This window comes from Aricia agestis, chromosome 6 (genome assembly GCF_905147365.1).
Source record: "Aricia agestis chromosome 6, ilAriAges1.1, whole genome shotgun sequence".
Classification (NCBI taxonomy): Eukaryota; Metazoa; Arthropoda; class Insecta; order Lepidoptera; family Lycaenidae; genus Aricia; species Aricia agestis.
Genome location: NC_056411.1, coordinates 3,169,008 through 3,241,096, shown reverse-complemented (window position 1 = coordinate 3,241,096; position 72,089 = coordinate 3,169,008). Strand labels below are relative to the sequence as shown.

The 72,089-nt window shown below is 36.9% G+C and overlaps 1 protein-coding gene, 1 long non-coding RNA gene and 1 other non-coding gene across 4 annotated transcripts; 2 read left to right on the top strand and 1 right to left on the bottom strand.

Moving 5' to 3' along the window:
• The first annotated feature begins 29,657 nt into the window (after window positions 1-29,657).
• On the top strand, window positions 29,658-41,960 carry LOC121727915. The gene is made up of 3 exons (XR_006035743.1): window positions 29,658-29,668; window positions 30,167-30,174; window positions 41,892-41,960. It is a non-coding gene; the product is annotated as an uncharacterized LOC121727915 (long non-coding RNA).
• A 7,870-nt stretch (window positions 41,961-49,830) lies between these two features.
• Trnal-caa lies at window positions 49,831-49,944 on the top strand. Its single transcript has 2 exons — window positions 49,831-49,868; window positions 49,900-49,944. It is a non-coding gene; the product is annotated as a tRNA-Leu (tRNA).
• A 6,579-nt stretch (window positions 49,945-56,523) lies between these two features.
• Window positions 56,524-60,945, bottom strand: LOC121727606 (trypsin inhibitor ClTI-1-like). 2 transcript variants are annotated; one of them, XM_042115521.1, is made up of 3 exons: window positions 60,886-60,945; window positions 60,361-60,562; window positions 56,524-56,605 (listed from the first exon to the last, which is right to left on the bottom strand). In XM_042115521.1, exons 1-3 carry the CDS (start codon window positions 60,902-60,904, stop codon window positions 56,560-56,562), a joined length of 267 nt encoding a protein of 88 aa, XP_041971455.1. In that variant the 5' UTR covers window positions 60,905-60,945; the 3' UTR covers window positions 56,524-56,559. The 2 variants fall into 2 exon arrangements, with proteins under 2 accessions (XP_041971455.1, XP_041971456.1); XM_042115522.1 differs by lacking the exon at window positions 60,886-60,945 and adding an exon at window positions 60,834-60,861 and having other exon boundaries at window positions 60,361-60,563.
• Between the last annotated feature and the right edge of the window lie 11,144 nt (window positions 60,946-72,089).

Below are 72,089 nucleotides of genomic sequence, written 5' to 3'. Positions count from 1 at the left end.
GCTAAGAAGATTTCAAAAATTATTGAGTAATAGTCGATCAACTAAAAAAAAGTATTCGGCGAAGTATAAATAAGCTTTTCGTTCAAATTCCATTGAACGAAACTGAGATGATGTTGTTAGTAGTGACCATACAAAAATTATCAAAAACTAGCGGTACTACGGAACCCTATATTGCGCGTGGCCCGATACGCCCTTGGCCGGTTTTTTACATTGACGTAGATAAAATATTCCACTTTTATTCGCTGAAACTGGGTGCTTTGCTTCTATGGCGACCACATTGAATTTTGTGTCACCACCTCCCGGTCTAAGTGTTTGAAGAGTGGTGACTGCGCTCTGAAAATATTGGATAAATCATCCACAATGAATGCAAAGGCCTTGAATCTAAAGATCTCATCGATGTTGAGATAGAAATAAATGAGGAGGCATAAAAATCGGTGGGCTGTTAATAACAACTATTAACCCAGTTGCTTAATTAATAAACGCGGTGTTGCGACGTGGTTTTATTTTATTCTTTTGTTGGAAAAATAAATGATTATTTGAAAAAATAATTCCTATTTCCTCTCGGTATTAATTAACGTTGGCGGTTTTTAAAAATTCAAATTGATGGCTCGGCTATTTCAGTAAAATAATGATGTAGGTATCTAATATCTGCCAATAGTAGTCGAGTGTGCTTTTCGTGTAGTTACCCGAGCGTCATGAAGACGTAAAACTGATAAAAAAATAATCAGAGCGAGAGCGGCCACTTTAAAGGTAAGTATAAAAAAGAAAATAATTCAGAAAATTGCTTATTCAGATAAATTTTAATATCAAAATTGAAGACAACAAGAACTAAACTATTTAGTTAAGTGCAATATAAATTATGGGAAGCTAAGTAATGAAAATATGAAGCTTTTTTTTTTTTAAATGTCCCTATAGGCTTACCTTACCTTTAACGGCCGTTCCCAATATTTGATCTATCTCTGGTTTTGCCCTACTAGAGACAGGAATAGCTCACAATTGACATAAAATATATGTCTCTAATGTCTAATGTGAGTTATTCCTATCTCTAGTAGGGCCAAACCAGAGATAGATCAAATATTGGGAACCGCCGTTAATCGTCAGTGCTTTTTGTGGGAGCTTATTTGGGGTATACGAAACATCTCCTAAATTAATCTGACAGATCCGATGTCATTTCAATAGAAAATAACTTTTTTTAAAGCACCATGTAAGAAATTTGATTTCTATACCATAATAACTAGACACGTGTGATAAGCCTATACAAGCTTAATCTGACACTCTCACGTATCACGTATGTCGTGAAATCCCCTCTTGGGCTCCCCTACCATAATATTGTAAATGCGAAAGTGTGTCTGTCTGTCTGTCTGTTACCTCTTCAAGCCCCAACCGCTGAACCGATTTTACTGAAATTTGGTATGGAGATATTTCTGTCCCGGGAATGGACATAGGATACTTTTTATCCCAGAAAAATGTACGGTTCCCGCGTGATAAACGAATTTCGGCGCAACGAAGTTGGGGGCGTCATCTAGTTTAATACAAGGTATAACAAGACTAAGGGCCTGTTTCACCACTTTCTGATAAAGTGCCTGATAGGCTATTCACAACTTTTTTGACAGATTCTCCATACTTGATCTGTCAAGTTAATTGGTGGATAGCCTTATCAGGAAGTGGTGAAATAGGCCCTAAGTAATAATACTTACGGGTGTATATACTGTATGGGTACACTATTAAAGAGTACGCTGTGAAAGTGGCAGTGCTGAAAGAGTTCCTTTTTTCACCTTTTATGTATGAAAAAAAATCATGATACGGAGGTGCTTGCCCATACGGAACACAAAAAAAAATGCTGTTTCAGCGCTGCTACTTTCACAGTGAACTCTATGTAAGGGACACATACACAGCCTAAAGTATTAAGTGTCATTAGTTTTTTTACACCTCGTTTAAATCAATCTTAGCTTTTAAGACTTAATTTAATATTATAATGTTATAATGATTTCGTGGTATTGGCAAGTTATTTCATATTGTGATGAAAGAGAAGTTATATTATATAGAACGACCGCGAAACTTAAAATTATAACCTAAAAGTCTCGATACTGGAAAAATCAACGCTATTTAGTACACTTTAACAGGCTGTACTGAATTATCTTAACACAGAAATCTTCATAATCTAATCGGTATAAAACCGACTATTTTAGCCTACAGCCAAGAGTTTTTAATAATTTATTATTATTATAGGTGTATGCTATGAACTCTATGGAATTAAACTAACATATTTGTTTATCTCGCCTAAACTCGAGAACATCGAAACCGACCGGCTTATTTTAGTCTTAAAATATTCGTGGCAATCCAGGTTTATGTTAGGAGTAATGCGATACGATGTTTACCGGGCCATCTAGTTTATATTATCTAATAGTAATTTTGTATGTTTATTATACTGATATTGCAAACTTTACACCAATCAAGGCGTAGTTGAGGCAGAAATTATAAACAAAATGACGCTAAAGAACAATATTTTTGTTTCAAGTTTATGAGTTGAGCAAGGTTGTCAAAATCCACATAAAGCTATCTTTTCTTACAAGTATGAGTAAAAGTCGGCGACTTTGTGTGCTAGTGTGTCAAGTCATGCCAAAAGTCAAAATGTTCAAGCAGTTGGAGCTATGTGAGGAGATAGTATAAGGCTGAAAGCACACTTGTGTTTGAGTAACGTTATTTCTGCGAGAGAACAGGGTCACGGATGGGTTAAATCTGTTATCCGATGGGGTAAGTAAAATTTAAGTGATGCTGGAACGGGAATTAAAATATTTTTATTCGGAATGATTGAGCAAATTATTTACTGAATAATATTAATAATAGGCTGATACTGATTTGGAAAGCAACCAAGTGTCAATAATTTATTGGGCATTAGCGGGAATTGGGACATTTGTGGAATAAGCAGTGGTAGCGTAATGAGTCGTAGATTTGGATAACGTTATATAATAATAATTATGATGTCTGTATGTAACATAAATCTGGATTATAAACTTTATAAATGTTTACTATTTAAAAAATAACGTGTGCGATGTATATGTGAGGAAATGTCATAAATCTTGCATGCTGTATAGAAACTTCGCTAGACTATAGTAACCGGCCACAAAATATGCCGTTACGCTCACTTAAAAACACTTTAAATTTTCTGTTTACAAGGATTTTTAGCGCGTTTTTCAAGTATCCATCCTGCACCCAGCCTTACCCTATCCTAATATACGGGGAGTTTTGTAAGACGTCGAATAGATGCCGCGTAATCAGTTCGGGAGTTGGTAACTAAATCACAGAACGCGGACGCTGCGATAGTTCTACAACTAATGGACGTAATGGTTCGTGAGGAAATCGTCGCTGGTGTTCTCTGACTCAAATTTGTGAGTATCAGGTAACTTTTGGCTTTGTCGGTTTGTAAATTGAATTAATACTATAGTTGTTATCCAGAAACGCGTAAGAGGAAATTTATCTCACAGAAATTGTACATTTTTCTCTAACAAAAAATAGTCTATAATATAATATTATCCTTCGACGTGAATAGAAGCAAACGTTAATATTATAATATTTGATTCCTTATATACCCTATATAATATTTAACGCCTCCGTGGTCTAGTGGTTAGAGCGTCGCTCTCGACTCCGGAGGTCGTGGGTTCGAATCCCGCGTTGGAAACATGCTATTTCCAAGTTTGGTTAGGACAATGCAGGCTGATCACCTGATTGTCTGACAAACTTAAGATGATCCATGCGTCGGATGGGCATGTAAAAAAAAGTCGGTCCTGCGCCTGATCTCTCGCCAGTCGTGTCGGTCTTCCGTCCCACTGGGTTATGAGAGTAAAGGAATAGAGAGTGCTCTTGTGTACTGCGCACACACTTGGGCACTATAAAATTACTCCTGCGTACCTGGTCTGATTTCAATGAAACCGGCCACCGTCACCGAAACCGGTGTGGGGAGTATTATTATTATATTATATAATATTTGATACCCTATTTCAACCACTTTGGAGTGTTATTTTGAAATTTTTTTATTTAGTTTGTTGTGAAAAAAAAATCATGTAAATAAAAAAAATGGTCTAGTTATTTCGGGATCCTATTCGTTAACTTTTTTTTAATTCTTGGGGAAAACTTATTTACTTATTTTAAGTATACATGATTCTACATAATACAATGTGTATTGTGAAATGTCTTTCGACACAATACATATTGCACCTTGTAGAACACAACACAAACAAAATTTAAATTATTTAAATGCCTAAAAAAACATCTCATAAAGTAAACGAATAAAATATGTCCCAAGACTGCCCTAACAATTTAAGGCGTAATATTGGAAACAATTTTTCTTAGCCTTCAGCGCTCTCTAAACAAGTCCCGTTTATAGTTCCCAAAACACACGTACGTCTTCACCGATGGCCCTCAGTCCTCACAAACTGTTTCGTGTTGAATTTAAACATTGAGTTCCATCTTGAGATGTCGCTATCCATACTAATAATTATAAAGCGAAAGATTATTGTGTCAATTTATACTAGCGCAGAGTCGTTGCGCATCGAAGCGAATTACAAAAAACTAAACGCAACAAATTCAACCTTAACTCCAGAGCGTAACGTACACATTTCAGCGAGAGCAATCAGCGTAATTGGCGCGCATTTGCGAGAATTCGCTGGAATGCGCGCCTTTAAATCTCAGAAGTAATGTGTGCGTTACGCTCTGGAGTTAAGGTTTTGGATTTGTTGGAAAAGTCTCGGGCTCCGTGAGGTCTATAGAAAAAAAAATAGAAAACTTTGAGAGAAAAGCAGGAAAACAGGGAAAATCATTTTACGGCAAAACAACATTTGCCGGGACAGCTAGTCTAATATTTAAAAATAAGTCGGGTTTTCCCTCCTGACGCTATAACTCCAGAACGCACGAACCGATTCCCACGGTTTTACATTCGTTGGAGGTTTATAGATATAGAGAAAAAATCAGAATAAACTTCAAGAGAAAAGCAGGAAAACAGGCAAAATCTTTTTTTTTTATGAAATAAGGGGGCAAACGAGCAAACGGGTCACCTGATGGAAAGCAACTTCCGTCGCCCATGGACACTCGCAGCATCAGAAGAGCTGCAGGTGCGTTGCCGGCCTTTTAAGAGGGAATAAAATAGGGGAGGGTAGGGATGGGAAGGGAAGCGTATAGGGGAGGGTAGGGAAGGGAAGCGAATAGGGGAGGGTAGGGAAGGGAATAGGGTAGGGGATTGGGCCTCCGGTAAACTCACTCACTCGGCGAAATACAGCGCAAGCGCTTTTTCACGCCGGTTTTCTGTGAGAACGTGGTATTTCTCAGGTCGAGCCGGCCCATTCGTGCCGAAGCATGGCTCTCCCACGTATAAATTTTATGGCAAAAGTAAGATATATAAAAAAAATATATGCATGTTTTAAATCTAACAACATTGTACTGTGTACACGATTTTTCCATGCAACCGCTCGTCAAAGCGTCGTGCTAAGGTGAGTAAGTAAGACTAAAGAGTTCCGGATGAAAGTACACATGCTGACGCGTGCTTTTTTTCTCTTCTGAACCAGCTCTTCCGGCGCTGTCAGGCGTGCGTTTTTTTTCTGCGTACGCTGTGTTTGCGAAAAATGAAAATCTATGCAAGTAAGCTTTGTGTCACCAGCAAAGAACCTTATACTTACATAGAGTCTAGGAAAACACGACGCGCGCAGAATCCACGCAGCGCACGTGTAAACGCATTACGCAGGACGATGTTGTATGCGACCTCTCTACATGGTACATCAACGCACCTACACAGTAATTAGAGTCAAGACAGGAGCGACATCAGCTGTTTATTGGTCTATAAAATTGGATTACGCGACGAACTTCGTCCATATTGCACTGCAAATTAGTAAACTACAACAAACTTTTGCCTTCGTGCTCAAAATTAACCCAGAAGAGTTCAACAGTGTTAGAATACTTCGATCCCAATAGCTGGAATTTACAAACTTGGATGAAATGCCAATTAGAATAGCGGCCTGTATTTAACCTTTAAAATGTTAAGGGCCTGTTTCGCCACTTCCTGATAAATGCCGGATAATTCACCACTTAACTTGACACATGAAGTATGGAGAATCTGTTAAAAAAGTTGTGGATAGTCTATCCGGCAATGGGCATTGTCCAAAAAAAATCACATGTACTTTTTATATTTTTTTTCGTTAAAATAGGGTATTTTAAGACTATAAATTAAATAATTTTGAAATTCATTGGCTAGTTTTTTCTCAATAAATTTTTAAAGTTTCGCTCTGACGTCATCATCGGCGGTCAATAATTGACCTCTGCAGTATGTTTTTTCCTTTCAATCTTATTTATAATGGCTGCTTCGTCAAATGCAAGTTCTGATTATGTGAAAGCTGATACGAGAAGCTTACCAAAAGTTCGAAACGTAATGTTGGTCGAATTTATTGCTAATTTAACGCCATTGAAGGTCAAACAATGGTTAAACATATTTGTTCAAAAATATAAGTAACTAATGGGTATTTTTTTCGTTTATATACAGAAAAACGGTCACTGACCTTATTCCTCGAAATGTTTTTGTAATGAGCAAAATTAAAAAAAAATGGACAATCCCCATTTATAAGGAAGAGGTGAAACAGGCCCTAAACGTTTTACGTATCTCTGGGATATTATAATATGACGTGTTCCAATACTAGTGAAAAGGCCGATTATCTAAAGAAAAACCCTTCTTTCTTCTTTAGTCAAAAGCTTAAAACATCGATACAGTAATTCACCTAACAATGAAACATTTAATTTAAAACCTCACCCTTGCAAGTAGAAAAATAATATTAGTATTTCTGAAGACGTGTATTCGTAAGTTACTTGGCTGTTTCCACCGTAAAAACTGATATGAGTTATACCTTAGATATGACGCAATATACCAGCAGTTATATCACATAGAAATAGTGGCGGGAACTACAATAAAACGGAATGTAAGGAACTGGTCGCATCTGGTCGTTCCAAATTAAAAATAACCGAATGGGTGGGCTCAAGATCTCGTAAGTGAGTTTTTTTTATTGTGAGCCGAGGTCATAAATGCACGAAATGGACGATAAAGATTTAATGTCACCGTAAAATGACATAAAAGTTATGATCTAAAGTAAAAAATAGCTATTTCACCGCAAACCGGGAGTGATATAATATAATGTGTGACTGGTCATACCTTTCTGGATCGTAAAATGAAATGATAATATTACAGTTAATTATAGATTTCAATATAGGTACTTCAAATTTTTAAACATAGACCAACCAAACTATACACGATAATCGTTGAACATACAAAAAAAATATATCCACAGCCGAATGTATAACCTCCTCGTTTTTTGGAAGTCGGTTAAAAAATGAGTTGCACTCCAGGATTGCTTTCGATGTGAAAACGTAACAATGTAAGCAAACAACAATTTTCGCCAAGTAGAGAGTAATTCGCCACGATGCCGCTCTACTCTCTCTCCATTTTAGGAATTTTCGTTCAGGTCACGTGTGCTGGCCCTTTAGTCAAGACCGTTTTTTGTTCCGTTAATATGAAGTTGACGTTCGACTCTTCTAATATAAATTCCATATATTTTTATTGGCGATACTTTAAAAAGGCTATACATGAAAACCTCTTGGCTACAGGCTCTAATGCGGGTAACATTTTCTTCTCATTCTATAAAAAGAGCACAACAGTGCTTAAAAACTTTTCTCTTCAAACTTTACTTTAAAATCTTATGTGTTACTGTAGTGTGTATAACTACTATGTATAACTTATAGTACCGTCGTCCACATAAAATTAATATACCTAGCGGAATAGAGCAACAATCTCGAGCTGTCAGACGGAACCGAAATTGGTTTCATCTGTGTATAAAAATGTGTGTACATATACACTTACACAAGCATGATTGAACATGATTTCTATGAGATTAAATTGTCAACGTGCGGCACGTGCCGACTGGACGTCAAAAAAAGAGTGCTGCTGTCATGTATCACACGTCTCTTTTTACCACGCAGTGTTACTGATAGTGACATCTCTCTTGCTCAGGCCTTTGTTTCTCTATTCCGCTAGGTATATTAACTTGATGGTCGTCCATGACTTCATTCCGTTTCGCATTGAATGCGCAATAAAGATTTGAAATTGAAATAGCCGGCAACAAAAAGTCGAAACTATCTTGGACTTTTACAAGGAATTTGAGAGAGTTAAAAAACTAAACTATTGTCAAACCGTTTTCGACTACAATGGAAGAATTCAGGGAAAAAAGACGAGAGAAAATGAAGGAGAAGCGTAAAAATGGCGTTAAATTAAAACTGTTCTCGAATGTTCGACGGAGTTAGAAAGTTGCAAGCTGTGGCTGGGAATCAGTAATTTAGTGCAGCGCTGCACCCTGATGAGGGTAACTAATGGAGGGGCGAACGGCATAGAGAATCTACTGAGGTAGCGTTCAGAGATAAGACAATGACTTTAGCAAAAGGTTGTAGTTTTTCGATATTATGTATTTGTTTAAATATTATTGTTATAATTTGAAATTGCCGCCTTTTTCAGTCATAACTCTGCTTGTGGCCATAAATGTCACTACAATTTAAAAATGTAAACTGTGGTCTGTGACTTCCTAGTTCCTGTCTCTTCTTTTTGTTCTGTACCATGTTCTGAGTATCGTTTTCAAAATTACTGTAACCGGCTACACGTAATAAATCAAGTTATATTAGTGAAAATATCGTTTAATTTCTACAATTATGTATGTTTTTAGGGCTCGACAGCCCTAATAGCTTGATGGATTCCGGCTTGAGAGGTGTCGATAGATTTTTTTTAACTACCGTAGACCTCGCAACAGCAGAAGAGCTGCAGGTGCGTTGCTGGCCTTTTAAAAGGGAATACGCTCTCTTCTTGAAGATTCGTGTTTACTGTGAGATGCGAAACTAGATGACGCCCGCAAGTCTGTTCATTTTTCAGGATAAAAAGTATCCTGTGTCCTTTCTCGGGATTTAAAGTATCTTCATACAAAATTTCAGCAAAACGGTTCAGCGGTTTGGGAGTGAAGAGGTAACAGACAGACACACTTTCGCATTTCAAATTCAAATTCTTTATTATGCTGGATTTACATGGGTGACTAAAGATGCACGATAAAGACGCACGGCGAAAATGGCAATTCGACTACGCCGCATGCGGCTAGTGGCTAAAATCGACCAAACACTCAGTCGCAAGCGATCGCTTGCTGCAAATAGATAGCGGATATATCGGGCGGAACAGGCGATTTTTGTAGAATGTGTAAATGGGGTGGCGATTCGGCTTGGACAAGGCTATTCGGCTGGTGACTTGCCGCGAGACTAAAAGCGACCCGTTAGTCATTCGTGTAAATCGAGCATTAAGCATACAATAATATACAATAGCATAAAAGCTAGGTAGCGTACATCATATTTTATAAATAATCTTAGTATCGATTACGTGTGCAACATGTCGAATTTTGGTTTATTTTACTGTATACATGCGCTATATTGTACCGCCCACAGAAATAAATCAAGTTGATTTATTTCTGTGGTATCGCCCTATGCTCCGACCTTTGCGTATCTTTAATAATAATAATAACGTTTATTTAACATAAGACATCACATTACACTACCATAAGACAATACACATTACAATACCTACATAAAAAAAAAGAAAAATAATTACAAAAATAATGGCATAATAATATCATGAGGAACGGTACAAGTAGTGCATTGTCATGTCTACTGCCAAAAAGGACACCACTCAGGCGTATCACCGTGACGTACACCACAGTGCCTGGTATTATGTGGTTCCTAGTAAACCGTCATCTTATTTTAATTCTCGTGTCACAATGTTAGTCACCGTACTCCTCCGAAACGGCTTTACTGATTTTTACCAAATTTTATATCTATATTCAGTCGGTCTGAGAATCGGCTTCTGGCTACTTTTTATATTGACAAGTGTATTTGTTGAATAAATAATAGTAAATTATTACAACTCGAAACTGACGGCGACCATTGTTTGTGCGACGGGATAGCGATGGACGTTGTCATGGTGACATACTAATTTAGTCACTTCAATAAAATAATATGGGCGAAATACTTATACGGCAAAACAACATTTGTCGGGACAGCTAGTATTTCTCTATAATTCAATTTACACTTTCTCTGCTTACGTCGAGTTATATTTTCGAAAATGGAATTTCTTTTTGTTTTGGAAAATCTCAGGAAATAGGAAATGGTAGGTAAATAAGAAGTCGTCACTGTCAGCATTACCGTCGCGGAGTTTAATGGAATACCATCCGCAATGGAATAAGCAATAACAGACCACAGGTCAGATAGTAATATTTTTTTTCTATTCACCTGTGTTATGTGCACAAAGAGATAACAAAAGTCATAAGAAAAATATCATCAATTAATTCAATCCTCGGATTTTAGTAGACCGTACAACTTTTTAACTGTTCTCTATGCACCTTAGGGTCAATTTGTACTAGCGCAGAGGCGAAGCGCATCGAAGCGAATTATTAAGACTGAACATAACAAATTCAACCTTAACTCCAAAGCGTTAAGGGGGCGACTAACCCTAAAGTGTCGATTTTATAATTCATTTTTATACTTGAAAATAAGCCCCGAATTGTTTCATTGTCTAAAATTAGATACTACATTATATTTCCGAGAATTCGGTCTGAGCAAAAACACGATATCTTAAAATTTTCTCGATAGAAAAAAATCACAAAGATGCATCTAATTTTCACGAATTTTTCATTTACTGCCATAGCCATGCATTGAACTAAGTTAATATTTTAACACATTGTGTATAATTCTATCATTAAGAGATCGACCTAGCGGATTTTTTAAATGTTGTATATTTATCGAGTTATTGAGAAAAAACTAATTTGGCGATGAATCCGCGTCGTTTTCTTTTCACCTGGCATATGAAAGACGGGCGTGAGTGTGAAGAGAGAAGGACGATGTTTGATTTTTGGGGTTAGTCGCCCTCTTAACGCACTTTATTACTTCTGAGAATTTAAAAAGGCACATCTGCGCGAATTCGCGTGAATGGGCCCGACCAACGCTGATTGACCTCACAGAAGTAATGTATGCGTTTCGCTCTGGTTTGGTTGAATTTTCGTGTGTTCCATTTTTTGGAAATTCGCTTCGCTTCGCTTCGCTTCGCTTCGACTCTGCACTATTATAAATTGACCCTAATTAGTGTACAAAGAATATTAATAATAATTAATAAAATATACGCGTGGCACTCGGGGACTGCCGCCGTAAAGCTATTGCATAGCATTTTTCATCAAATGATGCAATTAAAATTGGCATACGTCTAGTCGCACGTGCCGAATTCTGGTAACTCCGCACCAACCACCAAGCATACACCGCTGTTCAGGTCGGAGTGTTAGGTTTTTTCGTTACGGAATGTTTTGTTTCGGTCGCCACGCTCAAAGCTTGGAACTTTCCTGCAAATATAAGCCTTCCATGCACTTCCGCGCATTTTCTGATATACTCTTCTAATCTCCTAGCACCAATCAAATGGCTATACTCATTGTTGAGACCTGAGTCACATATGAACCACGATCAGATAAGAGTGAGCACGAGATAAATTGTCATAGTTAGGGTCGCGAGTCGCATGATAGTTAAAGTTAATGTGCATACTCGGCCAAGCGGCCGTAAACAGATAGCGTTAGGCCAGGACACACGACTAGTTACTCGAGGATGGGTTAGTGATGTAGAAACAAGTAGTACATGGTGAGCCAAAATCTTTTCATTTTCGCTTCGTAAAGAATCGCCGATGAAAATGTATGGAATTGACATAAGCGTTCGTTAATATGACGTTGACGTTCGACTCGTCTTATGTCAATTCCATACATTTTGATCGGCGATTCTATAATGAAGCGAAAACGAAAAAGTTTCGGCTAAATGGCCAGGTTCCATAGGACATTTTTTGACTTGATTACTATCAAGCAAATTTTTCGTGAGTAGCTTCATTTTGATAAGACGAACAACAATTTCCTCTGCAAAAATTCTCGAAAGTGGTAGTAGCTAACAAAGAAAGAAAGGACTAAATATATATATTTTTTTAATGAAATAAGGGGGCAAACGAGCAAACGGGTCACCTGATGGAAAGCAACTTCCGTCGCCCATGGACACTCGCAGCATCAGAAGAGCTGCAGGTGCGTTGCCGGTCTTTTAGAGGGAATAGGGTAATAGGGGAGGGTAGGGATTGGAAGGGAAAGGAATAGGGAAGGATAGGGAAGGGAATCGGGCCTCCGGTAAACTCACTCGCTCGGCGAAACACAGCGCAAGCGCTGTTTCACGCCGGTTTTCTGTGAGAACGTGGTATTTCTCCGGTCGAGCCGGCCCATTCGTGCCGAAGCATGGCTCTCCCACGTATTTCGATATGATGGTCCTAAAATATGGATTGTTCTATTTGTAGGACAATGTGACTGTAAAATTATATAACTTTTGACCTATCGATAAACAAAAATCAGCTGTTTAGGGTTCCGTTTTAGGGTTTCGTAGTCAACGAAGACTTGTCAAGTCAAAAAAATGTTCTAGGCAACCTGTACTTACTAAAAATAGTTTTATTTTCAACTTATTTAAAACTTGATGACGCTCGCAACTTCGTTGCGTCAAAATCGTTTATCGCGCGGGCACCGTACATTTTTCCGGGATATAAAGTATCCTATCTCCTTTCCCGTTCCGTAACGAAGATAAACCTAACACATTACACACACCACCAATGGCTGCAGCATGTATACCTCGAAATCTTTGTAGGGGTTAATCTTGTCGATTAAAAATCGATCTAGAAACCCACTACTAAACCTATGAACTATACGCATAAACTGTTATACTGTTCTTCGAAAACTATGCCTGTGTGTGCTAGTAGGATACACTAAACTTTATGCGGAGTCGGGTGAAATATAGTCGAGCTAACCACACCAAGTCTCTAATTGTTGAGGCAACAACTACAGAATCACTCATTACTTACGAGCGAGGCTATTAATCACCCTGCCAAGACAATTTAGCTCGTAATTAGTAGCAGTGACGGTTCAAATTCATCTACAACCCCCCAATTAAATGCAAAACCGATTTCGGGAAGCCAGAAAATAATCCTGTTTAGAATTTTCGAGGGCAGATTATTCGGATTGTTTTTATTTCAATCAGATGATGCCCGCAACTCTGTTGTGCCAACATTTCTTTATCGCAAACCGTACAATTTTCCGGGATAAAAATTATCCTTTTTTAGGACTCATAGTATATCCATAACGCCTTCGTGGTCTGTGGTTCTCTTGACTCGGAAGTCGTGGGTTCGATTCCCGCGTTGGAAACATGTTATTTTCAAGTTTGGTTAGGACAATGCAGGCTGATCACCTGTTTGTCTGACAAGTAAGATGATTCATGCGTCGGATGAGCATATAAAAAGTCGGTCCTGCGCCTGACATCTCACCAGTCGTGTCGGTCCTCCGTCCCTCTGGGTTATGAGAGAAAAAGGAATAGAGTCGAGTGCTTTTGTGTTCTGCGCACACACTTGGGCTCTATAAAATTACTCCTGCGTAGCTGGCCTGGTTTCAATGAAACTGGCCACCGTCACCGAAATCGGTGTGGGGAGTTATTGTTAAGTATCTCCTTACCCAGGCGGTTTAGCCGTGACGTGGTAACAAACAGACAGAAAAACAGACACACTTTTGCATTTATGTAATATTTATCATTTAGCATGGATTTAAATCCAAAATCTGATGCCGTGAATTGCTGGAGTGAAATCTTTTATCATGACGTGTTAAATTATTTCAATAAAGGGATTAAAAAGTTCATCTCACGAGCGAGCATTCCTATAAAAAATCTATTTGAATATTTTTATGCTTTATTAAAGGCTGTTGCAATGTTTAAGTTTTTATACTTTGTTTTAAAGATATAAAGATATGATTAAAAACTTGGTTTCTCATAATATGACGTCATGACATCTTTTTCTTATTGAATCTTTCTTTTTACCGAATTTCAATAAGGTAACTCTATAGTCAGCTGTTGGTATTTATTTTCGGTCTCAGGTTTATTTTGGAGTCACAAAGGGAATTTCAAATTAAAATACTTTTATCCACGAAAACTATGCATGTAACTTTATACAGAGTACGTCGATTCTGATTATTTTTTCGTTCGTGTCAAAAGATTAATAGATACAGAACGAGCTGACTCATAACTTTATTTGTGGGGGTAATAAGTGAAATTTCGGTGGGTAATGAGATTTCCTACTCCATTTGTCACGGTTGTCTCCCACTGGGGCAGGAATCGGACAATTACATGGGGTATTAGGTTCCATTCTGATTTGAATGAAGGGGCTCGGTGCATCTGTGGATTTAATAAAGGGGACGAAAGATGTGGGGGAATTTATGAGTGTATTGGATTAACTATGTTTTGGTGTTGTGGAAAGACATTTTTGGGGCTTAGGTATTTGCTTGCAACGAAAGTAGCGATCTTCTTCTCTCTCTCTTCATTAAGGATGTGTGTGTCCCTTGTTTTACACAAGGAACACTAATTACTTACTTGCACCCGTAGCATAGCTACAGTAGAAATACGAAAGTATAGACAAACAGCGGAGATAAACTGAAGGTGCCGTTCCGATCTTTATCGCGGCTAGCCGCGATCGACAAAAAATCAAATATAATGTCATTTTATAACATAGACTATAGTCCTAAAAATGTAAATAAAATCCTACTTTATGACGTAGACTTTATAATAGTCTACGTCATAAAGTGGCATTTTAATTGAATTTTTGTCGATCGCGGCTAGCCGCAGTAAACATCGGAGCGGAACCTTCGGTTTATCTCCTCTGTTTGCCTATACTTTCGTTTTTCTACGGTAGCCATGCTACGGGTGCAGAAGCTACGTGCAAATTGCTACGTGTTTTATAACGTTTACGCCAAAATTACTTTATACTGTTTCCTTTTCCGGGATTACAAGTATCTCATCACCTTATTTCGTTATAACTGGTTTAGACACTCACATTTACAATATTATGTAAGTATGAAAATAAGTAAGTTAATCATGTAAAAATAATATCTTTGAATGTCTTTTCATTAGGTACAGACAGATCTTATAGTATGTACACCACCATTCTACAGGGTGTAACAAAACTAATTGATAATAACATTATTTTAGGTTGTGTATGTGTCCCCTTTATATGTAGAGTTCAATGTGAATGTAGCAGAGCTTACAGAGCATTTTTCCATACAAAACTCCATTCTCTTTCAACGCTGCTAAGGGGACCCATACACATGTGAAGTATTATCACTTAATTTTGTTACACCCTTTATAATATATATTTATTATGTTACATATTACTATTTAAATAGTACAAAATAATATATTGTTAATATGAGTCCGTTAATCATTAGTTTAGTAATGTTCACTAAATTATATCCCTATTTAAATACAGGCAAGTATTCTCAGTTCAGCCAGTTATTGCATTCCGAACGGAGTAACAACGTGCCTTCATGTGTATTTGTATTTAGAATTCCAATTTCTCGTGTATGGAATTTACTTCATGAAATATTTGCCCCGAACAGCCTATGTACCATCGAGATTACAACGGGAATGGGGGAATATGGGGGAGACGAACGGGGAATAGGGGCCCGGAATGGGGGAAAAGCGGGAATCAACAGCGCTCGCTGGAATTTGAACAGCACAAACTTAATTACTAGGTGTTTACTTTTTAACGCTTAATGTGTGCTCTAAGTCTTTATTTAAATGTTTTACTTATGTTTTCTTTATTGCTAAGAAGCAATTATAGTTTTATTTATCGCAAAGTATTCTGCATAAAGTTTTCCGATGTTACAAAAAAATTGTCACCATAGGGCCAAAACATTAATAAGTACCTATATGAAAATTAACACTGAAACTAGTAACGAAAAACATATAATAAAATAACATTACTTTATCTTCAGTGCACAAATTGGCTGCAAACATCTTATAGAACTGATATAAATTCAATATTTTATTTCAATTTGCCCGCGCCGACTCTAACTTGTATTTTTCTCAATTTTCGTATAAAATATTAGTTTTTTTAAGACACTTCGGTCTGCAGTGTATATTTATTGGCACAAGTATTGCCTGGCCTTAAACTCTTAGAATTTCAAAGAGAATTTCATTTAACTTTATCTGTTTCTATGTTTACACAATATAATTTAGAGTTTATAAGCTTATTAAGAGATACAAAGTTTAAGAGCCCATATGACCCTAACTTGACTACATACTTTAAGCTAGATCTCAAAATCTGTAAGGTCTAGAAAACTGTTTTTTTTGAATGATTGAAATATTAAATGCTCAAGACGAAAACACGATTACTCAAAAAATGCTCGATAGTTTCCTTTTTCACAAAAACCTTGTTTTAGACACATTTTTGCTTGGATCTTCGAAGTTTGCTGTCTTTTCTTTAATATTTTTTAATATCTAAAGAGGTATTGATAAAACCTAAATTTGCTCAAAACACTTTTTTCATAATCATTAGATATAGTTCGTCTTTTATCTATATATTAATACGCGAACGAAAAGCTTTGTAACCCTTTTTACGAAAAATAGGGAAACGTAGGTGCATGAAATTTTGCATAGTTATAGTTTATATGGTGAAGGAGTGCATCGAGCTAAATTATTTTGAAATTATGCTCTAATCATACATTTTTTTAACAAATAAAACATTACACACACTACAACACACACACAAGGAAAATGACAGATTTTTTAATAACAAGCCTATACATACGAATTATACTCTTTTATTTATGGTTGAAGTCTGTTGACAACAAGGTGACAAAGTGAAAATGGATTATAGTTTTTTTATTGAATCTTAGATACTATTAGACAATGCTTACACGGCCAGTCTGAGATCAGCTGAGTCCCAGAGACAAGAATTGAAAAATATGAACTAAGGTCGAATTTCGACCATTGGGCGATCTCTAGTTCTAGTAAAACTATCTCGGCGATGATTCCGCGCCGTCCTTTTTCACCTGGCATATGAAAGACGGGCGTGAGTGTGAAGAGAGAAGGACGATGTTTGATTTTTAGAGTCAGGTGAGCTCTTAATAACGAAATCCACGAACAACAAATAAGAAGCAGATTCGATATTATATAATATGCGATGCGATATATTATGCGTTAATTAAAGTAAAAATATATTAAGAAAAGATCAAAACATGATTTATCTTCTCTTACACTCTCCAGCTAACTAATACTAATAATAAAAAATATCTAGACTGTATATAATAGAGAGGTTCTACCTAGTTAAATAATGTTTTGTACTTTTTTTAAATATGAAATAAGGGGGCAAACGAGCAAACGGGTCACCTGCTGGAAAGCAGCTTCCGTCGCCCATGGACACTCGCAGCATCAGAAGAGCTGCAGGTGCGTTGCCGGCCTTTTAAGAGGAACTAGGGTAAAAGGGAAGGGTAGGGAAGGGAAGGAAATAGGGGAGGGAAGGGAATAGGGGAGGGTAGGGAAGGTAATTGGGTAGGGGATTGGGCCTCCGGTAAACTCACTCATTCGACGAAACACAGTGCAAGCGCTGTTTCACGCCGATTTTCTGTAAGCCCGTGGTATTCGTCCAGTCGAGCCGGCCCATTCGTGCCGAAGCATGGGTCTCCCACGTCCAAAATACTTGTCAGATACTTACCTTAAAATTTTTCTACAACGATCACAGGCAATGTCATGCATCGTATTTAATTATAACGACCATGTTTGTTTCTGATATCTATGATAACGACTATAAAGATAATATAAATACAGTGTGAATATTTTACTTGTAAGCAAAAATTTTTATTCAGTTCTATAATATTAATAAACTAGCTGTCCCGGTGAACTTCGTGTCACTTTAAAACCTTCCCTGCAATTCTACGATTTTTTAAGACTAGAACAAGACCAATCCGTTCAGCCGTTTTCGAGTTTTAGCGTTACTAACAGAATTGAAAATCCATTTTTATATATATAAACCAAAACCTACATGCATACAGAATACCGCGTAGTAAACTCTGGTCTTGTTCATTGAAGATATCCCGACCACAATGCGCTCATGCAGCTCACTGGATTTACGACCGGTCTTCTCAATCATTCTAAACAAACGTGAGGTTTCCATATATCTGCTATCTGTGTGCAGAACATAAAACGGCTGAATGTAAGCCTTCGATCTTATTAATCCTTCTGTGACGTTTTTACGTTGGCCAGCAATGGTAACAAGCGAGGACGAACACGTAGCAATGCATTTTGTTTAGTTATTGTCCTATGATCGACATCGATTGTGAAATACACAGCTTCACAATCATGGTTATTCAGCATCATAATACAAGGTAACATCTGTATCCGCTGTATATCTGCTCCTATTTAGAGTATACGTAGAATAGCTGAAACAGATATTTTTGACTATGAGAAAAACCCTATGATCATAAAAAAGTTAGTACTGTACTATCACAGAAGTTGATTCCTAGGCAGATGGAGGACCTACGTAGTTTGGTCGCGTTATGTCAAACACAGCCGACAGATCACAATTAACATTAAATTGACATGATCCGACCAAATGACGTTGGTCTGTCAACTGCTTAGGAATCGATTTCCTCTATGGTACATAGTAATAATAATGTGTAATGTGTATGTACTATGACATACACATTACACAGTTACACACCGGAAAGTTTTATCGCTTAGTTTTCCGATATTCTATAGAATGATGTACTGCTGACCAAATCCATTTCAAACCAGAGTTCATAAAGTTTTGGAGGTTAACAACATTTTCAGCTAACAGCTTACATTTTATAATAATACAAGATTAAAATAAAACCTTCAGCATTATCATAATATTTAGCAAAGACTGCTTTTAAAGTATAATCTTATTTATCTGATTTGGATAATATGATCCACAGAAGCGAGGCTCGTTATACGATAGACATGCTTATCAAAAGGTTTTCTTTACGGTTTATCTTTAATATTATAATTTCTTTATAACTCATCTTTTTAGATGAGTCGATATTGCTCCTCGTGAGTCCTTTTTCTTGTTTTAATCTTGATCTTAGTCATCATCAACGACGGAAAAGATGCAATCTAAGTGACGAATTTTGCAGTTAGGTACATAATTTAATGCCTAAAACAAAGAGGTTTAGGGTTGAAGTACGTAGTATTTGCATTGCATTGCATGTTTGAATCATGTGCTCACTGTTATTGATTTTGCTAATTTACATTCACGTATCAAGAGCTGGCTCGGAACCGTGAAGCGTGTTACAACGCCTTATATAATATAGCTCCCACACCGGTTTCGGTGACGGTGGCCGGTTTCACTGAAAGCAGGCCAGCTACACAGGAGTAATTTTATAGAGCCCAAGTGTGTGCGCAGTACACAAGGGCACTTTCTATTCCTTTACTCTCATTACCCAGTGGGACGGCAGACCGACACGACTGGCGAGAGATCAGGCGCAGGACCAACTTTTTACATGCCCATCTGACGCATGGATCATCTTACTTGTCAGAAAATCAGGTGATCAGCCTGCATTATCCTAACCAAACTTGGAAATAACATGTTTCCAACGCGGGAATCGAACCCACGACCTCCGAGTCAAGAGCCGAGCTCTGAACCACTGGACCACGGATGCGTTTTACAACGCTTTATATATTTAATTGTTAAAAGTTTGAAATTTTGTAACTAGCCTCACGGCTTTGTAAACCTTTGTACTACCCCAGTCTATGAAAAAAACCAAAATGCCAAGCTATGTGAGGGCTCGCATCGTCACACCTTGACTGACTGTTAATAACACATCTACATAAACTGTTATAAGAAACCTTGATCGACAGATGATAATTGATAACACATCTGCTCATAAATAAAAATTACTATGTTAAAGCACAAATCAATAGGCAAGATAGTTTATACGTGGGAGAGCCATGCTTCGGCACGAATGGGCCGGCTCGACCGGAGAAATACCACATTCTCACAGAAAACCGGCGTGAAACAGCGCTTGCGCTGTGTTTCGCCGAGTGAGTGAGTTTACCGGAGGCCCAATCCCCTACCCTAATCCCTTCCCTACCCTCCCCTATTCCCTTCCCTTCCCACCCCTACCCTCCCCTATTACCCTATTCCCTCTTAAAAGGCCGGCAACGCACCTGCAGCTCTTCTGATGCTGCGAGTGTCCATGGGCGACGGAAGTTGCTTTCCATCAGGTGACCCGTTTGCTCGTTTGCCCCCTTATTTCATTAAAAAAAAAGTGTACCATAAAATGTGCACGTTGTGGCCTTGTGGGATAATATACTTGGGCTCGCTTCGCTCTCCCTGATAAATTATAATATGGAAGAGCAACAGAAGCAAAAAATGGTTCACGAAATGCACATCAGATGTGCATTTCGTACTTACTTGGTTGTCAAACTTAGGTCAATCGTACACATTTCGTTGCACCAGCTATTATGGGACAAAATAGTATGAAAGTTACCGTTCTATACTGTACATAAAATATACTCCCACTAATAACATGTTGTTAGTTTCACAAATTCACACATCACCGTGACATGTTATCCCGCAGGAACACGCTCGGGATTCCGACGTGTATGAGCGTGTATGAGCATGTATGAACGTGTATGAATATATTTGTCAGGGCTCGCCGACGTGTCACGTTGCATTACACGCTCGGCGGGCTTGGACGATACCTGACGTCGCACCGGATGAAGATATCTGGATGCGCTATAGATTTTAACATAGTTGAGGCTTATCACACGTATTAAGGCATATAACGCGTATAACACGCGTTAGTCCACACGGCACACTGCGTCAGCGTTGCATCAACGCAGCGCTGCCGTTTGACGAATAGCCGGCCACACTGGGCCGGGTATCACAGTGCAAGTTTCGCAGCGTTCGCGTTGTTACGAAGCAGTCTTAACGTCAACACCCCCTCCCGCTTCGTCTCGGGGGCTGCTGTCCGTCATGTGTGCCTTACGCCAACGCAGGGCGCCGTGTGAACATATTGGTTATTTGTGTGTAAAACAAAGCAACGGCAGCACTACGTCGACGCAACGCTGCCATCTGACGCATAGTCGGCTACATGGGCGCTACATCATCGCAGCGTTATTATTGCGAAGCAGTCTTAACGTGAACACGTGAACGTCCCGCTTCGTCTCGGGGGCTGCTATCCGTCATGTGAGGAAACCCTTTATGGGTGCCTGAGTTGGGGGTCAAGCTGAAGCACCCCGGGGGTATATGAGACTACCGACGAGAAGCGCCGGGCTTACCCACTAAAACCACCTGCGGTTTGCCTTCAGCCGTATATACGGAGGGATGTCCTGGATCTGTGTAACACAGGACTCCCTCCACGACGACGAACGACTCCACGAAAGTTAGGGAACGCTTCGGCAAACTAAAGTGTTCCCCTCGGCGCGGCGCGACAGAGAGTGCCGCCTGCCATGCCTCGTCGCTCTCGAGCATGCAGCGAACCATGCTCGAGAGCGAGAGGTTCCGCCCAAGCACCGCCATGAGATCATGGCGCTGCACGGCCCAACAATCGCACACCTCGAGAGTGTGCTGGGCCGTGTCGTCCGCAGCGCGGCACTCATGGCAGGCTGGCGTAGGCTCCCTCCTGGGCCGTGTTATTTGGCTTGGTTATTTATATGTAAAACAACGCAACGGCATCGCTGCGTCGACGCGACGCTGATGTAACGTGCCGTGTGGACTGGCTCTTACATTCAGGCATCACTTTAGATTTTAGCCCTCTTTCCTAAACTGGTTAAAGACAAGCATCGCGCTGTAATGCATGCAGCTTGAATTTCAACAAAAAGTAATTAAATAAACGTATTGTTGAATAGTAAACATACTTAAAAACCCGTCCTATTTTAAAAGCTTTTATTTAACTTGCTCTGTATGTATGTAAGTATGTATGTTCGGGCGAAATCTTGGAACTCAATTTTAGAGTAGATATATTTAACCGATCGAGCTGAAATTTTGCTGGCACGTTTAGTTTGGATGACAATACATGATATTGTATGTGACATCACTCTAAATCCAATATGGCCGACCATCCAAGATGGCGAAATAGTTATTTTCTATGCTGTTCTACAATATGGATATTAAATGAAAGGGCTTTTTGAGAGTAACTCGAAAACGAATGTCATGTCATACTACATCCAATATGGCGGCTGATCCAAGGTAGAGGTATAGTTATTTTAATGCACTTCTGCAATATGGGTATCAAATGGAAGGGCTCATTGAGAGTAACTTGGGAACGAACGTAATGTCATTCTACATCCAATATGGCGGATCATATAAGATAGAGGAATATAGTTATTTTTAAAGCACTTCTGCAATATGGGTATCAAACAAAAAGGCTTATTGAGAGTAAATTGAAAAGTCATGTCGTGTCGTGTCGTGTCGTGTCGTGTCGTGTCGTGTCGTGTCGTGTCGTGTCGTGTCGTGTCGTGTCGTGTCGTGTCGTGTCGTGTCGTGTCGTGTCGTGTCGTGTCGTGTCGTGTCGTGTCGTGTCGTGTCGTGTCGTGTCGTGTCGTGTCGTGTCGTGTCGTGTCGTGTCGTGTCGTGTCGTGTCGTGTCGTGTCGTGTCGTGTCGTGTCGTGTCGTGTCGTGTCGTGTCGTGTCGTGTCGTGTCGTGTCGTGTCGTGTCGTGTCGTGTCGTGTCGTGTCGTGTCGTGTCGTGTCGTGTCGTGTCGTGTCGTGTCGTGTCGTGTCGTGTCGTGTCGTGTCGTGTCGTGTCGTGTCGTGTCGTGTCGTGTCGTGTCGTGTCGTGTCGTGTCGTGTCGTGTCGTGTCGTGTCGTGTCGTGTCGTGTCACGTCGTGTCGCGTTCTGTCGTGTCGTGTCTTATTATGTTAAGTCAAAACCAGTCGGGCATTAGAAAACGCCCGGTTAAATCCGGTAATTTTTTTTAAGTGATATTTAACTTTTTAGTCATAAAATTAAGTACGATTTTTTAAAGACTTAAATTAAGTTAATTTCAAGACTTTAACAAACTTTTGAAACAAAACAAACTACAATCAATCAAACGAAATTTTGTGAAAACTTACCTTTTTATGTCCCAAATACACTGTAATTTATTTAATTAAAAATATTTATTTTTTCACCTTATTTTGAATTAATATCGAAAAAACACCCTAATTTTCAATCGAAAATTCACCCGTCAAAATATCAGCTTTTTTCAAAAAGTTGGTGTGGTTTCTGTTCGTTGGAATCTCTACTTTCCGATGGTAAAAAAAAATATATATGTTACTATTGTAAATCTTCTCAGAAAATGCAAAAATTCAAAAAAAACTTGAATTCGAAAATTTTTTTTTAATTATTATAAATAATTTCATCTAAAAAATGTGATTGCTGCAATTTGTTTCAATTAAAAAGTTGATTTATTTAATTCTAATTACATTTATCAAAATCATTTAATGTGTTCTGTTTTTTAATATACTGTAATACATTATTTCTTGTATCGCTGCTTTGAACACATGAAATTTTTTCTTTTGATTTATTACCGAAAAATCCACCGCAGATAAAGCAATGAGATTCAAAATTAAATCCAAGAGCATCTTTAATTACTTCTTTTCCTTCCTTTGCTTTTTTTTGTCTTGAACTACAAAATGTAGCTATTGCGGTCTCGTCATTATATTGACTTTGACAACTTCGATGAATAAAAGCTGATGTCAAAGTCTCAAATTTTTTGTATTTATTGTCGATTCTTTTTTTGTTGGATACCACTAAACGATTCAGCTGCTTTTTTTATTGCATACACTTGCTTATCATCTGCCTTATTGCAAATGATACAAACAGATTCATCCATACTGATAATCTGAAAAGACAAAATCGAATTAATAATGTCTTCACTATTTAATCGTGAATAAACTCCCATGAAAAAAAAAATTAAAGAAATCAATGTCAAAATGTATAAATAATATATTATAAATCTATAAAAAAGTATAAAATATATATGAAAATCGGCCAAAAGTTTGTTTTATTAGAAATATATTTACGATATAATATATTTTATATATTTTTATAGATTTTAAATATATTTTTTATAGATTTTGAAATATTTTTTTTTCATGGGATTAACTAAATTTGTTTGTGCAAAATTAAGGAGATAATTATTTTTTTATCTTGTACTAAAATATCATTTAATGTAACAGCTGCTACGAAATATATAGTATATAATAGTAGGTATGTATGTAGTAAGACCCAGACCCGCCTAGCCCCTTCCCCACTTCTCCACGAAATACCTTTTGATGGGCTACAATTTTTCGTAGGTCACTCAGGTGTATATATAATTTATCTCAAAATAGTTATAAATAAGCATCTACGCATATAATTTAAAGAAAATTAGACAACTTTCTCCAAATATTGTAGATGTCTTATTAAATATTAATTTAATTAACTTATTTGTTTGTTAATTATAGTAGTATATTTTTATTTGCAATTTTTTTGTTATCAACGTCACATGTAATCTAACGTTTTTCGAGTAATTAAAGTCTAAATTTTAATAAATAGCTCAAAATTATTTATAATAATTAAAAAAAGTTTTTCAAATTCAAGTTTTTTTTTAATTTTTGCGTTTTCTGAGAAGATTTACCATAATAACATATATATATTTTTTCACCATCGGAAAGTAGAGATTTCAACGAACAGAAACCACACCAATTTTTTGAAAAAAGCTGATATTTTGACGGGTGAATTTTCGATTGAAAATTAGGGTGTTTTTTCGATATTAATTCAAAATAAGGTGAAAAAATAAATATTTTTAATTAAATAAATTACAGTGTATTTGGGACATAAAAAGGTAAGTTTTCACAAAATTTCGTTATAAAAAAATAATTTTTGTAAAAGATAAAAATAAAAAACCAAAAACTTGGTTTTTTGAATTTTTCACATAAATTTTGAGGTTATGTGAAAAAAGTGTAAATACAAAAGTTTTAGATCTTTTTATTATCTACAACTTTTCCATTTGACTTTTTTCGATAGGACTTTTAGTTTTGCCGGAAATCGAGAAAATCCGTTTTTTACCCTTAAAAACTCACCCCCATCCCCTTCCCAACCTCAGATCGCCCGTAAATTATTTTTCCTTTAATTTTTATCATATTTCCCTCCTTTTCTAATGGGTTTCATTCTATTATAATTTTTTTTCACATTTCATTATTTTTAAAGGCTTCTACCCTGGTCTATTACTAGTTTATTATTAACAAATCACGCGACAAATAAAAGCTTTTTTTCAAAAAGTTTTTTGCTTATAATTTATTTTTAACGAGTCTAATAACAACACCTCTACAAACCTCTTTTATGGCGTGGTCAAAATAGGAACAAACGCTGTCAAGTTGTAAAGGGTCACATACACATTTACATACTCTCCTATCTATGTCAACCAAATAGTCATAATGGTGGTAAAATTAAAACTATCACTCGTATTATTTTGGAATACAGCTGCTTCTTATCTAGAACATAATATTATGATAAACATATTTTATCTCTCAAAATGATGACACTATCAAATGATTTTATGCCACTAAAATTAGTGGCATAAAATCCTCGAGGATCTGTGCGATTATTTAGCAAGCACTACCGACAATTTTGTACCTCAATGTCATTTCTAGTTTATCTGTCGCATGCAAGATCTTAGCATTATCGAACCTCATCTACATTAGTGCTTACACGGCGCATGACGTCATGAGTGATGTCACCATTGAGATGGAGATATGGTGGTATGTGCAAACAGTCAGGAATACGGGATGTTTAGTATGACCTATAGAATTTAGGTTAGCATGTTGTAAATTGTAATAGTCTTGCAGCTTGCTTATTATTTATCCATCATGTCATGTCCATTTACTACGATTAAAGACCATGACTGCAATAACACTGAATGAATTAAAAGTGAATTATTATTATCGATCTGAGAAATAAATTTGGGCAATATAAAACGATACCGGAAATTTTAATTGTAGTCAAGGACATTTTGGCAAAAATGAGTTATAAACTAAGTATGTCTAATATATTTTAAAAGAGAAAAAGAAATCGGCAAATATAGTAACTTCCTGCTGCCCACGAGACTACAAGAAGTGTACATCTTCAAGGTCTGGTTCTTCAAAACTCAACACGTTAACTGTCTGTGTGTTTGGGCTAGCACTTTACGAATGTATGAAACGAAGTGCGAGAGGGTCGAGCTACAACGTAATATACAGGCGAGAGTAAATAATAGCATAAAGTGAGATTCAAGGGGCGCAAAAAAATCACATAATACGAATTTATGGAAACCAGATTTCCACATTTATTCTGGCGTCAAAAGAATGTGAAAATATTACTAAGAGTTATGCCACTTTGTTCTCGACGTAAAAATAATCATATCTTTTCCTGACTTGCAATTTTCGTATATGTGTGTAAGCTTTAAATTATAGCGAGCCGCGAATAGGCTTGAACGTTTTTTTTTAATGTAATAATAAACCTGATGGAAAGCAACTTCCGTCGCCCATGGATACTCGCAGCATCAGAAGAGATGCAGGTGCCTTTTAAGAGGGAAATGGGGTAATAGGAGAGGGTAGGGAAGGGAAAAGTGTAGGGGATTGGGCCTCCGGTAAACTCACTCACTCGGCGAAACACAGCGCAAGCGCTGTTTCACGCCGGTTTTCTGTGAGCCCGTGGTAGTTCTCCGGTCGAGCCGGCCCATTCGTGCCGAAGTATGGCTCTCCCACGTTACAAATTTTAGTTGTAATTGCAGTTTCTCCACGTTGGCAAATGATGGACCAATATAAGTAATTACGAATATGCAGTGAGGCATATTCGTCTGTGATTGCCCATGATCGACGCCAATTATTGTGCATGTTATAGATAATAATATTGGTACCTTATCATAGTTTTTCATCATGGTCCTTGAAAATGATACTTGAAGGACATTGAAAGGAAGGGGTAGTTTAAAGCTGTGTACTTACTTTAAAGCTCTGATTCTGAATTCGTTCATGCGCCAAAACACATTTGTATTGTATTGTATATAAACGAGACAAAACAATGACGTTGTGAGTTGGGCAGCCACTTTCCTTTGTTTTTGACTAGACGTAGACAGTAGACACCTACTTGTTCTGTTGTTTTCAGACGAAGCTAGATTTTCAGTTTGAACCAAATGAAACGAATTAGAGCCAGTCCACACAGCGCGTTGCGTCGACGCAGAGCTGCTGTATCTCCGAATAAACTATTTTTAAGGGCACTGTTACGTATGTAATGACATTATTATGAAAATATAATGAAGAAAATAATATTGAATAAAAATATATCTGTACCATTTTATTTATTCTAATTTATAGAATTCAAAAGTATATTATTATAATATCATTTTTTAATGAAATAAGGGGGCAAACGAGCAAACGGGTCACCTGATGGAAAGCAATTTTCGTCGCCCATGGACACTCGCAGCATCAGAAGAGCTGCAGGTGCGTTGCCGGCCTTTTAAGAGGGAATGGGGTAATAGGGGAGGGTAGGGAAGGGAAAAGGGGAGGGTAGAGAAGGAAATAGGAGAGGGTAGGGAAGGGAAAAGGGTAGGGGATTGGGCCTCCGGTAAACTCACTCACGCGGCGAAACACAGCGCAAGCGCTGTTTCACGCCGATTTTCTGTGAGAACATGGTATTTCTCCGGTCGAGCCGGCCCATTCGTGCCAAAGCATGGCTCTCCCACGTCAGTACTACTGTTACTTATCTATACTAATATTATAAATGCGAAAGTATCTCTGTCTGTCTGTCTCGCTTTCACGTCAAAACTACCGAACCGATTGTAATGAAATTTTGTATACAGACAGCCTGAGAAAGGACATAGGCTACTTTTCTTACTGGAAAAAAGGGTTGTATGGGGGTGAAAACACGAAAATTTGTTCAAATTAAGTTACTTCGGACGAAGGACGAAGTCGCGGGCAACAGCTAGTAAGTTATAATATTATCCCTCATATTGTATTGAAAACATACATGCAATGCTTCTCAAGAAATAAACGACACAAAAGTACGTTTAGTAATTTGTGTTTATTAGACGCACAAAGTTGTCAAATTAAGTGCAAAATACGCGGTCAGACCCTTAGCGAATTAAACCTATAATTAGTTCCATACTTTACGAGACCCGGGGCCTAAGTTATACCAAGTGTACAAACTGGAAACTTAAACACTCTGTGGTATTTTTGCTCTTTTATTTGTTTTTAAGACAATGTTCTGTTGTAGTAGTCTGAACTCTGATACTCTAGAAGTGTAAACTCTAGAGTGTACAAATAAATAAATAATTTTACTTTTTCATTAACGAAAAAGTTGTTAAGTAATTAAAAATAGCGCAAAATGCGATATGCTTAAATTCGGAGACTTCGCTTTTAATTTAATTGTGGCAAATTTAGTTTATCGTGCGATTTACCCAAAAAAAAATGTAGATAAAAACAATTTTATGTCCTTTTCGCTAAAGCCCAATTATAATATCTACATTTTCATCAAAATCAGTTTAGCCAGCCTAAGGTGAAGTTCACTGACAGATGGATACACTCTCGTATCTAGTATTCTATAGATTATCAGGGCGAGGGAAGCGTGCCCTAGTATATCCCACAACCTGTACATTTTGTGGTACACTTTACGGAAAATCTATCACGCCTATTGATTTGTAATAATTAATTTAACAGTAATTTTTATTTGAACGAAGTTCCTTATTTATATTATGTAGATGTGTTATCATCAGTCAGCCAAGGTTTTTATAATATGTAAATGTGTCATCATTAGTCAGTCAAGGTGTGAGGTCGCGAACCCTCACAAAGCTCGAACAACATAGCTTATTGAATAAATATAGAACTAGCTAAAAGCCGTTTAGCTAGTTCTATATTTATTAAATAAGCTATGTTGTTCGAATGCACATAGCTGCTAGGTATATCGAATTTCGTCATACAACAGTTGCATGTTTGTTTGTATAACAATATCATATAACATACAATTCAGTAGCTCGGGGCTACGGTGATGCTACGGTGCTACGAACTACGAACTCCGAGCAACGTATCTACATATTATTATGCAGATTCGTTACCACAGATCACTAATGCTATTAACTGCTGCACTGAGAGATATATTTTAATTATTAATTTAATTTAATGAGGAGTTTGATAGTGTCCCGATTTTACGTCAAATTCGTCATTAAAGGTAAGTAATAATTTAACTTTTCTAAGTGCGGCCGTTGTATAGGCCAGCCATTTGTGTAGGGTTATTAACATTTCTGAGTATGTTTTACATAGTTGGTAAATTAAAAAACTAATAATTAATAATTATTCTACGAATAATAAAAACTATAATTATTACTATTTTCGACTAAAGCAAATACTTTTGTTTTTCGTGAAAGTATTTTTAATTTCTATCATAATAATATGTTTTGCATAGCGGAAAGTAAAGATAGATTTTAACTCATAATAATTAATGCTAAGTGAGGATGGTGCCATGTGAAAAGTTGTCAGCTATTTAAGGCGACGCCTTGATAATTTGGCTGTAGCGATATCGATTTTTCTCAGCAATGACTAAAGCTAAGAAATTAAAGTTCATTGAAAGTATTCATCACGTCTTTGTCTTTGAATTAACCATAGCATAACACGATTGGTCAACTTTTATAACACGGAATAATCAATTAAAAAGACCTCTGTGAAAAAAGGGATTCCAATTTCGGCAACAGAGGAGAGTGATTTAAGCTTCCAAAATTTGTACATAGATTGGTTCAAGCATACACTTTAATTTTCCCATAGCTTATATGAAATTTATTTATGGTTTTAAAATTACGCGACAAAAACCATTTTGTCGCTTACGCCCTTTCCATTTCTTCCTGTTGCATTTCTTGTTTGTTGTAGAAAACAAGCAATCTAAAACATATCCAACACGGTTTTTTACTTTAACGCGGCGTCACCTTAAAAGCCACCTTACATAACAATCCAAAATCAGATTTCAGTAAACTTTCGTCACATAAATACAGCCCTATGTAATTGGAGTAATAATCATCAAACCAAACATTTCAGTTCATACATTTTTATATGATTCAATAACAGCTAAATTGTCTCTCGAATAAAAACTAATAAAAACTTTCCCGCCATTTTTATATTTTTTAAAATGGCGTCAAACGACCCAGCCCATCTGGTGCTAATGTAGAAAATGTATATTTTCGAATGAAATTTTTTATTATGATTCGATAATATTACAATTTGTAGATAAAAATGTTTCGGAGTTATCGAATTGGACGAACAAGCTGCTCTGAAATTATTTCAATTGGATTTGCTGATGAATTTCATAAATAGATTTGCGAACTTTGAAAATATTGTTTTACAGTTTCATAAGTAAATTCGTTTTAACAATAAAATATTTTAAAAAATCATCCTAATACTATGCGAAGTGTTGAATAGTCCACGTATATTGGAAAATAATATTTAATTTATTATTCAAGGGGACAGCTGGCAAGTTTAAATATTATAATACATCCGTTTGTTTTTCCGTGTGTTTGGGAACTAACGCGGTTTTCATACAAAAACGTCATTTTTGACAGTTCTTCTTTAGCAGCAGCGCCCATTGACATTTAAAGCCTTGGTGCACTATATATGTTCAAATTGTAATTTTCCATCTTTTCAGTAAAAGATGGCCCCGTGCGAGTTTCTTACGCCGGCTCTTCTCGCCGGGTTAGTTCCCGAGCCGGTGGTAGGCACCTTAGTATCGACGTTCAGAAATATTTTTGTAAAAAAATTACTCTGAATAAAAAATATTTTGATTTTGATTTGTATAATAAAGTAAAATATTATACCTATGTGTGATTAAAAAACATAATATTTTGGAGATACTTTGAGACTTGGAAAAAATTTACAGTTCAAGTTTTTTCAACTCAATAGGAGTTTGACTTTACGAAAATGTTTCACTTTTTAGAGGTTCATGTTTTGTGAATATTTTCTTACCGCCGTCTGTGGACCAACATAATATTATAAGTAATCATTTTGTTGGTCAACTGACGCGCGGAAATTGGAATATTTGTTGTGGTGACAGTGAGCCTGTCGCGTATTTCAAAAATTTCGCCTATGAGATGTTGTAGTACTTCCATTTTAGGACATAAAACGTAATGAAGTCCAGTCTAGACCAGATTGGAAATATCTAGCCATTGTATAAACCTTTCTTAGCGTTTCCACTAGAAAGTAAACTACTCGGCGAAACATGGCGGTAGCGGTCATTGACTCCCTGTCAAAAACTTGTCATTTTCTATACAAAGCCGCGATTGACAACATCTGACACTTCATTGTCAATCGCAGTATATTTAGAAAATTACAATTTTTGACCGCTACTGTCATGTTTCGCCGAGTACAGTATGGTAGAATTTTGCCCACTTAGTTATGAGTTAACTGATTAACTTTTTTATTGGTGATGATGATAATAAAATCGCTTTAGATGTAAGGAGAATAGTGAAGTTATTAAATGGCAGAAAATTATCAAAACAGTCTCTACTAGACTGTTTGTGTTATGCGGGAACGAACATTTCCTCCATTGAATACAATCTTAGATACATAGCAGGTGAATGAATGTATTTTAAGTGCCAATAAACATAACTTAAACTCTTGGATCCCTCATAATATCCACAAGAGAAGAGAACATAATACCCAGGTCCGTAAGTGACAGTACCGTCCCATGATGATCGAACATAGTTTTCAATAAATATCCACCAAACCAAGGAAACCTGGCTTAATATCCTAATATTTACTTACCGAATCAGACGAAGGAAATGAGCGTTCCAGTTCAAGTGATGTATAGCCTGGAAATTGGGACATTCGTTGCCGCCGACAGCCTCCCACGGGCTTATCGTATTTACGAATATTTCAGCCCTAATCTCCCCTGGGCCTTTGTTTCACGTGAAACGCCCATATTTTTAGCGACAACTCGTGGGTCAGCAGGCAAATATTAATAGGTTATTATACTACTTTGAGGGTGTATCGTACGCGATTCGGAACTCTAGTATTAAAACTTATGCAGCTTAAGAGGAGTCCACACCGCCGTTTTTCCATACAAACGTTGTCCCCTGTTTCCTTCCTGGATAATGCCGGTAGAGTTATGATTTTTTTTCCTGAATATCTATGGCCACTATTAGCATGTCCCTATGTTTTCTTTTTTTTTTTCATAATTTTATTATTAAAAAAGATTAGAACGTCCAAAAACCCAAAAAATGGCCAGATTTTCCTCTGTGTTCAAACACCCAGAAAACAAAACTGGCTAAAATATACAAAAAAAATAAAACATAAGAACACAGCTCAAGCCTTCCTTTAATTCCTAATGAAAAAAGTACTTAAATCGGTGAAGTTTTGGAGAAGGAATCAGCGGACAACGAATCGAAGATTTTCTGTTCTTTTATTAGATCTTTTGTCGTGTTGTCTCTTGGGCTCTGCGGTGGGAGACTTGTAATTAGTGAGACAGTAATACATTTTCAAATACCTATTTTCAATTTCTCTCGCCCCTGGTGTGTCCTCTTAAAGGGCTTAACTAAAATGCAACCGAATTGAAAAGGGTTCCATCTCGTAAACTAGTAATGGATATTTTTTGGATAAAGACGCTCCCCCTACGGAGATGCCGTAATTTATCGTTTTTAGAGTCTAATAAGAATTTGAAAGGTACAAAATTATAATCAAAATACAGCAACACTCATCAGCATAATATGAACATTCCTTTCTCTGTTATTAATTTCCTATTTTTGTTTATAATAGGTACTCATGATTGAGCTAAGTAATACCAATTTATTTAAATTCAAGCATAGATTCAGTATCATTCATAGCATTTACAAATTACGTTTATTTGAAACACACGCCAATAGGTCAACAATTTCATTAACTACAATATAATATTTGCCGTTTGAATTTTTTAGGTCGATTTTGAACTAAAGTAAGTAAAAAAAATAGGATTTTGGTGCGATCTCGGCAACGCGGCAAATGTATCTATGGTCAAGGTCGTTTGCTCAGGGGATGGCCTTAAAACACTGCTCATTAGAGCAGCGTTCGGCAGCCTTTTGGCAGGCAAGGGCCACAAGGTCGCAAAACAAACTAAAAGCGAGCCACAGCCCTCATACTTGTATTAACCCTAGAAGCTCAGTATACCTACACATAATGAAGGGAATAAGTTTAGTGTTTGTTATAAAATGACACAAACGGCTGCGTTCCTAAGAGGCAATTACTACTGGCAATATTAGAAAACACTGTTTTTGATACGTTATATAACTTATTCATAACACATTCACGGGCCGCAAGTAAGAAGTTCGCGGGCCGCGTGTTGCCGACTTCTGTATTAGAGCCATAATCCTGCAGCGCGCTATACGAGTTTTCAAAAGATTGGCGGTACACAGACAGATAACATTATATTCTGTCTGCATACCGCCTATCTGTCTGTGTATATAAAGAATTTTTCGGCCTGACCCTTAGTAAAAAAAACCTCCGTTTTGGGCACCCCTCTTTTGAAGTAGCTCTCAATAAAAACAAACTCAGATGTTATACTTTACAATGTCGGCCAAACTGTAAACAACAATAATCAGCAAGTTATTCGTGCGCCAATTAAATTACAAAGTATTTAAAACGCTGTATAAGCAAGAATTTTCTAATTCCTGAACTTCGTACGGGGAACAATTTCAAAGTTTGCGCAAATTCGCTAGAAATTCTATAATAACCTGTACTTCTGTACCCGGTAATGTTTTCTTAAATCTTTTTAAATTCCTCGAGATTATTCTGTACCTAGAATTCTGTGACAGTTTACTGTACATTTAAAAGTCTTGAAGATTATTTTAAAGAACTAATTTTTATACGGCCTTTTCATTTAGAAACCAAACCATTTTATCGGACATTTATATATATAAAGGTGACTGACTGACATGGTGATCTATCAACGCACAGCACAAACCACTGGACCGATCGGGCTGAAATTTGGCATGCAGGTAGATAATAATATGACGTAGGCATCCGCTAAGAAAGGATTTTGATAAATTCTACCTCCAAGGGGTTAAAATAGGGGTTGAAAGTTTGTATATAATAATACTTCTTAACTCCAGCGAAGCCGCGGGCAAAAGCTCGTTCAAATATAAAATTAGGTAAGTATATTTATTAAAAGTTTCTATAAATATTATAATATGTAAGTTCGGGCGCACAAAAGACTACCGATTGAATCCCACTTGAATCTTACTATACTAAGGGCCTGTTTCACCAGTTTCTGATAAAGTGCTTAATAGGTTATTCACTACTTTTTTGCCAGATTCTCCATACTTGATCTGTCAAGTTAATTGGTGGATAGCCTTATCAGGAAGTGGTGAAACAGGCCCCAAAAATTATAATTTTAATCGCCAATTAATTTCCGCGTTTGCTAATAAAAAATAGTCTAGAGCCTCTAGAATGCAAACAAACTAACACAGCTTTGTGCTTATAATATAAAGAAAAATAAGTCGGTCAAACTTTGTTGGAAACGGTTTTACTAAATTCTAGTCAGTCTTCCCTCCAACTATCTCCGGTAGTAAAAGTTGTTTGGTGCGAGTCAGAAAAATTCTTATCCGATGAAACAATGTCTGAAGCTCAACCGACTGTAGAGATATTTCTATATAGAATAGTAAAACTAACCGAACGAAGGGACATAAATCATGCAACACTAAGCAGTACATAACTATAATATTGTTTATTCTGTGGAAGTAATGTAAAGCCAAGTGCAAGACGGACTTGTAAAAGAAGGTTTGCATAGAAAACAGCTCACAACTTATTTATATTACTATATACGTGGGAGAGCCATGCTTCGGCAAGAATGGGCCGGCTCGACCGGAGAAATACCACGTTCTCACAGAAAACCAGCGTGAAACAGCGCTTGCGCTGTGTTTCGCCGAGTGAGTGAGTTTACCGGAGGCCCAATTCCCTTCCCTATCCTCCCCTATTCCCTTCCCTTCCCATCCCTACTCTCCCCTATTACCCTATTCCCTCTTAAAAGGCCGGCAACGCACCTGCAGCTCTTCTGATGCTGCGAGTGTCCATGGGCGACGGAAGTTGCTTTCCATCAGGTGACCCGTTTGCTCGTTTGCCCCCTTCTTTCATAAAAAAAAAAAAAAAAAAAAAAAAATATTATTACAACTTCCATGCTCAGCATTTCATTTATCGCGTGGGAATCGTATTTTTGGCAAGGACAAAATATTTTCAATATCCTTTTCCTTGACTCTAAAGTATTTCGTCAATACTTAATTTCATCTTAATCGTTACAGCGCCTCAAAAGTAAAAGGGTGCGGAGACAGAGATACACGTCATATCGTTTTTGTTGGCTATTACAGTACAGGGCCTCTATCATGAGCTCTTAAATCCATTCACTTTACGTCCTTATACAGTCAGTATAAGGACGTAAAGAGAATGGATTTAAGAGCTCATGATAGAGGCCCTGTACGTTATGTACAGTATGTTACTGAAGTGTGAATCTTTCGTTGTTTTAGTGCAAGCAAGCAGCAAGACTACTCTCAATGAGACAAATATTAGAAGACTCATGAGACAAATATTAGTTACTTAACTATAATTAAATGAAGATTTTGACATTAGCCCCATACATTATATGTCAAACTCTTCCTTAAACTAAAGTTTAATCATCATTAAAATATGCTTGTGAGTGCGGCAGTGAGTCGGGTCGGTAATTTTCATTGCCCTAGCTACGTATTTATATACGTAACTGGAGCCATATTTAAGAGATTCAATATATGAAAATTATCGTTCTATCCTATATTATTTCGATGCATCAATAGTACGGACGCTGATTAATGAAACAGGCTTATTAATCCTGGCAGCGAAATGCAAAATAATAGAATAACAGTTTGCACTGCGCCGACTCTAATCCTGTATTCTAAACGCATTACATATTGCAATAAACAATTGGACATGTTTCCATAATTACCCTGTGTGCGTCCAAATTCCGGAATATTCGATTGGAACAGTTGTGTGATATTATGAAAATGATAGAATTTAAGTGTATGCAGGATTGGGAGTTACTCGATGTTCAGAGAAAGAAATGACTAGGTTAAGTTTCTCAAAAATGCTCCATTCCCAAGAAGGAATATAAAAATTGACATTTTTTTTAACAAAACCCCTTAACGGAAAAAAAGGAATGCACTCTTTGCTGGCAAGAAGACGAATGTCACTTCAGTGCTGGCAGAGTTGAAAACGCGAAAACTGAAAAAGGCATACATTTTCGCTGGAATTATTTATTTATTTATTTAAAAAACTTTATGCCCATAATATATTTTGTGGTATTGTATATAGATACAAAGGTGGACTTAATGCCTTATGGCATTATCTACCAACCAACCTTTGGGCGATACATGAACAAAGTTGTATTGTTAAGTTGTATATTGCGTTGAGTCGAGTTGAAAGAGGAAAAATAACTTGCCAAAAAAAAAAGAATTACCCTTGCATTGCAGCGAAAATATATGCCTTCATCGTCTCTTCTCATCTTCTCTCTTTAAAGAAGACATCACTATACTAGACAAGACACCAAGCAACGCCGGCGATCTACTAGACTCTCCCTGTCCCTCCGTCTTACGAATTTTCTATCAGGTCATGTGTCCTGACACAAATTAAATATTTCATTAATCCTTTGGGATAGGTTAAAATAATATTATTAGTTGAAATTTTAAATTACACAAGGTATTTTAGGAGTATTTTCTGAAGGCGGCGAGACATCATATCGATTCAATGACCTGTAACTTATGAGTAAGGTCTATGAAATACTTTGTTTATTTGTTTGAATATCAAATTTAATTAAATTATTCATGAGCCTACACTCCTTTTATGTGAGTAAGTCTTTAAAATTGTTTATTGAGGGTTTAAAGGGGTTGCAAAAATCTAATAATAACAAATACGTGAGTGAGCATAATATTATAGTGACTCGCGCGGCTTTGTCCGGGTAAAAGCTGTGTCCCGTATAAACCGTACATTATTTATTATTATTATTATGTTTTTGTTAAATTTTCTTTTCTCCCTTGCGGGGTATACTGAAGTTGCGGGCTTGTGGCCAAACAACTTCAGGTGACTTATTTGTTAATTATTATTAATTGATAAAAACTTCCGGACGATGCGGCACGTATTGAGAATGACTGCTTTTTGGAGAGTGATGAATGTGAGTGGATGTATGTTAAGTATTTTGAGGGATGTTTAACGTTGTTCGTAGCGGCCGAAAAGGCAGATCTTCCGACCGAGCGAGATAGCATGCTCGGTCAGGCCGAAGCCCACGGACGTCATTTCAGACGTTGTATATATCTTGCCGTTCTCCGAAACTTCGATAGCGCGATGCAGGAATGTTAGGCGAATTGTGGGTACCGCCACATCACTCCCCCCCCCCCCCCCCCCGAAGACCTGTGGTATTCTTCGATGCGCTTGTGTTGTCAGGTGTGGGCCGAAGCTACGCGTGCAATGACCCCGTGCTCTGCTTGTTGACCGGTCGTTGTAGCCTATGGCTGCCCCGTTCAAGCCAGACACGGGTTCGACCGGCGCGGACCTCCAACGCGGCTTATGGTCGAGGCGACCCGGTTATGCTTGATGTCTGCTGACGTGGTGCGGAGGGGCGGGGAGTGTTGATGATGATTGATGTTCAGAAGGATGTATGTTCTTGTCGGTGGTCACCAATTTAACGTTGTTCGTGGCGGCTGAAAAGGAAGATCTTCCGACCGAGCGAGATAGCATGCTCGGTCAGGCCGAAGCCCACTGACGTCATTTCAGACGTTGTATATATCTTGCCGTTCTCCGAAACTTCGATAGCGCGATGCAGGAATGTTAGGCGAATTGTGGGTACCGCCACAGATGTATGAAGTGTTTTAGGAATGACGCCAGTGGTTAAGATGATTATGGGTATAGTTTTGACTGTGTTAACTTGCCACTGTGATTTTATTTCTACTGTCAAGTCTGTGTATTTTGCTAATTTGGTTGGTTGGTTGGTTATTATTATTGTTACGGTACATGGTATACGGACACGTAGTGCCATCTAGCGACAAACCAGCGAAACTTACCGAGGGAACACAGGCAACCTAAATCCCCTACTCAATACTAGATGGAGTGAGATGCGCAAGAACATACTCGAACCTTCTAAAAAAAGTCCAATATTTGTTTACGTATTTACCGGTTAATCTTGTTTAGGTACGTATTTAGTTGTTTATGTTTATTGTGGTACATGCTCGAGCCTCCTAGAAAGTTCCCATACTTGTTTACTTGTTTATGTGAATCGGGAACTTTCTGGAATTCGTTTCGCCATATAAAAGGCCAGTCAGTTCAGTTCGTTTCGAGCTATCATCAAGGCGATTTCGGAGTGACAACAAGTGATCAATAGTGAGTGAACCAGTGAAACCTGCGACTTGGCTACAACCTAGGACAGTGATAGTGCTTAGTGATTGGACCTAGTGATTAGTGTTTGGACTTAGTGCTAAGTGTTGTGACCTAGTGTGTGCTTGTGTGACCTAGACATAGTGAATAAAGTCTTCAAGAGAGTCACCAGGTCTTTCTCTCCGAATTCTTCGAACCCTAGCACGTAACATTATTATTATTATTAACCACGATAGTACGTCTTTTCTTGTAGTCTATCTACAACGCAATTTTCATGTAATGACTTCGGCCATACAAAAATTTAAATAAAGTTACCCTTTCAGCGCTGCTACTTTCACAGCAAACTCATGCAAGGGACTCATACACACCTTAAAATAGGTATTATCTTACCTATTTTAAGGTGTGTATGACTTAACGAGATAGTTAATAAGCAATAATGCGATTATTACTTCAACCGTTTTGAATTTGGTTCTTTTTCGCACTCTAAATTAAGACAATAGCTACGAAACACTAACATTAACATTTTAGGAATTAAAGCCGTTGTTTATAAATCGTTCCTTACGTTATGCATAGAAAAAACTCTTTCTCCTCTAAAACCGTATCTTTGGCATAAAGTTAATATACCTAGCGGAATAGAGAAACAAAGGCCTGAGCAAGAGAGATGTCACTATCAGTAACACTGCGTGGTAAAAAGAGACGTGTGATACATGACAGCAGCACTCTTTTTTTGACGTCCAGTCGGCACGTGCCGCACATTGACAATTTAATCTCATAGAAATCACGTTCAATCATGCTTGTGTAAGTGTATACGTACACATATTTTTACACACAAAAAAAAAACAATTTCGGTTACGTTTCACAGCTCGAGATTATTGCTCTATTCCGCTAGGTATATTTACTTTATGGTTTTTGGTGTTACGACTTTTTGTTGTCAGCCGAAATACTGTTGAAATTTTAATTCCTCCATCGAGTACAGAAGTTTGGAGACAGATACTCGACAGGCTTTGCTGTGGGTACTCTCACCACAGTTAGCTGTTGTATCATGACGTTTCATATCTGTATGGTTTCCGCTGACACTTCCTTTGTGCACGTGTTGTAATTAAAAATACAACCAGAAAACATATTTTTACTCGACTACGACCCGAAGGAAAGTAATGATTTTGGCAGATAGTACTATCAGAGAAGTTGATTCCGAGGCAGATGGCGGATCTAAGTAATTTGGTCGATTTATGTCAAAAACAGGCGACCGATCACAGCTTACATTGAATTGACATAAGCCGACCAAACGACGTAGGTCCGTCAACTGCCTAGGAATCAATTTCCTCGATGGTACATGCCATCGTAACGCCTAAACAATTGGTACGATTTTGACAAATGATGTGTCAATAGATAAGTTTGATGCTGCGGTTGACATATTTTTCCTCAGAATTCTGTTAGTTGGGGAGGGGAAGAGGGGATTTCGGAAGCAGCTCGAGCGTGTCAGATTAAGCTTGTGTTGGCTTCCAACATGTGTCTAGTTATCTGACCCTGTATAGAAATCAGATTTCTTACGTGGTGGGTTATTTTTTTCATATTGAAATGTCATCGGATCTGTCAGATTAGGATACTGGATGTTTAGTATACCCCAAGAAAGCTTCCACATAAAGCACTGACGATTCAAAGGTTATGTAAGCCTATAGGGACATTTTAAAATATAAAAAAATAAAGCTTCATATTTTCCTAACTAAGCTTCGCAGATATTTTATTTTCCACTAAACAAATTGATTTAGTCCTTGTTGTCTAAAATATATTTATAACTGACATAAATAAGCAATTTTCTGAATATATTTTTGTTGCAGCGCCTAAATCTTTTAATGTCAATTTAGTTTCTTTTTATTTCTTAAAATCATATTTTGCTATGTAATTTTTAGAGGCGTTTTAATTATTTTTATTTTTGCTAATTGATAGGCGGTAGTCGACATATTCTTGTATCGTCCATTTTCTCTTTGTGCACTGTAATGCTGTTCCTTTGTTACAAAACTAATATACAAAAGTTCATCTAAATTGCATTTTATTCAGTTTCCTCAAAATAGGATCAAAATTAACTAAGTCCAGTTTCAATACGAAACAATTTTCTTTTTCAAAACTTTAAAATGGCTGCAGTTTCTGAACCCACCACTAAAATAAAAAACGCTCTTATTATTTTTTTATCAGCCTTACCTAATGTAAAAAAACCTACTAGGTCTCCATGACGCTCGAGTGGCTATAAAAATAGCACCCTCCCCTCCTCTACTTGTTAGTAGAGTAGAGGAGGGGAGGGTGCTATTTCTTCGAATGTAAGGCGAGTTGTAATTTTTTTATCGAATTACTCGTTGGAGAAGAGTGTAAGAGAGAGAACAATACCTGTAAGATAATTGCAATAAGACTTAATAATGTAAAATACTGCGTAAAACAAATGTGCTGTTAGTGTGAAGAGTTAATGTATTTAGTTTAATTGTATCATATTTTGTTTCACAGATGAATGAAACTTAGGTGTTTAACGAATTAGATAACCTTGAACAGTCAGAGTTTAAGAACTTTACCATCTGTCGATATGATGTTGTTTACCACGAAACAATGAGCAATTTTCAAAGTTTACATGACCTTTATGTGGCATTGTCTATGAGTTTGAGACAACCAAATTTAGAACAGGTGTTTGGAATAATATTACAATGTACTCGTAATGTAAAGTTTTACTTTTAGCGGCGTTGGCGTTACTATTTCGGGACGGGTATCTGCAGGGAGTTAGGGTCGATAGAGTTAGGCCGCGAATAGTCAGAAGCTTGGCTCCACATTAGATGTGATGTCTTTTTCACAGGGCAAACCTTTTGTGGTCGTCGAGGTAACATTTTACATGAGATGTTTTTTGTGGGATAAAATCTTTTACCTGGGTCTTGACACTTGACCGGGAATTCGTAAAGAGTGAAAACGAAAAAGAATAAATAAATAAATGTCTATGGACGCTTCACACAAAGTCAGTCTGGCCCCGGGACTTGTGTTACGGGTACCAGATAAGGGAAATATATTTAATACTTTTGATATTATACATATATTCTTATATGATACACATTACACATAATATATTTAATACACATCCATGACCCAGGAACTTTGAAAATTAATTGTTCCGTCAGCGGGATTCGAACCCCGCGGCTTGAGCTACCAACGCGTTTATCCACTGAGGCACAGAGAAATACATTTTCGTTGAGCGGTAATTGGTAAAACGAGAGATTACTCCCTCTCCTAAGCCAGAGTAGACAGAATCATATAAGCCATTAGCGGCTTACGGCGGCGGCTGGGTAGTGCACAGCTCTTCCTACATAATATGAAAAATTTTCGATTTCATGTGTATTGAACCAACGCAACAAATATATACTAGTAATCTGTGAACGCAACTTTAAGATTTTTAGCTACAATTAAATAATTATACACTTTCCTTGCACTTATTCCACTTTATTTTAATATATTTATTACAAAATTGTTACATACACGACCGGTTTCGAAAAAATCATCATCAGGTGTACTGCAGGCAATCCATCCAAAAAAATCCCAGCATATATGGTTTAATACCCAATGTAAGAAGCTAAAATTACCTGCAGTCTTACCTGATGATGATTTTTTCGAAACCGGTCGTGTATTTAACAATTTTGTAATAAATATATTAAAATAAAGTGGAATAAGTGCAAGGAAAGTGTATAATTATTTAATTGAAGATGAATTTCCACCAAGAAGTGACAGTACATTCAATATCATATTTTTAGCTACTTACATTTAAAAAGCACAACGCAAAAAAGTTTTCACAAAAAAAAATCATTTCAAAAAGAAAAAATTAACTGCATATAAGATATTACAATATACTGCTAATGTGTTGTATTTTACTTTGCATACAATGTATGAACTTTCATTTTCAATTTTCCATCAATATTTGATAAAACCTTTTAAGTGTTTGCATGTTTTGTTGACTTTATGAAAACTAGTTATCGATTCAGTGCAGCATGATACTAACATTTTGATACTGTTATAATATTTCGTGTAAATTTTGTACAGTAGATATACCTAATAGATAATATTATAAGAGATGTTGTAGGCTCAAACGTAGTTTTAAAAGCTGGGTCGTTAGTCCTGTGGACTGTGGAGGCACCCAGGTAAAAAAAAATGTTCTTTAACGTAATTTATTTCCCTAATAAAATTGACGTTTGTCGTTTTTTTAGGGTTCCGTACCCAAAGGGTAAAAACGGGACCCTATTACTGAGTCTTCGATGTCTGTCCGTCTGTGTCAGGCCGTAACTCAAGAACCGCTATAGCTAGACTTCTTACATTTACACAGATTGTGTATTTCTGTTGCCGCTGTAACAACAAATACTAAAAACGCAATAAACAATGAGGGAGGCTCCCATACAACAAACGTGATTTTTTTAGGTTTTTGCGCTCGTAGGTATTCAATAACGGTAACAGCCAGGCACTTGAAATTTTCACAAAATCTTTATTTTTATTTTTAGTTGAATAATTTAGTAATAAAATTTTAATTACGTTAATATTTAAGGGGGGCTCCCATACAAGAAACACAATTTTTTTGCCTACTTTTGCTTTATACCGGTACGGAACCCATCGTGCGCGAGTCCGACTCGCACTTGGCCGATTTTTTATTTTGAATTGTGATTACGGCATATTATTTTTAGGATAGATATATGAAATTAAATCGAAACTGAATGCAATTATCTAATTTAGTTGATGTTGATTTTAATTACGTTAATATTTAAGGGGGGCTCCCATACAAGAAACACAATTTTTTTGCCTACTTTTGCTCTATACCGGTACGGAACCCATCGTGCGCGAGTCCGACTCGCACTTGGCCGATTTTTTATTTTGAATTGTGATTACGGCGTATTATTTTTAGGATAGATATATGAAATTAAATCGAAACTGAATGCAATTATTTAATTTAGCTGATGTTGAATAATGAATTTCACCTCGATAAAACTCCACCTATGCCGGGTCTTAAATTATTGTCACAATCTAAATCGGTTCCCTGATAATCCTGCAGATAAAGTAAGGAAACATAAACACATTTATAAATTATGGACAAGGATTATCGCTTTTTCGTCATCTCAACTGATAAGGGTAGGTCATGCGTCCCATTCCCAATATTATCAGTTCACAATTTAGATAAGTGTATCAGCGTTAATGAAGTGAAGGCCCAAGGCTATTAGGTCAGTGGAGCGTGCGGGATGTACGGAGTGCGGCGGCGGATTACTGACTAGATAATTTAGTGCACGTGGCTAAGGCGCACGGATAAGGCTCCGACTACATATTGAAGCTTAAAACATTGTCTTATAGCTCAGCGGGACTCTCTTAATTGTTTCGATAAACTGCGTTATTTAAATAAAGGAATAGATATATGCAAGATATTTTAGGACAATAGTTTTTTAGATGTAGGTATATAATAAAAGTATTGGGAAATGACTTTCAAAATGAAAAATGTATGGTTTCTTAATTCTTTACGAGTTATAAAATATAATTGGATGCTGTAAAGCATTGGTGTGTCATCCCACATCGGACTAGTTTTGAGTAATCGATGTTTTAAGTTTTTTTGGAATAATCTTTATTTTCTGCTTATTTTAAGCAAAAAAATGTTATTGTGCGGTATCATTTTTTTTTGTTGAAATGCGTAGATTATGATTATGAAAAAAGAAAATAATTTTACATTCGTTTTTAACAGAAAAAGTATAAAAATTGTTAATGCTATATTGCTATTGGGCTTATTACATATACCATAAATGTCCTATTATATAAAATTACCTCCTCACGCCCACACCGCTGAACCGATTTTTCCGAAATTTGGTATGGAGATACTTTGAGTCCCTGAAAAGGACATAGGATCCTTTTTATTCCGAAAAAATGTACGGTTCCCAGGCATTCAATAAAAATTATTTCTGCTTATACCGCTACATGGATTTCAATGATATTTGGTATGTAGGTACGTTATGTGTCGGGAAAGGACATAGGATACTTTACATCCAGGAAAAAGGTACGGTACCCGTATGATAAACAAAAATGATTTGCGCCTAAACCGCTGAACCGATTTTGATGAAAATTGGTGTGCACATACTTTGACTCTCGTGAGAGGACATAAGATAATTATTATTTTCTTGAAAAATGTACGGTTACCGCGTTATAAAGTTTCCTATTTTGCGCCTAAGCCGCTGAACAAATTTTGATGATACTTGGTATGGAGATACTTTGAGTCCCGGAAAAGGCCATAGGATCCTTTTTATCTCGGAAAAATGTACGGTTCTCAGGCGTTAAATAAAATGTTTTCTGCTTATACCGCTACAATGGATTTTGATGATATTTGGTATGCAGATATACGTTTTGTCTCGGGAAAAGACAGAGAGTTCGCGCTTCTTCTTCCCTTCCCGCACTTCCCGCAGAGAGCTCTTATGTATTGCGCACACACTTGGACACTATGATATTACTCCTGCGAACTGGCCTGGTTTTATTGAAACCGGCCACCACCACCGAAACCGGTGTGGGAGTTTTTAGGGTTCCGTAGTCAAATGGCAAAAAACGGAACCCTTATAGTTTCGTCCGTCCGTATGTCACAGCCACTTTTCTTCGAAACCTGAGCTATACTATTGAAACTTGGTAAGTAGATGTAGTCTGTGAACCGCATTAAGATTTTGATACAAAAATTGAAAAATTATCAAAAATTTTAGGAATTCCCCTAGGTACAACTTAAACAAGTTTTCTTTTTGCCTAACCTATTCGTGTGGGGTATCTATGCATAGGTCTTCAAAAATCAATATAGGTTTCTAATATAATTTCTTTGTAACCTGAATAGTTTGCGAGAGAGACTTTTTCAAAGTGGTAAAATGTGTGTCTCCCCCCCCCCTCTAACTTCTAAAGTATCATGATAATTAAAAAAATATATTATTAAATTAAATTAAATTAAAATCGGCATCAGTGGCCCATATAACAAATACCTTAAATCTAACATACATATCAATTATATAATAAATGCCTTAAAACTAACATACAAATTTTATATATATTCTTAAAAACTAACACTGTCACGTTTTGCCGGCGACGTGACTCGCTTCGTTCCGGAGTCTCCCCCGGAACCTCCGATAGACTACATCCATCGGCCAGAACTCCGGCGCCTCAAAAGTCGACAGAAGATGCGTCGGTACTCTCACCACAAAGGAGCTAAAGTTAACCTTGTGGCGAGACTGCAGACGCTCGACCCTCAGGCGCAGTGTTGTCTTCTTCTGGATGTAGTCCACGACGTCCTCGACCTCCATGGACCAGTGCAGGCGGGATATGTACAGGGGCGTCGCGGGAACCTCGCTATATCAGGTACATATGGTGCGGTGCCGCGATGGTAGCGGGCGGCGGGCTTCTTCTTCCTCCTCTCCACCAGTATGAAGCCCTCCTCATCGCACCTCCTGCTCTCGTCCTTGTCAGGCCGAGAAGACTCCACCTTGCGGCTCTTCGTAGCCTTGCGGCTCTCCTTAGTCTCGCGACTCTTCGGAGCCATGCGGACCTACATATTGAATTACTACTTTTTAATTGCGATAATTCAACACGTAAGTCACTGATTGTAGACTCTGATGCCTGCAATCTATATCGAACTCCAGCCAGCTCCTCCTTCAGGAACTTGATGTCCTTCTGGCAGGCTGACGACGTCGACGTGGTCCAGCGTAACGGGCAGCAGCTTGTGCAGCTCCTTTGGCACAAAATCCGTCTGCTTCAGCAGGGAGATGATGTCCTGCACGCTCCTTTCCGTTCCGTCTCTTTGGCGCGACGGCATGTTCGCGCTCTGTCCGAGCGTCTCGTACAGCAGCTGCTTGACCTTGCAAATCTCCTCGCTGGAGAAGGAGGACTTGCAGATCTGCATGATGCTGACCTCGTACCTCTTCCATAGTGTCGATGGCGTGCTGGATAAACGCCAGCAACTCGTTGGCCACGAGCGCCATGGTCACGTGCAGCGGCAATGTGCCGCGCGATTCGCAAAAATATTACTTTTGCTGCGTGTGTAACGCAGAGCACGACCGGTCGCTAGCTCGACACATTACACACGATATATGTACATTACTATAAAAACTACCAACGAAAATTGGTTTTAACGAGATCTAGCAAGTAGTTTTTTTTATACGTCATAAATGGTAAAGCTTAATTTACATTTCATTAAATCAACTGAAATATAAAAATAAATCAAAAACCTTTTTATTTCATAGAAATTAATCTTAAGAGCTCACCTGACTCTAAAAATCAAACATCGTCCTTCTCTCTTCACACTCACGCCCGTCTTTCATATGCCAGGTGAAAAAGGACGGCGCGGAATTATCGCCGAGTTAGTTTTATTTGAATAAAAGACGAACTATAATGATTATGAAAAAAGTGTTTTGAGCAAATTTAGGTTTTCTCAATACCTTTTTAGATATTAAAAAATATTAAAGAAAAGACAGAAAACTTCGAAGATCCAGGCAAAAATGTGTCTAAAACAAGGTTTTTTGTAAAAAAGAAACTATCGAGCATTTTTTGAGTAATCGTGTTTTCGTCTTGAGCATTTAATCTTTATGAACTGAAGTTACTTGTGTCAAAAAATCAGTTTTCTAGACCTTACAGATTTTGAGATCTAGGTTAATGTATGTAGTCAAGTTATGGTCATATGGGCTCTTAATGCTGCAGCGGAACCCTTCATGGGTGAGTCCAACTCGCACTTGGCCGGTTTTTATTTATTATAATTACCAGCATTGGACATTGGGCATAATTATTGAAATACTCGTTCGTCTAATTAAATTATTAATCTAATTGCAAACTAAAATTAGAATACATTTTATTTATACATATCATTAATTAATTAACTTACGGGTAATTTCAGATGCGCAACAATTACTTCATCAATCTGATTAAAATTACTAATTACTTTTTGCCCAACTCTGCACGTGATAAATAGCGAATGCTTAGTCAGATCCCATACATTTTGTGGCGTTGGAGTTGGCGATTACGATTGCCGCTTGTCTAGGCCCTCTGGACAATATTACCAGCAGCGCGAGAAGCCGCGGCAGTGACTGACTCCTCCAACAAGGTATGCGATCACTCCTCAGTTATTCCTTGACGAATAAACCCCTTTACGAGTCATTTTAACTGACTTCAAAAAAAAGGAGGGCATCTATTCGACGCGTATGTATGAAATATTTCCAGAACTGTTCAATTTTATTATTATATGTTAATCATTGCTGCTTCTGAACAAATGTGCCAATTTTCAAAACTGTATGTATATTGTATGTAAGTATGTATTTTTATGTTTGTGCACGCTTAAGTGATTCTTTTTTGTTGTACTAGGCATTGTTCAACTTAGGGAATACTGCAAGTTTCATCAAAATCGATTCAGTAGTTTTTTAGTTAGGGAATTTTAATTCTTAATTACGTACAATTTGAAGTCGGTTTTATCTTTTTAAAATAATATAAGGTCCAAACTGGAACATTAAACTCTACCCGAGGACTCTCTGCGTGTGATTCTAGAAATACCAAAATGATCAGACGGGTCTTACCCCAGTAGGGTTAGATTTTTTTAAAATTAATTATAGTCAGAAATTTTTTTGCACCAGTGTTTAGAGGAGGTCACAAATAGCTTAAATTCGAAAACTCGACCAGCCACGACGTGTGCGTTAGCCGCCATATTGGTTTGAAAGTCCAAACTTCTTTAGCTACATCTCCTTTATTTTTTATTTTTTCAAGAAAATGATAAGAATCAAATTTGTCGAAAATTTAATTTTCTACAACTTTAGTCCTTATATTTTTTATTGTAAAATCAATATTTAAGGAAATAACTGCAAAAAACAAGTCAAAGTATAATTTCGACCTGTTAGACCTGTATCGCGATTATTGTCAAATACAGAAAAAAACCAGAAATAAACTTGTCGCTCTTTACATTAACCACAATTAAAATTAAGAATTCGCTGTCTGTCCGTCTATCTGTCTCCAGGCTTCAAGAACGGTGATAGGTAGAGACTTGAAATTTTCAGATATTATGTATTTTGTTTCCCTCTATAACAACAAATACTAAAAAACATATTATATTAAATATTTGATGAGGTTCCCTGATCTGATATTTTTGATAAAAAGCAAAAAAGGCAACTAAAATCCTGTTTGTTATATAAACAGGATTTTAGTTGCCTTTTTTGCTTTTTATCAAAAATATCAGCACTAAGACAATTAAAATATTCATAAAATATTTAATTGTATTTGTACTTTAATAATTAATAATAAAATTAAAATAAAATAAATATTTAGGGTATACCCATACAAAAAGCACAAAATTTTGTCTATCTTTGCCTTATAATGGTACGCAACCCTCATGAGCGAGTCCGACTCGCACTTGGCCATTTTTTAATAATTATTCAGGTGAAGGTTGTGTCATAATTGTTAAAAGATCTAATTCATGATCAGAAATATTCAGTTTTATCCAATCGCTTGGGTCCCGGTACATTTACCATAGGTGTAGGAGCTTAAATATTGATTTCTAAAAAAATTCATAAGATTCAATTTTGTAGGAAATTTAGTGATCTATCACCTACAACTTTGTTTCTACAATTATTTTCGCTAAATTCGATAATAATTGACATACAAGCGAAATAATACTTTGACTTGTTTTTTGCATTTATCTCCGTAAATATTGATTTTACAATGAAAATTCAAAATGTAGAAAATTAAATTTACAACAAATTTAGTTCTTATCATTTTCGTAAAAAAATATAAAATAAAGGAGATATAGCTAAAAAAAGATTGCACCTTCAAACCAATATGGCGGCTAACGCACACGTCGTGGCTGGTCGAGTTTTCGAATCCTCTAAACACTGGTGCAAAAAAATTTCTGACTATAATTAATTTCAGATTCCCATACAAGGCCGAACTAACCCTACTGGGCTATCTCGAGTAAACGAATTACTTACCAGTGCGTAATATATTATTTTAATCGATTCAATTGCCGCGTGTCTCGGGTGGTTTAATTATTTGGATTATCTTTGATTATTCTAGCGCTATATGTCTTTGATCAAACCTAATGCGTGCCAAAGGATCGAGATCTGGGAGGAACCGCAGAGGACCTTCAAAGTCTCAACCCGAGCGTTCAGATGCACATAATTTAATAATCACCACTCGCTATATGGATATCATTCGTGTTTGTTTTCGCGACGTTTTTGGATTGAAGTGAGCAAAGTATTTAAATGGGCAAATATTTTATTTAGGCATCAAAGAAAGACGAGCTCAAAACTTAGAAAATATAAGACGAAAAAAGGCTGAGAAAATATTTAAAGACGAACTTAAAACTAGTTTCTCGTTGTATTTGTTTTTGTACGTCATTTTGTAATACATTATACAACTGTTTATAATAAATGTGGTCTAGTAAGTTTTTTTTATTTATTTATAAATAATAATATGTGGTTTGAACCTGCCTAAAATTTATTTTGAAATTACTAAATATTAACAGATCGTTAATTTCAGATCACGCATCATCAGTCAGGATGGCCGAGCGGTCTAAGGCGCCAGACTCAAGGTCCCCTTGCCTACTCAGTAGGTTTGAGTTGTTCTGGTCCTCTCTGAGGGCGTGGGTTCGAATCCCACTTCTGACAAAACTTTTTACCATTATGAAATTTTTTGATAGCTATATAATATTTTATCAGATAATTATCTTCTTAATATTTTAGTTTTGGCTTATATTTAAATTTTAACATCAATTGTGTCATCAACATTTTTAACATCAACATTTAAAAATAAAAATAAAAAATATTTAAGTATATTGCCAAATGTTAGCGCAGCTGTTAAAATAACAAACTCGCTTCCTTTCACCGACACATAAAAATAATATTTCATATCTCTATCAGTTTCATTAGGAATTTTGAAAACGTATACCAATTTCCATTGAAAGTTTTATCGGATATGAAGCTGGGTACTTTGCGGTTTTTTGATAGCTTCAAAGTTAGAAGCGCCCTTAACGACTTCTCAAACTCGCATCGCGGAAAATGATCTTGAAAGGTGAACTTCAGCAGCTGATAGAAATAATTGACATAACTTTTCATTATGCATTGCATTATTTTCCTTATATTAGTGGGTCAATAATAGGTCGACCTCCAACTATGTGGGACGACGATCTCCGTTTAGTTGCAGGCCCGTGTTGGATGCAAGTAGCAGGTGATCGGCCATCTTGGCGTTCATGAGAGAGGCCTATGTCCAGCAGTGGACGACTACAGGCTGATATGATGATGAGTGGGTCAGACCAGCTGTTGACTAGACCCTTCTAGTGGCAATAAGATGACACTAGATAACGCCCGCAAATCCGTTGTGCCAAAATTCGTTTATTGCGCGGAAACAGTACATTTTTCCGTGATATAAAGTATCCTATGTCCTTTCCCGGGACTTAAAGTATCCCCACACCAAATTTCAGCCAAATCGGTTTAGCGGTTTGGGCGTGAAGAGGTAACAGACAGACAGACACCCTTTCGCATTTATAATATAAGTATAGATTGGCATGAGAGCATGGATGCGATGATGAAAACTCTGACACAAAATGACACCAACGATAATATTATTTATACAATTGCATAAAATGATACTTGGATGCTACTTCCGGAAAGGCTGAAGCCTGTAAGCCTACTACGAAATCGTTTTGAGACTCAAACAATCGGATGAGAATGCCACGTCCTGCTCTAACAACGTTATTTCTCGTTTGTTAGAGTATGGGAGATTGCAGACTGCGCCGCAGACTCGATCACACAAAAAGTGTGCCGTCTGCGATCTCCCTAGGACGCGGCATTCTCGTACGATTGTTTGAGTCTCAAAACAGTTTCATGGTACGGCCCCTGAAACAAATATTTCTCTCTCAGCTGACACTTCACAAGTTGGCGGTATTTGTACTAATCTATTAACCAGCCCCGGATTTATAAATAGGCCGTTATAGGCCACGGCCTAGGGGCGGCAGCGGTCCAAAGAGGCTCTACAGATTACGTATGGGGCGGCGGAAATGAAGTGGACTAGTCTCATAAAAAATATAAATTCGGCACTGCTTTTAACGTACAATCTTATAAGAATGTTTTCGCGCGTGACCACTCACCACGATCATCCTAATTCCTAATACTATTTAGCGACAAAAACAGTGTTTGCCCTAAGCTACAAACAATACAGACAATAAGTTCAATGATGGCCGGCTTACACTATTCCAGTCCAATGATCCAATCCAGCGCTGAATCATTCTGGAATACTGTAAACGGCCACCGGAATGCACTGGAATGCATTCCAATACCGGTTTACTAAAAATCCCGCCTTGGATTGGATCACTGGATTGGAATAATGTAAGCCCGCTATAATACTACAGGCTCAGACTTAAGCTCTTAGCAGAATACAGCGGTCACTGTCGTAGCAACTCCGTATTAAATCAAAGAAATTGGGTTTACGGGCAACCTTCAAAAATAAATCGTATTATTCCAATATATTTCAGACTAGCGACCAGCCCCGGCTTTGCATCGGGTATAAAATATATAGCTACTAAAAAAAAATATATAAAATCGATTCAGCAGTTTGGACTTATATTCATTATTACTACCCTCGGCCCGCATTGGTCGGTACCGCCGCAAAAGCTACGTCCCGCAATTTTTTAATCTGTAATATCTTCGAAAATATTCATTTAAATCTTAATCTGTAAAGGGCCATAATAATTATAGATCTACATTAAATCAACAATGTATTTAAGTTATTTAAGTGGATAAGGATTAATGGTGTATTTATCAAAAAAGCTTCGAAAATTAGCCATTATTTGTCCTAAAAAGAAAATGACAAAAAATGTTATTGTGGGATATCCATATAAGAGATAGACATAATATTATACCATCGCGGAGTTTTCTGTAGACCTTTTCATAGTGTACAATACTTGGTACATTATTTTGATAAATCTCGTAGGGTTCAGCGTGCGTTTGCATTGTAAGCGGAAAAAATGTAATTATTTACGACATCACATTAGAAACCCCAACAATAACAGTATTTCTCCACTATTTCACGAATGTTATTACACTTATAAACCTTCCTCTTGAATCACTCTATCTATTACAGAAAACCGCATCACAATCCGTTGCGTAGTTTTAAAGATTAAAGAGAACAAAGGGACATGAGACACTTTGTTTTATAATAATATGTATAGACTATTAGATATAGAATATAGAAGATGAACACGTGTATCTTTTCGTATTGTTGCGTGTTAGATTCGGGATCAGGAAAACTCAATACGTTATTTCATTACACAATAAGATTTGCTTAGATATTATTGTACCTTATTACTCGGAAAATTTGTTTTTTTTTTTAAATAACAAACCTTTTGGTACCTACAGCATTACGGCAGTTTATTTTAGGAGGAAATAAAATATATTTTCATATACCACTGCGAACAGGAAACTATATTATGACATGTCAAAAACCCGGGTTTTCCATATTTGGACCCTCGAGGGATATTGTTCCTTTTCTTGAATATTTTCATCCTGTTCAGGAACTTTCTCTTTCTGTATTAGTTATACGTATAGGTTATAAAATATTGTTTGACTTTTTAAATTTCGGACGCACATAATATATTATTAACACGTCGATCGTGGGAAAACGAGACACAATAGATATTCTGTTGTGTCTAGTTCACCGGTGAGCGTATGGGGCTTGATGAATTAATTTACGTTCAATATTACTTTGTTTTGTTGCGATATAAACGTTATTCAATCATACACGAAATTCAAGTACAATTTTCCAGAGCAGAAAAATTCTCGTCTTAAAACTTCCAACGAAAGAAAAATAATGATTGTCAACCGCAGGTGCAAGTACGGAAGGCAAGAACGATTAACGTTTAACAAACGCTAAGAACTTGGAACTTTACATTCTATACAAGTACACAGTGGTCTTATTTTCCCTATGACATATTACATTATTTTTACAATATCAATTTTTTTTATAAAAATAAAGTTTAAGAAACTAGAACCCGACTACTAAACCACGCTCTAAAAAGTACGAAACAAGAAAACAGTTTATAAGGATATGGAAATGTTTAAAGGATAGCCGTGGTCGTATGTATGACCTTTGTTATATTATTCTATAATGAATCTGTTTTGCTCTAGTAGGTGGCATACGACCACGATCCTTTAAACATTTCCATATCCCTATAAACTGTTTTCTTGTTTCCTACTTTTTAGAGCGTGTTTTAGTAGTCTGGTTTTAGTTTTTTAAACTTTATTTTTATTTCAATTATTTTGGGGCTAAGATTCACTTGATCTTAAACTATCCAACTCCTAAAATGATCGAGGATCATGAGGATGTTTTACAATTTATTTGGTTCTGTTTCACTGCCTGTTGCCCGCGATTTAGTCCGCGTTAGCATAGTATAATAATTTTAAAGGAGATGGATAGCGCAGCCCCCCCCAAGTTCCGGCTGAGGGCCAAGCCCTCCACGTAATGAAATGATACAATGATCAAAAAGGTGTATGTTTAGTTTAGGGTACAATAATTTCACTTTTAATTTATAACTTTGTCCCTAAAATAGGAGAAACAAAAGTCAACAATAACGACGCGATAACACTTCCAGGAGGGGGGGGGGGGGGTTTGGGGGGGGGCGCAGCCCCCCCAAGTTCCAGCCGAAGCCCAAGCCTTCCATATAGGTAATTAAATGATAGTCAAAAAGCGTATATTTAGTTTAGGGTAAAATAATTTCACTTTTAATTTAAAACTTTGTTATTAAAAAAGGAGAATCAAAACTCAACATTAATGACGCGACAACACTTCTTAGAATGGGGTGGGGGGGTGGGTTTGGTTCCCCCCCCCCCAGTTCCGGCTGAGGGCTAAGCCTTCCATATAGGTAATTAAATGATACTCAAAATGGTGTATGTTTAGTTTAGGGTACAATAATTTCACTTTTAATTTATAATTTTGTTTATAAAAAAGGAGAATCCAAACTTAACAATAGCGACGCGATAACACTTTCTGGAGCAGGGGGGGTTTGAGGGGGCGCAGCCCCCCCAAGTTCCGGCTGAAGGCCAAGCCTTCCATATAGGTAATTAAATGATACTCAAAAAGGGTTATGTTTAGTTTAGGGTACAATAATTTCACTTTTAATTTATAATTTTGTTCCTAAAAAAGGAGAAACAAAACTCAACAATAACGACGCGATAACACTTCCAGGAGGGCCCCGTTTGCTCGTTTGCCCCCTTATTTCATAAAAAAAATATTTCTTGTTCATTACGTAAGAACTTTTAAATGCGTTTGAAAACCATAAAAAATGGATTGCATTTTATAATTGGACCTATTCAAACGACCCAATTTAAGTTTAAGGTGCTGATTTAATGGAAAAATAAATGAAATCTTGGCATTAATGTGTTTTTGAGAATAAGCCATTTATTAAAAATGCGAAAGTGTGTCTGTTTGTAACCTCTTCTCGCCCGAACTACTGAACCGATATTTCTGAAATTTGGTGTAAAAATACTTTGAGTCCCAAGAAAGGACGTATGATACTTTTTATCCCGAAAAATGTAAGGTTCGCGCGCGATAAACGAATTTTGGCGCAACGAAGTTGCGGGCGTCATCTAGTAATAATTTTAGTTAGGTCAGCATGCTGTAAAGTTACTCTTTGGTCAAATATCCTGTAATCGCTTGTTACAAACATAATTATTTTATCACATAGAAATATCTACAAAATCGACTTTTCTATAACAAGCACTTTATATTTCAATGTTTGATTGTAAAAAACTTGAGTGTATTGTAAAATAACCATTACATTTATACTCACATTAAGCGATTGAATTTCAGTCACAACCACACTTTTGCAAACGAAAATTCTTTTATAAAAAAGAACAATCCTCAAAAAGAGAAAAAGGCACCGAAAGCGGGAGCTAAAATATATTTTGCCTTCAGCTTCTTAGTGAATAGGAAACATTGTTAGGAAAATGAGCACCGCATAATAACTTTTAGTTCGGATGCTGGGGGCAAATTGAGTTTTTGGCGAATAAAAAAGCAATAAAAGGAGTGGATACGGACAATTCTCGTACAAAAATATTATGACGTGATTCGAATGTTAAAGCTATTAGGGTTCCGTAGTCACCAAGGAACCCTTATAGTTTTGGTCTGTCCGTCCGTCTGTTCGTCTGTCTGTCTGTCTGTCTGTCCGCGGTTTTGCTCAGAGACTATAGGAGCTACATAGCTGTAATTTAGCATGAATGCACATATTACCTTCCCTACACTTTTTTACCTTCTCTACACATCAAGCGGGGATGAATTTTTTTTCGCATTCACCCCATCGTGTAGGGTGTCGTTGGTTAAGTTTTTTAAAAAAAGTAGTAGTAGGAGTATTTATAGATCAATTTCCGATTTAGGGATCCGTTTGTGAAATATTAAGTTTTAAAGTGGAAAAAATCGTTAGAGTCCAGTGTCCCCCCCTTCTACCAGCTAAACGGTTGCTTCTAGTAATGTGAAAAAAATCCCGACAGTAGGAAATATGCTGAATTTAAAAGGAATACTATCACGGTATAAGACTTCATAAGTTTTTGAGTAATAGTCGAGTCAACTAAAAAAAATGTATTCGGCGAAGTATAAAGGAACTTATCGTTCAAATTCCTTTGAAAGTAACTGAGATGATGTTGTTAGTAGTGTAAAATAAGTTATAAATGTACATTCATTGACCATACCAAAATTAAAAAAAAAAAAAAAAACTAGCGGTACTACGGAACCATATATTGCCCGTAGCCCGACACGCACTTGGCCGGTTTTTTACTATTATAGATGACTTTATATCTTACTAGAATAACTGCCGCACTCAGATACGAATTTTAATTACTTAATTGTTATTAAATGAAGCTTTTGACATAATTAAGCCCCATACGTTAGCTGTCAAACTCTTCATTAGATTGAAGTTTAATCATCATTAAATATCACCGAGTGCGGCCGTTTATTATAATATTAAATTATGTTGCCCGTAGTTTGGTTAGAGCGAAAATTCTTTCAGTGGATTTAGCTAAACATAAGTGACAGCTGATAGTCTGTATTATAGCATAGAATATATTTTGTCAATATGTTTATAGTTGTGAAAGTCTATAGACTCTATACACTTTTACAGATATATATCTTTCATCATCATCATGGGTATCAGAATAAAATATAAAATGAAAGTTAATGAATATTGGATATTATATTTTTTATTATGTTTCAACCAATACTAAACAGTTTTGTTTACACTATCGGCGGTCAAACTCGATATTAAAACTTATGCACGGGCCGTATCTAAAAAATAAATTGCTAGTTAAAAGACTGTATTCACAAAAAATATTATATTTCATCAATAATACTACTTTATAATTGGTTTTATGTTATCTACTATTGTACTCTTACCGTAATTTCTGTAAGCTGTAAGTTTTCCGAATAAAATCAAACTAGAAATACCGAATTTTTCTTAGATATAAATCTCTTCGTCATGGCCATAATCCATACTAATATTATAAATGCGAAAGTATCTCTGTCTGTCTGTCTGTCTGTCTGTCTGTCTGTCTGTCTGTCTTGCTTTCACGCCAAAACTACTGAACCGATTGCAATGAAATTTTGTATACAGTTATTCTAGAGTCTGAGAAAGGACATAGGCTACATTTTGATGTGGGAAAATATCTTATTTCCATGAAAATTTCGATGAAAATGAATTCACATTGCGCGTGGCCAGCGCTCATCCCGGGGGTCCTGGGTTCGAGTCCCGCAGGCGGAACAAAAAGTTTTCAATTTTCCTGGGTCTTGGATGTGTATTAAAATAAAATTTCAAAAATCTTAAACATATTTTATGTATAATATTATAAAAAATCCAAAAATATATCGATGGAATGAACATTTTAGTTCTAATACGATTCAACAGATGGCGTTTTATTTTTTACTTTATTGTAACATAGAACTAATCATACTTATTAGTTAGTATGTTTTTGTTTATAGTTTTTAATACGTTAGAATATTATCTATATCTATACTAATATTATAAATGCGAAAGTATCTCTGTCTGTCTGTCTGTCTGTCTCGCTTTCACGCCAAAACTACTGAACCGATAGTAATGAAATTTTGTACACAGATAGTCTAAAGCCTGAGAAAGGACATAGGCTACTTTTTAACTGGAAAAAGGGGTTGTAAGGGGGTGAAAATGCGTAAATTTGGTCAAATTAACTTAGTTCCAAAAACTTAAAACAGATGGCGTCAAGAGTCCCCTAGATCGCGCTATTGCTTGCTCATACGTATTTCTATAAGAGGTGGTACCATATTGAGCTATATTTTTCGATTCTTTCGATTGTTATACACGTTATTAACTAATAACTCACCTACCAACTTAGACATCAAATTCAAAAACAACAGCGCCAAAACTACTGAACTGATTGTAATGAAATTTTGTACACAGATAGTCTAAAGCTTGAGAAAGGACATAGGCTACTTTTTAACTGGAAAAAGGGGTTGTAAGGGGGTGAAAATGCGTAAATTTGGTTAAATTAACTTAGTTCCAAAAAACTCAAAACAGATGGCGCCAAGAGTCCCCTAGATCGCGCTATTGCTTGCTCATGCGTATTTCTATAAGAGGTGGTACCATGTTGAGGTAGGTTTTACGATTCTTTCGATTGTTATACACGTTAATATTAACTAACTAGCTGTTGCCCGCGACTTCGTCCGCGTGGACTTTAGTTTATAGCGCGCGGTGTCAACAAAATTTGTGTCAAATTTAAAAACTTTTTAAAACCCTGGTAAGTGGTACCCCTCTTAGGGCCGCGTTACACCGGAATGGCAGCGCTGAAAGTGCTCGCCTCGCCGCTGCCATTCCGGTGTAGCGCGGCCCTTAATTAATCAAAATACCCAAAAACAGCTGTGCAGTGTGCACATAATCTATACTAATATTATAAATGCGAAAGTATCTTTGTCTGTCTGTCTGTCTGTCAGTCTCGCTTTCACGCCAAACGCCAAAAGTATCTCTGTCTGTCTGTCTGTCAGTCTCGCTTTCACGCCAAACGCCAAAACTACCGAACCGATGGTAATGAAATTTTGTATACAGATAGTCTAAAGCCTGAGAAAGGACATAGGCTACTTTTTTACTGGAAAAAAGGGTTGTAAGGGGGTGAAAATGCGTAAATTTGTTCAAATTAAGTTAGTTCCAACAATTCATAATAGATGGCGCCGTGCGTCTTCTACATCGCGCTGACGCTTGCTCAAAAGTCTTCCTATAAGACGTGGTATCATCTTACATTTAAGTTTCGATTTTTTTCGATTGTTATATCTATTCTACGCATAGAGTATACATTATAGCAAGCTATAGAGTGCTTCTAACAAGGTATGAACTGTAAGCACGAGTGTGAACATATTTTCCTATAAGCGTCAAACGATGGCGCATGTAACATCACTAGACTTGCGTTATACGTTTGACAAGTATCTATAGAACTTCTGCTTACGATCGGCACAACGGGGAACAAGCGATGCGCGCGCTCTATAGCTTGCTAATGTATACTCTAAGATTCTACGGTATTAAATAACTCAGTACTTTATCTGTGCAGTGACGTAACCTTAAATCTATCAATGATAAATAGTTTATGGGTAAAGTTGTGTAATCGGAGGGCTAAATAAGCTTTAAAATTTGGCATAAAATATAAAGTTTAATATAAAAAAATTAAATACTTATTGTGTGCACACTGCACAGCTGTATTGATTTAAGGGGTACCAGGGTTTTTTTATAAAAGCTTTTGACACCAATTTTGTTGACATCGCGCGCTATAAAGTACTATAAACTGAAGTCCACGCGGACGAAGTCGCGGGCAACAGCTAGTAATAATAATATAATATTCTTTGTATGAAGTCGTAATATAATATGAGCGCTGCACTAGCAGAACTACGCGGCAGCGGGGCTACGCGACATAAAACTGTATGAGTCTGGTCCTTTCCACCACTAACGAGACATGTATCTGTGCCTGTATAGTGAAATTGTCTACTAAATACTGAATCATTATAACCAGACCGCAATCAAAATACCCTGTCAGTGAAAAGTTATAGCTGAATGAAAAGTCATGTTTTCTATGAAAAATATTGTACATGTAATAAAATAATTATTTTTAAACAAAAAATTTAAACCGACTTCCATAGTAAACTGCCTCTAATAATTATTTTTAAACAAAAAATTTAAACCGACTTCCATAGTAAACTGCCTCTAAAAAGTATGAAATAATAATTCTTACTCTATTTAAGTGTCCTTTATAGGATTGGCCTAAGCCTCAACTATATCTTTTCTCAATCTTTATAATTTTTTAAGTCGGTACCAGCTCCTAAAATTTCTGTGATTCTTGACATAGCTATAACTTACGTCAGCTGGTACCGACTTCAAAGTGATAAAGATTGAGCAAAGATATAGTTGAGGCTTAGGCCAATCCTATAAAGGGCACTTAAATAGAGTAAGAATTATTATTCCATACTTTTTAGAGGGAGTTTACTATGGAAGTCTGTTTAATTTTTGCAGTATCCTATACAACAACAAAAGAATTTTGAAAATCGGTCCACAAACGGTGGAGATATCCACGAACAAACATAAAAAAAAAGAACATATATACGGTCGAATTAAGTAACCTTCTCCTTTTTGGAAGTCGGTTAAATATATTGAGTTTGGTGCAAATGTTTTTTTACTGACAACTTATTATTCATTTGTCTCATAATTAAAGTTATTCTAATATGGTTCTCGTTAGTGGTAGAAATTTGGACCACTTGACTTCATTCTCCTTTGTATGGATTTGACATATTTCAATTATTGCGCGAGACGTCTTACAAATCTTTTAAATCCATATAAATTTAGAAATGCAGCTATGCATCGCGTTGCGGTCTGAATCAACCCTGACCTTCGACGATGATGAAGCCTATGTCTAAGTGGCATTTTGTTGGAATTTTTGTCGGTCGCGTTCGCTTTCTGCGTTGACCGGAACAGTACGTTTAAGGCAGTCTCGCCTTATAACTAAATAATATTATTATTTAGGTACCTTATTTACCTGTCGATCATAACATATTTGTCTTTGGTGCGCATGCTGTTGGCGCAGTTCAAACGGCACACATTGGTGTATGTCTTCCCGTCAGTCCCGCAGACTGGCGCGTACACCGCCAGACAATCCTGGCAGCCGAGGTACTCTAGCACGGGCAGATTATCTCTGTTGTTAACATCCGCTAGGGCTGTGATGATGAGGGAGAATACAACTGAAAATATGGATAATCGTGTAAGCGGGCCCCTAGACAAGCAATTTTATTGCGCAATATCATATATTGCTTAATATTATTCACCGTCTAGGGTTGATATTTAACATCGTGCATTCGTGACTGATGGTTGCATGAAGCAAAAATCAAGATATTATCCAGATTTTCGTCAATCAACTTCATGCAACCGTCTGTCACGCTCTTACACGGTAGGTTATCCATCAGTTACAGCCATGACTGTGGTAAAACTGACAGCAAAACCTACCGTGTAATAAATTTTGACAATCCACATGATAAAATACATAACTGACATTAACTTATCGTACTTTCTAGAAAAGTTATCATTATTATATTTTAGTCTAGGTTTTCACGTCACATACGATTTTATGAGTCGTTAAACATTTTTATGGGTGTACGTTCTTAGAGAGGTACGTATGTTTTCTATTAGTATTTTCACCGAAGCGAGAATAAGATTTTTAATTACATAATTGGAAAAATAATACCCTCATTTAACTTATTTCTCCTGATTGTACTGACATATTCAGATTCAGACATTTTGTTCAGTTTGGACCTACATAATTTTGTTCGCTTAATATGTCTTGTCCAGCCTCCAGAGGTAGATCCTCGTTTACATTGACTTGACCAGAATCCAGCCAAAACACGTTGGTCCGCATCCAATGAATCAGTTTGTCTACATACATACCTATTCACTCAGACATTTGTGGCATTACATTAAAGGAAGATTATAGTAATCGTATAACACCAGTTAAGCTCATCAGCTGATCGATTATACGCCGAGTTATGTAAATCCACTAATCACTAGTATGTGGCGGCTTAATAATTATTATTAAAGATACCAATTAATGTACTAATATTATAAAAGCGAAAGTGTGTCTGTCTGTCTGTTACCTTTTCCCGGTTAAACCGATGAAAGAACATTGGTAGAGTTCCATATAACGAAATACCTGGTTTTTTTTCCGGCATATAAGGTTGCAAAAATATGTAAAAAATAGCAAATGCATTACAATAATCATATTCAAAAACAATTTTGTCCTATCGAGGCCACGAAAAAAACTTATTTATATATTTATTTTTAAAGTTATAATTATGCTATTTTTTACTACTAAGTAATTTATAATTATAATGTTAATTGTTGACTCTCCGCCTTATTTAAGCTTATATTCTTATAATACGATTTTATATTGAATTAAAATTTAAAATAAATACATCTTTGATTAAAATACAATTTAGGTATGTGGGAGTTTTACTAGGTAGAGCATTTTAATTGTTCACGGGTCACAAATAATAAAAACGATTGAATGATTATTCCTACAGGTAGTGATGTTGTTAGTAGTGTAAAACACGTTATTTAAAAATATGTCCTGTCATTGACCAATCAAAAATTAGCGGTGCTACGGAAGTCGGAACTCTATATTGCGCATGGCCCGACACGCACTTGGCCGGTATTTTATATTTCCTTTGCTCTGTCTTGTATTGGAATCTCGGAATCAGCTCCAACGATTTTCATGAAATTTTGTATAAAGGGGTTTTCGGGGGCGATAAATCGATCTGTTTTATCGAATACCGAGCAAAGCTCGGCCAAATAGCTAGTATTATTTAAATTATATACGTTTACTAGTACTAAAACTTCTCTAGACTAGACAATGGTAACCTACGTCACAATATCATATCAAGTTTGAGTTCCATTTCGCGGTGAATTCCGTTTTTCCAAGTACATTTATACGTTTGGAATGACCCTTTTATTCAACCGTAAGAATAATACTCCCAGCTGTCATGGTACTGATAAGAACACCCATTTCACAAAAAGGGATGCTGTAGGGATGTTTAGATAAATTGGAACGGTACCCTCAGTAACAAGTACAGTAAGCTGACGTTTTTTCAAACTAAAGAACATATAATAATTATAATGATCTTACTGTCATCATGATTAACTTTTGTCATAATATTATAATCTTAGGCTGGGTTTATTGGTTGATTTATATATGCGTATAAGCAATATGTAGTACGTATATAATGATTTATTTAAATAATAATAATATAATATCTATGGACGCTTCACACCACGTCAGTCTGGCCCTCTGCTAAGTAGGTACCTGAAGGACTTGTGTTACGGGTACCAGACAACGGAAATATATTTATAAATACTTTTAAACTATACATACTATTATATTCTTATTATTTTTATTATATCATATTTTTTTATTATATTAGTATTATTTTTATTATATCATACACATATTTAATACACATCCATGTCCCAGGAACATTGAAAACTTTATGTTCCGTCGGCGGAATTCGAACCCGCGACCCCCGGCTTGAGCTGCCAACACTCTTACCATTGAGCCACAGAGGTCGTCAGAGCAGCGCGGTCGCACTGTCATTTACATACAATAATTATTGCTTGTTTGCGGTTTAGCCGCCAAACCGCGCGTTCGGGCGGACTCATAATTAATCGAAGTTTACTATGATTTCACTTTACTATATACAGGGTGGATTTTGAAAATGGACATAGCAAATCCGAAACAAGAGATAGCAAATGCTAAAAGTGCTTCGCGAGTTCCATTTTGACAAAAACTAAAACTGTTAAATTTTGTTACATTCTTTCTGCCGCGGGCGATCTTACCTTAAAACAAGTATTTTTGCCGTCAGTATTCGGATTATGCATTTTATATTTTAATGGAATTTGTCTTCTCCCCTCTGTCTGTTTTCTGTTCTACCTGTCTTGTCTGTTCTGGGATCTGTCACAGAATACGGCAGGACTACTGTCATCGAGCCAAAAATGCTTAATCAACTGTTTTTGAGGCGGAGGCAAAAGGCCTAGTCCAGAGGAAAGAACTAGTCAATACGTCTGGGACCAACTATGTGCGGGTTTCCTCCCGATGTTTTCCTTCAGTCTCATTGGTGCACGCCTCCACCCGGGTCGAACCTGCACCCTCTAAGAGTGCGAACCAAAGGTCTACCCATTAGGCCACGGACGCTCTTGCAAATAAACGTTAATCTTATTCTTATTCTTGGCGAAGTCTAAAGCAAACTAAACGTACTCTTGAGAAGTGTAATTGCTATGAATGTCTCATGAGCTCATGACCGATGTCGTACTATGATCTCATTAGAACACCTCGCGTCCCGACCGCCGACTGCCGAGTAAAGTTAAACCGACTAATTATCTCGCACTGCACTTTATCTTACGTGCAGGTTTCTCTTTCCAAGTTAAGTGCCAACTTATTTAAAGTGCTCTCGTGATATCAGTGAAATATAAATAACTAGCTGTTGCCCGCGACTTCGTCCGCATTAGCATAGTAGACCACGTCCCAAGTATTATTGTACAAAAATATTCAAGGTACAGAATTGACCTTCCTACGATTTTATTATATAAAGATGTTCCGCGCGGCTTCGCCCGCGTAATTTAGGAATTTCACGCAGCCGTACATTTTTCCGCAAAAAAATAGCCTATGTCCCTTCACGTAGTCTATTCTTCATGTTTGCCAAATAACATAAAAATTGCTCCAGTAGTTCTTAAGATAATAAGCAATTTCATATAATTTCCCCCGTTATTTCCACATTTTTCTCTATGTCTTCGCTCTTATTAGTCTTAGCGTGATAAAATATAGCCTATAACCTTTCTCAACAAATAAGCTATCTAAAACTGAAATATTTTTTCAAATTGGACCAGTAGTTCTTGAGATTAGCGCGTTGAAATAAGCCCTTACAAATAATTTCCCTCGTTTTTTCCACACTTTTCTCTATTTCTTAGCTCCTATTAATACTAGCGTGATAAAATATAGCCTATAGCCTTTCTCAATAAATAGGATATCTAGCATTGAAAGAATTTTTCAAATCGGACCAGTAGTTCCTGAGATTAGCGCGTTCGAATAAGCCCTTTCAAATAATTTCCCCCCGTTTTTTCCACATAAACCTCTATTTCTACGCTCCTATTAGGCTTAGCGTGATAAAATATAGCTTATAACCTTTCTCAATAAATAGGCTGTCTAAAACTGAAAGAATTTTTCAAATCGAACCAGTAGTTCCTGAGATTAGCGCGTTCAAACAAACAAACTATTCCGCTTTATAATATTAGTATAGATTTTTCCACACTTTCCTCTATTTCTTTGCTCCTATTAGTCTTAGCGTGATAAAATATAGCCTATAGCCTTCCTCGATAAATGGGCTATCTAACCCTGGAGGATTTTTCAAATCGGACCAGTAGTTCCTGAGATTAGCGCGTTCAAACAAACAAACAAACAATCTCTTCCGCTTTATAATATTATAGTATAGATACGATAATTCTAAGATATTTCATAACAGTTACATTTTTTTGCTAAAATACTGTTAAAATCAATAAAAACTACTACTTTTGGAACTATTGCAGTTTACATGTCCCTCCGACCGATCATTAAACTTGTCAAACGCTCAGGCACTACGCAAACCAATCGTGGAAACAAAATCCAACAAGAGAATCGAACCCATGACCTCTAAATCCAGAACCACTGAACCAGGGAGTAATGACAGGCTGGACGCGCGCCAACTGCGGGCAGCTATGTTCAATTTTCTTATTCTTTCATGCAAGGAACTGAGTGAAACAGAGTGTTACAAACTGCGAGCTATCAGTTACTTTGTTGTTGCTTATTTTAAGCGAAATACGGAAATGATTGAGAGCTTACATGGTTGCATGTCAAAGATAAAGTGCGCCTATAAACTTTTCTTTACTATACCTTTTGTTTTTTTTAAATGGCACCGCATTGGTACATAATATTTTATACGTGGGAGAGCCATGCTTCGGCACGAATGGGCCGGCTTGACCGGAGAAATACCACGCTCTCACAGAAACCCGGCGTGAAACAGCGCTTTCGCTGTGTTTCGCTGAGTGAGTGAGTTTACCGGAGGCCCAATCCCCTACCCTATTTCCGTTCCTACCCTCCCCTATTCCCTTCCCTTCCCATCCCTACCCTCCCCTATTACCTTATTCCCTCTTAAAAGGCCGGAAACGCACCTGCAGCTCTTCTGGTGCTGCGAGTGTCCATGGGCGACGGTAGTTGTTTTCCATCAGGTGACCCGTTTGCTTGTTTCATTTAAAAAATATATATATATATATATTATACAGTTTTCTAACATATATATACAGTGTGTAACAAAAATAGGTGATAATACTTTAGGGTGTGTACGTGTTCCTTGTAGAGAGTTCACTGTGAAAGTAGCAGCTCTGAAAGACGAAAAATTTTTTTCACTTTTGTATGGGGAAGGGTCCGAGCGTCACGAGTTTCCCCATACAAAAGTGAAAAATAATTTTGGTCTTTCAGCGCTGCTACTTTCACAGTGAACTCTCTACAAGGAACACGTACACACCCTAAAGTATTATCACTTATTTTTGTTACACCCTGTATATAAGACAGTTTTGTACTTTTATGCATAAGCTGTTTATTAAATAAATATAAATCAATATTAGATATTAATAAATATTTTTTTGCTATTCAAATACTATTTATTACTTTCAATAAATCCAAAAAAGTAATACCAAAAGTTAATTCTATTGCCGTTTGTATCTGTTTTGGCTGAACGTCACGTCCTAGAAACACGTACTTCAGCGGCCTGGCGCAGTTTCTAGTCTGGAAACAAATCCAGATCTAGAATTTAGACAAATCTGTTCAGTCACGTTTGGGAAAGTAGGCACCGCATTTGTAACTCCTCTGGTATTGGTCCATCTGCTCATGAGACGTGCAAAAGTCTTGCAAAGCAATGCATCTCCATAATGTGGACAGTAAAAAAAAAGTATTGTAAAGAGGCAAGTTATGGTCTGAGCGTACGAATGTATTATCCATACTAATATTATAAAAGCGAAAGTGTGTGTGTCTGTCTGTCTGTTACCTCTTCACGCATAAACCACTGAATCGATTTTTGGTATAGAGATAGTTTGAATCCCTTGAAGGAACATAGGACACTTTTCATTCTGGATAAATGTACGGTTACCGCGCGTTAATGAATTTCTGCTCAACGGAGTGTTGGTTGTTATCACGTAATATAATTGTGAAATTTAGATCATATAATTATCTCGCAAGTCTCATTATATTATGATCCTTATGTGAAATAGTTTCTGAATTATGAGGGGGTCAATAGTAGCTGCAAATGGTTCATGTAATTTTACACACGGTGCTGCTCGCCAGGTCTGTTATGCTGAACTTGGCTTGACACGCTACCGCGTGTCTAGGTATTCTATAGAATGGTATCTCAATGGGATTAACGCATCAGGAATCTTCAAATCAGCATACTATGATATTATGCAAATCTCCACTTCGACCATCACATAGACTCTAATTATGCCGAAGCTAACGAAGGCGTAATGGGCAAAAGGCTGTTCCCAAAGACTCTACGAGTCCTCTCGACTCGTCTCAAGTGCAACTCGCAGCTGGATTGCATCTTGGTTACATTTTGGTCTCTAACGATATTTGTATAGTACTTATACTGTTTTTCGGTGGAAATATTTTTCGTCAACAACCATTAGACTTTGGTTTCCTTAGCCAAAATCCTGTTGCTTTTATTGGGGTTTTTATTGCGGCATCTAAACTGTTGTCGACATTTGTGGTTTACGTATTTAATCAGATTTCATAATTTTCTGGAATTAGCGAAGGTGCATCTTGGCTAAAGACCCTGAGTTTAAACAAAATGTATTAGTTTTTTTTAAGTTATTAATGTTGTCACAATATTATGTTGTTGGTGTATCTTTAAATAAATAAATAAAGACACTGATGAATATTAAGTATATTGTGATATTTTTTAATTTGCTATGAAACCTATTTTTTAAAATTGTAATAAAAACATACGTGCGGCATTCCGGGACAAAGTGAAATGTGTCTGAAAATGCACGGCAACGCCGCACCGACCGGCACCACGGTACAGTCAGTCGGAGGGGGGTGTTAGATTTATTTTTGTTATGGAATTTCTTGATTCCTTAAAATAACCTAAAATATAAACACCTACCAACAATCTAATTCCACAAGACAACGCTCCACAAAATGCATTTAAAAACAAATTAAACGAACAATTAAAGTAATTCCTATTCACCGAGCGGCTTCCATTAGGTATTTAGCATCGGGAGAATAAATCTAACAAAAGATTTTCTTCTGTCCAAGTCGGATTCCTCGCACGTGACCGCCATGCCGACGCGTGTAATGACTGGCCAGTAACACTAACGACCTCACTCATTAGTCCTAATGATGGTTATTAATTTAATACTGCAATTGTTATGGAGGAAATGGAGATTAAAAAAGGGGGAAGTAATTTTAATTGGCTGTGGGAAATGAGGTATTTATGTGTATTTTTGTTGACTTTTCAGAAGGAGTTGTTTTACCAATTCGGAAATTAAACTTGTTTAATTTCATATAAGTTTTTCGTCGGTGATTTCTGGGTTCTTGTAGAGATGGATCTACAATTACGAGTATGACTTTTGGCTTAAAAGCCAAAAGTCACCGATAAAATCTATCTCTAATATTATAAAATATGCCAACAACAGGAATGCACAAAATGAGACCGGACTCGTTTTGTGCATTCCTGTATGTGCGCGAGGAGCACGGTTTGGCCTGCGATCAGTTCGACCGAATCGATTAACCTTCAACGGTTTTACGCTATAATATCTTATATATAAAATTCGTGTATACGTGGGAGAGCCATGCTTCGGCTCCGGCTCGACTGGAGAAATACCACGTTCTCATAGAAAACCGGCGTGAAACAGCGCTAGCGCTGTATTTCGCCGAGTGAGTGAGTTTACCGGAGGCCCAATCCCCTACCCTATTCCCTTCCCTACCCTCCCCTATTCGCTTCCCATCCCTACCCTCCCCTATTACCCTATTCCCTCTTAAAAGGCCGGCAACGCACCTGCAGCTCTTCTGATGCTGCGAGTGTCCATGGGCGACGGAAGTTGCTTTCCATCAGGTGACCCGTTTGCTCGGTTGCCCCCTTATTTCATAAAAAAAAATTCTCGTGTCATAATTTTAGGCCGCGTACTCCTCCGAAACGGCTTTACTGATTTTAACCAAATTTTATATGCATATTCAGTGGGTCTGAGAATCGACTACTGGTTACTTATTATATTGATAAGTGCATTTGTTGAATAAATAATAGTAAATTATTACAACTCGAGACTGACGGCGACCAGTTTGTGCGACGGGAATGCGATTACGTTGCCATGGTGACATACTTATATAGTCACTTCAATAAAATAATATGGATGAAATACTTTATATGGCAAAGAAACGTTTGCCGGGACAGCTATTAATAATATAATAACACTTCTATATAACTTCAGTAAAATTATTTTACACAATAAAAGGTGTACACCTCATCTATATTTTTTATTACTTATTTAAATTTTAAACCAAAAAAAAAAAAAACCAAAGAAATTTTGGAAAATACAAAAAAAATCTACGGATCACAAAAACCCGTGTCCGTGACACGCTCGTTCAGTATTTGTATCGGGTATATTTAGCATCTCTCTGAGCCGTTCGTTTGCGCTCAAAGCAATTGGGACGATTGATAAATTAGAGATGCGCATGCGAAATTCACGGCCTGTCCGAAAAAACACGGACAATCACAATTCCGCTGCGAAATCCATGTACACAGTGTGCTCTGTAAATTAGTAGCTGTATGTTGAATTCGAATGTGCATTTATCATCTTGTTCTTTACGTTTTACTAAGGTAAGATCACACTTGACGTGGGCCTTGGACGTAAAATGTCCCCGCTGCTATGTATTTTAAATACATAATTATATTTTTTAATAAATACTTAGTCTACTAAGTTGAACACAAGAACTTGTGTTATGGCAATCAGAGAGATGTGTAACGTGTATCCATTCACACTAAACAAGTTATATTGCAGCAGAGAGGTTTTCTCTTATCTCATTGTTGTATTTATAGCTTAAAGTTTATCATAGTTTTTTGGCTTAGGAATAATTAATAATTATTATTAATTATTCCTAAATAATTTCATTTATACAGCCTCTATCTAACTTCAAGCTACAAGTGAGTATATCTATACTGATACTAATACTATAAAGCGGAAGAGTTTGTTTGTTTGAACGCCCTAATCTCAGGAACTACTGGTCCGATTTGAAAAATTCTTTCAGTGTAAGATAGCCCATTTATCGAGAAAGGATAAATACTATACTTTATCACGCTAAGACCAATAGGAGCGAAGAAATAGGGGAAAATGTGGAAAAAACGGAGGAAATTATTTGAAAGGGCTTATCTCACGAACTACTGGAGCAATTATTCTGTTATTTGGCACAGATAAGAAGTAGACCACGTGAAAGATCATTGGCAATTTTTGTGGACTAATTTGTCTGTGAAACATCTAATTGACGCGGGCGAAGCCGCGTGGTACGTCTAGTACTGTATAAGTTGCCAAACATACGAATCACGATGCTAAAGAGGATGGTTGCTTGAAGTACTAAACGCCGCAAGAGTCTGAGTACTCAAGAGGTACTTCATGCTATCAAGTTAATAGCAAATGCTTTAGTTGATAGTACCAACTACAGCACTTATTTGGTTGGGTTACTTAATAGGACTAGATTGAGAATTAGAATTCTCAACCTAGTCTAGGATCTTTCTCTTTAGACTTACGTCTTATAGGCTTGGTAGAGATTTCCCATACAATCTTTGCGATGCAACGTTATAAGTAATCTTATATTAAGCTCGTTCTTAAGAGGATACACCAGGGGCGAGAGAAATTGAAAATAGGTATTTGAAAATGTATTGCTGTCTCACCAATCTCAAGTCTCCCACCGCAGAGCGCGATAGAGACAACACGACAAAAGTTCAAAGAAAAGAACAGAAAATCTTCGATTCGTTGTCCGCTGACTTCTTCTCCAAAACTTAACCAAATTAAGTAATTTTTTCATTAAGAATTAAAGGAAGGCTTGAGCTGTGTTCCTATGTTTTATTTTTTTGTATATTTTAGCCAGTTTTGTTTTCTGGGTGTTTGAACACAGAGGAAAATCTGGCCATTTTTTGGGTTTTTGGACCTTCTTATCTTTTTTAATAATAAAATTATGAAAAAAAGGAAAACATAGGGACATGCTAATAGTGGCCATAGATATTGAGGAAGAAAATCATAACATTATCCAGGGAGGAAACAGGGGACAACGTTTGTATGGAAAAACGGCGGTGTGGAATCCTCTTAAGGCGATCGCAGATTTTTGCAGCACCACCATACTCATCAGTAGGACAAGATCTGCGTTCACCTTAACAGATGCTAATTCCATACATGTGTAGGTGTTATATGACACAATTTGTAAGGTTTACGACGCACTTCCATCGGAGTACGACATCGTAACCTCTAAACCGGTACTAAACCTACGTCACTCCCTTTTACCTCCGCACCTGGTAATTCATAAAATATTATAACCGCTATGATTTTGTATTTTTACGACTCAAAGTGATATAGTATTCGAATTCATCTTTGGCTACCTACGACCACGAAATTGTAAATTGCAGTTCAGTTATTAGTGTCTAAACACACTATGCCGAATTTCAGCGGCGGAAATTCCGCATGATTACGTCAGCAATGTCAAACGCATATAATAATGTGACGGAATTTCGGCATGGTGTGTCATCGGTAATTTAAAATACATTGCAGGCGGAATTAAGCCGAACTTCCGCCGCGGAAATTCGGCATAGTGTTTTTAGACACTTATTATTAAGCAAAAGCGACGAATTTGATGAAATTAATAGCAATAAATAAAGCAAAATTCACTATTTCCACGCGATGTACGAATACACATAGAAGTTGCTGGCATCAATTGGTTGGAAGTTGGAAATAAACAGCGTCTAATAAAAAGCAATTCCACAAAAAGTAGCAGGTAGAGCTTAGCTCATAAATTGCATAAAACTGAAAAGCCGACGAAGTTATAAGACTACTTAATTCACTTCGCAACTTCGCATTGTTCGCAAACAATATAAACAAGACGGCAATAAAATAATTTAAATGTTATACAAGAAATTATTCATTCCCAGGCTTATGAGGCGGTGCGGCTGAAATTCACAAAATTACACAATACAACGCCATCGCACGGGCCCGGGAATGAGTTTCGTACGCTTGTTATGCAACACCCCAATGATATTCTACTTATACAGATCTGTTACGTTCATACTATTTTCCGGCTTAAATCTCTTCCGAACAACATTGACAAATTTGACAGATAAGTGAAACAAAAGATACGAAATGCCATTTACATAAAAGAGACAGACTAAATAAAATACGACCCAATTGGGTCGTATTTGAAGCTTCACAACGCGCTGCGGTAGTAACATATCTGCTTTGAGTTTTTTATTATTATATCATTGCAACACCCGCTTATCTCACTAATTTATCTAGAGTTAAAATGTAAAAGGGTACGTTTGTAGAATGTTAGTTTGAATTTAGGTATGAAATAAAATTAGATTATAGAGATAAAAACACGAGTGACGGAATCGGAATGGTCACATTAAGGGCAGACTAGGTAGGCATGAGTTCTGAAAGCTTCTT

Coding starts and splice junctions, on each gene's coding strand:
- LOC121727606 (XM_042115521.1), bottom strand. Junction 56,606..60,360: donor AAATATGTTATGATCGACAG/GTAAATAAGGTA, acceptor TTTATTTTTTAG/ATACGGCCCGTGCATAAGTT.